The following is a 72,089-nucleotide window of genomic DNA, read 5'->3' on the forward strand; positions in this document are numbered from 1 at the left end:
CAAATTTAAACAATATCTTTCCACTAATCCAGCCCTACAGAGAATAATAGAAGGAAAACTCCAATACAAGGAGGAAAACTATATCAAAAAAACTAAGAAATTAATCATGTCATAAGAAATCCAAAAGAAGAGAACCACACAAATATAAAACCACCTCTACATGGAAGGAGTTACAGAGACAAAGTTTGGAGCTGTGACGAAAGGACGGACCATCTAGAGACTGCAATATCCAGGGATCCATCCCATAATCAGCTTCCAAACGCTGACACCATTGCATACACTAGCAAAATTTTGCTGAAAGGACCCAGATATAGCTGTCTCTTGTGAGACTATGCCGGGGCCTAGCAAACACAGAAGTGGATGCTCACAGTCAGCTATTGGATGGATCACAGGGCCCCCAATGGAGGAGCTAGAGAAAGTACCCAAGGAGCTAAAGGGATCTGCAACCCTATAGGTGGAACAACATTATGAACTAACCAGTACCCCGGAGCTCTTGACTCTAGCTGCATATGTAACAAAAGATGGCCTAGTCAGCCATCACTGGAAAGAGAGGCCCATTGGACTTGCAAACTTTCTATGCCCCAGTACAGGGGAATGCCAGGGCCAAAAAGTGGGAATGGGTGGGTAGGGGAGTGGGTGGGGGAGGGTATGGGGGACTTTTGGGATAGCATTGGAAATGTAAATGAGGAAAATACCTAATAAAAATATTAAAAAAAAACCCCACCTCTAACAACAAAAATAACAGGAACCAACAATCATTGGTCTTTAAAACCTCTCAGATATGTAAACAGGACCAAACATTTTGCTGCATGCAGGAAACATGCCTCAGTGACAAAGACAGACACTACCTCAGAGTAAAAGGCTAGAAAAAAGTTTTCCAAGCATATGGTTCCAAGAAACAAGCTGGAGTAGCCATTCTAATATCCAATATAATAGATTTTCAACCAAAAGTTATCAAAAGATATGGGAAGGACACTTCCCATACCCATCAAAGGAAAACTCCATCAATATGAATTCTCAATTCTGAACATCTATGTCCCAAATCCAAGAACACATTGCACTTCACACAATAATAATGGGAGTCTTCAACACCCCACTCTCACCAATAGAAAAGTCATTGAAAAAAAAATTAAACAGAAACAGCGAAACTAACAGATGTTTTGGACCAAATGAATTTCACAGACATCTACAGAACACTTCATCCTAAAATAAAACAATATATCTTCTTCTCAGTACTTCATGCTAATGTCTCCAAAATTGACCATTTAATCAGACATAAAACAAACATCAACAGATACAAGAAGATTGAAATAATCTCATGCATGCTATCAGATCACCAAGGATTGATCTTCAAAAAACCCAAAAACAATAGGAAGCCCACACACTCATGGAAAATATACAACTCTCCACTCAATGTTAACCAGTGTAGAAATAAGGAAAGAAATTAAAGACTTACAATTTAACAGAGGGAACACTATCTAATTTGTCCTTTGTAATTTGAAGCCATAGTTACACTGATACCTAAACCATACTAAGACCCAACAAAGAAAGAGAAATTCAGACCAATTTTGCTTATGACTCTTAATGCAAAAATACTCAATAAAATTCTCAAAAACTGAATCCAAGAACACATCAAAAGGACCATTCACCGTGATCAAGTAGGCTTCATTCCAGGGATGAGGGATGGGTCAATATATGGAAATCCATTAACATAGTCCACAATATAAACAAAATCAAAGAAATAAATCATATGATCATCTCATTAGATGCTGAAAAAGCCTTTGAAAAATTACAGTACCCCTTCATGTTAAAAGTCTTGGAAAGATCCATACCTAAACATTTTAAAGGCCCATACCTAAACATTTGAAAAGCAACATACAACAAACTAACAGCCATTATTAAATTAAATGGAGCAAAACTTGAAGCAATCCCATTAAAAACAGAGATAAGACAAGACTGCTCACTTTCTTCCTATTTATTCAATAGAGTGCTCCAAATTTTAGATAGAGCTATTAGGCAACAAAAGGAGATCAAAGGGATACTAATTGGCAAGGAAGAAGTGAAGATATCTCTATTTGTAGGTGATAAGATAGTATACATAAGTGACCCCAAAAATTCTATGAGAGAATGCCTATACCTGATAAACAACTTCAAGAAAGAGGCTGAATATAAAATTATCTCTAAGAAATCAGTAGCCTTTCTTTACATAATGGACAAATGGCCAGAGAAAGAAATTAGGGAAACAACACCCTTCATACTTGTCACAAATAATATAAAATATATTGGTGTTGTGGGAAATATTTAAAAGACTATCAATATCCTGCACTACATCGAGCACCAGTGGGCCCCATGGCACCAGCCAGGTGTTCTCAACTTGGTGGTCTCTCTGGCCTGGAGCTCCTGAAATGTCTGTACCTGACTCCCTCAGTTCCCTTGGTGGATCGTTGCCTCACTAGCCCCATGCAACGACTGCCCACCCTGCAGTCAGCCTCCACAACATCCAACAAACCAGAAGAAACAAAACTTGAGAAGCTTATAATTAGTCAGATTTATATATCAATAAATTATCAATTCACAGGATATCCACACAATAAATTCAGAGCCAATTGATAATGGTACAAGCTGCTCATCTAGATTAGGCAAGTTACCCCAATTATTCTATCCCTATATGATAGTAAATCTACCTGTGGCTATTTAAAACCACATGGATTCTGGATTATCCTGCTTGTCACCAGGGATGATATACCAGGAATGTGTACATTCCTTTCATTCTTTTCTCTGTGGTTTTATGCAGTAATGTGAGGATAGGGGTTCTTGATACCGATAACATTTCCTAATCCCAATCACATCCCAATGACTCTACCACTTTGCTTTTTTATGCATAAAAATAGTTCCCAATAACAACACAGAGAGACCAAGACTTATTTTCAAGCTTCATCTCAATAACTGAGGGGTCCATCTTAACCTTCTAAACTAATCTGGCTACCTCCTAGCCAACCTCCCAATCATACTTGCAATTAGGCTTTGTATGACTTTCCTGAACTCTCAAGAACTAGTTCCTTCTTCCTTGTGGGAGATCTGGTACCTACCTTTCTCTCTTTCTCCTTCCTCTGGCTGTCAGAAGTCCCACACAATTCTTTCTCTGCCCAGCCATTGGTTGACAAGGCAAAGAATAAATGCTAAGACTTGTTTACAAAAACCTGAGACAGGGGATTCTTGCATAAGCATTACAATGCCCTATCCCAATTGCATCAAGATATGAGGGCAGAGAAGTCAGCATTTGAATAATACAAGGATAACCTTTACAGACTGCACAAATACATGCCCACAGAAACCAAATGGAACATCTCACAATGATATAAACTTAGTTAATCAGAAATATATTAGCATCATAACACATTCATTCGGTCACACCGAAGGAGAGCATAGAACAGACTGTTGGAAAGAGAAACTGTTAAGTGGAACAGAAAATTTCAACACCCTTCATTCTGTAACTGAACGATTAGGTTAACAAGAACTATTACTTGTAAAATATACAAACCAAAATATACAAACCAGACAGCTACCAAAAGCTGCTCCTAACAACAACAGAACATATAGTGTTCTGACATTTTTTATGGCACATTCTCTACTGCAGGCCTTACCCTTAGACTAAAAACAATATTCAAGAAAGGTTAAAAGTTTGCAATTCCACCAGCAATGGAGGAGGGTACCTAAGAATAGGGTACTTAAGGGTACTTAAGAATACACTCCTTAAGTAATCAATGGCTCAAATTGTGGGTATATCTCTGAGTATTTTTTTTAATATTTTTTTTATAACGTATTTTCCTCAATTACATTTCCAATGCTATCCCAAAAGTCCCCCATACCCTCCCCCCAACTCCCCTACCCACCCATTCCCACTTTTTGGCCCTGGCATTCTCCTGTACTGGGGCATATAAAGTTTGCATGTCCAATGGGCCTCTCTTTCCAGCGATGGCCGACTAGGCCATCTTTTGATACATATACAGCTAGAGTCAAGATCTCCGGGGTACTGGTTAGTTCATAATGTTGTTGCACCTACAGGATTGCAAATCCCTTTAGCTCCTTGGATACTTTCTCTAGCTCCTCCATTGGGGGTCCTGTGATCCATCCAATAGCTGACTGTGAGGATCCACTTATGTGTTTGCTAGGCCCCGGCATAGTCTCACAAGAGACAGATATATCAGGGTCCTTTCAGCAAACTCTTGCTAGTGTATGCAATGATGTCATCGTTTGGAGGCTGATTATGGGATGGATCCCTGGATATGGCAGTCTCTAGATGGTCCATCCTTTTGTCTCAGCTCCAAACTTTGTCTCTGTAACTCCTTCCATGGGTGATTTTTCCCAATTCTAAGAAGGGGCAAAGTGTCCACACTTTGATCTTTGTTCTTCTTCAGTTTCATGTGTTTTGCAAATTGTATCTTATATCTCGGGTATACTAAGTTTCTGGGCTAATATCCACTTATCAGTGAGTACATACAATTGGAGTTCTTTTGTGATTGTGTTACCTCACTCAGGATGGTGCCCTCCAGGTCCAACCATTTGCCTAGGAATTTCATAAATTCATTCCTTTTTTTAAAAAAAAATTTAATATTTTTTATTACGTATTTTCCTCAATTACATTTCCAATGCTATCCCAAAAGTCCCCCATACCCCAAATTCATTCCTTTTAATAGCTGAGTAGTATTCCATTGTGTAAATGTACCACATTTTTTGTATCCATTCCTTGGTTGAGGGGCATCTGTGTTCTTTCCAGCTTCTGGCTATTATAAATAAGGCTGCTATGAACATAGTGGAGCATGTGTCCTTCTTACCAGTTGGAACATCTTCTGGATATATGCCCAGGAGAGGTATTGCAGGATCCTCCGGTAGTACTATGTCCAAATTTCTGAGGAACCTCCAGATTGATTTCCAGAGTGGTTGTACAAGCTTGCAATCCCACCAACAATGGAGGAGTGTTCCTCTTTCTCCACATCCTCGCCAGCATCTGCTGTCACCTGAATTTTTGATCTTAGCCATTCTGACTGGTGTGAGGTGGAATCTCAGGGTTGTTTTGATTTGCATTTCTCTGATGATTAAGGATGCTGAACATTTTTTCAGGTGCTTCTCAGCCATTCGATATTCCTCAGGTGAGAAGCCTTTGTTTAGCTCTGAGCCCCATTTTTTAATGGGGTTATTTGATTTTCTGGAGTCCACCTTCTTGAGTTCTTTATATATATTGGATATTAGTCCCCTATCTGGTTTAGGATAGGTAAAGATCCTTTCCCAAACTGTTGGTGGCCTTTTTGTCTTACTGACGGTGTCTTTTGCCTTGCAGAAGCTTTGCAGTTTCATGAGGTCCCATTTGTCAATTCTTGATCTTACAGCCCAAGCCATTGCTGTTCTATTCAGGAATTTTTCCCCTGTGCCCATATCTTTGAGGCTTTTCTCCACTTTCTCCTCTATAAGTTTCAGTGTCTCTGGTTTTATATGGAGTTCCTTGATCCACTTAGATTTGATCTCTCAGTCTTTTTATTCCTCTTGGAGCTGTTTTACTCTGTTGAAGTGCCCTGTTCAGACTCAGTAATAGGGTCTTTTCCTTGTCTGATTGTACCTAGTTTTGTTGGTTTTGGCTGTAGTATCTCTTTTTTTTTTTTTTTTTTAACGTCATTTATTGACAGTTATATAAAATTGGTACCACTGAATGTTTGAAAAATTAGACCTTTACTACATCAACTGACATATTAAGAACCACTTTTGTCATGTACAAGAAAAGTGGTGCACTGAAATGATTAAAACTGTAGGGTGGAGAGATGGCTCATCAGTTCAGAATACATACTGCTCTTGAGGAGGATCTGAGTTCAGGTCCCATCATTGGCATAGCAGCTCAAAACTGCCTGTTTATTCAGTTTTAGGCACCCTTGTGCCTCCATGGTTAACGAATTCATGTACCCCCCCACACCCACATACAACTAAAAACCAAATTTTAAATAATTTACAGAAAAAATTAAAGTTAATGTACAACATCACTTATTCTAAATGAAAAGGTGTATACTTTATAGCATGCTATATAAATTTATTCTTTGTATCCAAAGGTGTCAAATAAGGCACAGCCTTGTTAAAATAGTTACTTGTTGAGAAATGGTTCTGGTCCTTCATCAGCTTTGTATCTCTGGATTCTCCTGTGGTTGTTGATGTTACTATAACCAGTTGGTAGAGGATAAACACTAGCTTTTTCTAAAACTTAACCTTTATCATTAGCTTTTGTTAAATGAACAGTTAATACAATTTTCTTTTCTTTTTTTTTTTTTAAGGATTTATTTATTTATTATATGTAAGTTCACTGTAGCTATCTTGAGACACTCCAGAAGAGGGCGCCAGATCTCGTTACGGATGGTTGTGAGCCACCATGTTGTTGCTGGGATTTGAACTCTGGACCTTCGGAAGAGCAGTCGGGTGCTCTTACCCACTGAGCCATCTCACCAGCCCAATTTTCTTTTTTAATAATTATATGCTGGTAGTTTCTTTTCCATCACTCATGGCTGTAGTCTCTTAGAGGCCTGCTCCTTTCTGAAGGGAAACAGAGGGAGAGTAGATATGGGGAAGAGGGAATGTAGGTGGGAGCTGGGAGGAGCAGAGGGAGGGGAAACTGTGGTCAGGATGTATTGTATAAGAGAAGAATCTATTTTTAACAACAACAACAACAAAAAAAAGAAATTAAAAAGTACTTCCACATAGGAAGACTTGAATATATATTATAGACAAATATCTCAGATGTTTACCAGAAAGAATTTATTTCTGTAAACAAGTTGTGCAGAAGAAAAACAAGGTAAAGGAAGAAAAATTTCCAGTTTCATAAAAATAAGAGCAAACTAAAATTAAGTCAGGAAGTAGAAAGAAATAATAAATATTAAAACAGAAATTACTGAGACAACAGAAAATCAATAGAAAAAAGTAGCAAAGTCACAAGTCACCTCCTTGAAAGAATGAATAAAATAGACAAGAATGTAATTAATCTAGCAATAAAATTTTAAGAGAAATAACATTGAATCCAGTCATGGTAAAGAAAAATGTTACCATTGATAATTTAGGAGGGAAATGGACAATAAAAAATGCTGTGGATTATTGTGTTTTAAGAAATTAGAAAACATGTAATGCAGATAAATTTCCAGAAAGAACAGAGTAGTGAAACAGATTCAAGAAGAGAGACAAAATCTGCGTGTTTGTAACCAGTAAAATAAACCAAGTGTCTAATTTTAGTAATTTAAAAAAGCTCCCACACCAAAATGATCAAAATTCAAACAGATGTTACCAGTAAATTGTACCAGAGTTTTTATTGCAAACACTAATTATTTATAAACTTATGTAAAAGTTGTAAAGAGAATAATACTTCGAACTCATCCAAAGAGGCTAATATTCCTTTGTTGTCAAAATTAGGCAAAGCTAGAACAAGAAAAGGAAAACTGTAGGCTTCTGTGTTATAAATACAGATACGAAATTTTCAAAATCCACTAGGAAATTGCTTCAATATGTGGAATGTATTGCATCACACAGCTGAAAGAAATGACTTCAATAATACAATGTGAGGTGTCATTTTCTCAAGAACAGGAAAAGATTAAAAAAAAAGCACTACCCCTCACACACACAAAAAAAGCTAGCAATATTTAGTGGAATTATATCCCTTTTGATAATTATTATCAATTATCTTTACTAATTTATTGTATGTATGTGTGTGCTCCAACACACATGCTGAAGTCTCGATGTGGAGGTGAGGATACAGTTTTGGGGAGCCACTTCTTACTTTCTGCTTTGGTGAGCTAGGGTCTCTGTTGTTTATGCCTGAATGTGATAGACAGGCTAGCTAGCTAGTAAACTTTCAGGGGATTCTCCAGTCTGCACCTCTCATTTCAGGGTGTATGACATTGCATATGGCTTTCTATGTATATTCTGGATCCCAACTTAGGTTGCACAGTTTGTGATGTGGGTAAGTCAGTAAGGTGGTTGTTATACAAGCATGAGGATCACACTCTTATCATCCAAGTGAAATATCAGACACAGTTGCACACCTCTGAATGCCCTATACTATGGGGGTTGAGTGCAGAGAAGATGGATCCTGGGAGCTGATTGGTCAGCTGGCCTAGCCAAATCTATGCATTGTATGAGCAGTGTGAACCTTGTCTGAAAATATTAAGTGGATGGTACTTGCAAATGATATCCAACCAAAAGTTTACACATAGACATACACACACACATTTACATACCACATATAACATATTCACACACACAAAAACATACATACATACATACATACAAATACATACATAGAGAGACAGAGAGACAGAAAGAGAGACAGAGAGAAACATTTTACCAAAGTGTGAAATACATTGCTGAAAGATATTAATGGTAATATAAATAAATAGAAAGGTGTTGTATGTTCATGGATCAGAAATATTGTTAAAATGACAATGCATTTCCCACTGATATGTAGATTCAGAAAAAGCCTCATGAAATGCTCAGCTTTCTTCTTTGCAATAATTAACTAACTAATCATAAGTTTCCTAGCAGCTCCAAAGAGCTCAAAGAGTCTTGAATGTAAAACAAAAAATATTCCTATAATCTCTTATTCCTATAATATACATAAACAAAAATATAGGTCAATTTCTCTAGCAATTGCAAATACAACATTTCTCAACAAAATACTTGTAAACTAAACTCAAGATCACAACAAAATAATCATTCACCATGGTCAAGTTGGCCTTGTTGTAGATGGACAAGGATGGGTTAACATACGTAATCCAATGAACATACTTGTTGCATGTAACTTTGCTCTACCCACCTTTGCTCCAGGATCAGCTGCACTACTAGTCCCCACCTGACTTCCCTTGAATTCTCCAATAAAACAAAACACACACACACACACACACACACACACACACACACACACACACACACAGAGTTCTTCATTTTGAACTTGTGCTCTAGGCACAATTGCTGGGCACTACTCTCTCCCTCCTGGAAAAGAGTGCCCTTATCAATTTCTTATCTCTGCCTCTCCTACCTGCCCTAAACTTAAGTGTCTCAGTGGCAACTAGTGCCTGCTAAATGCCCCTGACCATTCACCTCCAGGAGCTGCCTGTGTGGCCACTCCATTATGAGATCTCAGATGTCTGGTCAACTTTTCTTCATCAGATGCATCATGAATTCTGTCTCTCTTCCTGTGAGTCTTTCTGCTTGCCCCTGGAAGTCCCACCTATACCTTCTGTCCAGTAATTAGCCCAAGGCTTTCTTTACTGATAGATCAAGAACCAACTGGGGAACAGGACCTCAGCATCAAAACTGATCCTACAGGTACTATGTCATCTAAATAAACCCAAGAAGAAATAAAGGGATAATCTCAATAGATGCAGAAAAGCTTTTAGGAAACCACAACATCTCTTTATGCTGAAAGACCTGAAGAAACTGGAAATAGAAGAAATATGTTTAAGTCCAATAAGGATGATAAACAATAACACCGTGACCTGTGTTATATCAAAATGGAGAATAAATAAAACATTTCTACTAAAATTAGCAAGTAAATGTTAGGGTTTACAGCCTCTACTATTATTGTGTATAATTCTAGGAGTCTTAGCAATAAGACAATGAAATTAAGGGATACAAATAGAATAGGAGTCAGGATATCTTTATTTGCAGGTGATAGGATTTGGTACATAAGAGACTCAAACCTCTACCAGAAAACTCTTAGACCTGATGAATGCTTTAAGCAAAGTGGTAGGATATAAAATTAACAGCCCATGTTCTCTATCTTATGTAGATACTAGCTTCTAGGTTTCTTTTTTTATATGTGTGTATTTGTGGAAGTCAATGTGAATATAGATTGTAAAACTAGAAGTATGTCCATGAGAGAAAAAGAGGGCAGGGTAATAGCACATATGAGTTATGGAAGTGGAAAGAGGAATAATGGAAGCTGGAGGATGTGAGCAGAAATAAGGACCAGAGAGACAGACAAGGAAGTGCTTGTGGAGAGTGGAAGTCTACAGTATGATATGAAATGCCAAAAGGAAAACCATTACATTTTATACTAACCAAGAACACAATTTTTAAAGTCATAACTATGCCTATGTCCTTAGTCAATTTTTACGACTAAGTACAAATAGGCTGTAGTAGAATATCACTCATTCCTCCTTGACATGCAGAGAAAATAAGATCCCTTCTCTAAAATTTTTAACCTTTGTGTATATCTGCCTATGTGTGTACAGATACACACAGAAGGGGTCATCAGATCTCTTGGGGCTGGAATTATAGGCATTGGTGAGCCACTTGGTGTCAGGGCTGGAATCTGAACTGATCTCTCAATAAGTGATCCTAGCCATAGACCATTTTCTGTGGATCTCCTTTAAAATGAAATTAGCAATTTTCAGAGAAACTTCTGAAATCATGCCATGGATCTCTGGCCCCAAATAAGTGATATATTGGGAGGATAAAACTGTTAAGAGAAACGAAAGGGACTTGCTCTCTTTAGGAAATTCCCCAAATCACTTGTTCCTCTACCCTCCAAACAGAAAAATTCCCACCTTTGACACAAAGGTTGCTTCCACAGATCAGCCAGGACTGTTTTTACTTGCATGGGAGAGATTATAGAAGCAGAAATTATATCCACAAGAGATTACGTCATCCTCCTAGAACTGAATTTTGACCCATTTGAATTGACATAATTTCCAGGAGAGAATTCCATGAGGAAAATACCAGGCAATGTGGCCCACTCTAACCATACAAATGCTTCTTTAACTGGAGATACCATCCAGTCTCAAGACTTCTTTTATGCTGTTAGGATTCTTCTGACACCTCCCAGCTAGTTGCACCCTATGGTATACCAAGTAAACTATTCCTACTCTCCCATGGTAAAAGGGTGAATTTTTTCCCCTTTCTCATCACAATACTCTTCTACAGGTATCTGAGATTTATTTGCATTGCAACAGTTTAGGGGTATGTGACACAGAAATGTAAAACAAACATTTTGGAAATATTAAGAACTGGAGGGAAAAGCAATGGATGAAGAACACAGCAATGTCAACCAATACCAATGGTCAGCCCTGAAAGCACACATACAAGTAACATTATACAGGTAAAGTGGGTTATATTAGGGAATAACAAAAATTAATGAAAAAAAGGTGTCATGAATTCAAAAGAGTGCAAGGAGGGTATATGGTAGGATTTGAATGGAGAAATGGGAGGAGAAAACAACGTGATTATATTATTATCTGAAAAACAAAAGAAAAATAATGCAAACTATGGATCTAATTCAAAGCTCCTCAATCTTCTTGGTGATGCACATCCACATAAGCTTTTGTGTATGTGGTTAGCTTTGTCAGTAGTCGTCATAAAGTTTAAAGTTGAAAGATGAAAAGAATTCAAAAGCAAAAATAGTACACCTGTTCCATATTAGTTAAGAAACTGAAAGCACTCTGGACTACCGAATGCATAAATATGCAGGGCACTGTTCTGCAAGTGTGTGGAAATATTGGCAGGCTTAGATAGAAATAGGCAAGGGACTTCATTTTATTATCCTACAATGGCAATGGTTGATTCATTTTTCTATAATATATTTTTTATGTGTGAGTACTTATCCCCTTTCATTGAATGTTCTGAAGTACCACTCCCATTTCCCAGTATATGAATTCTTAAAAACGTTTTTCTCATTCCAATTAGTTCCCATTAGATCAATTGTCAGATCAATATCCTGAGAGATACAACTATCTTGCCCTGTTTCTAGGAAAACTCCATATTTGGTAATTTTAATTCAGTTTTTATCCAGAGGATCCACTACTACCCTGTGTCCCAAACCTCTCTCCCAGTGTCTGACAGTTGATTAGCTTTATCACACTGTTTGCTCACCGCTGCCACTGCACTCATTTTTATAAACATAGACTCTATTCTAACTTCTGTTTCATTGCCAGCCTGTCTCTTTCATCTTTAAGGTACAGTATAGTAATGATATTATTTAATAACTAATTAGTAGAGGCAATATACTAATTAGTAGAGGGTGAAATATAAATGTAGAAAAGGACAGTATTGATTTAGATCCCAGAATCTTTGGACTTGCTGGGATTAGCTTGGACAATCTATTCAATATTTCCAAGTATGAGGGTTTTTTTATTTAAGAAATACTACAAAGAAGTAACCAAGTACTTGGTATGTGCTATCTATTAAAAGTCTCACATAGTACCTAGCAGATAAATAGTTTACAATAAGTTATCTTTGATTTATACTTGCAAACTTGCTTGAAGACTTAATATGGTTTAAACGCACTAATTTCCTTCCTCAACAATTACTTGAACATAACATGTCTGTCTTAGATTTATGCTATGAACATACCAGTAATTAGTGAGAGTTTTTTGTTACCTTATTCACACAAACTAAAAAAAATTTATGCATAACAGAAAAGTTTTGTTAATGAATATATTTAGTAGATGGAATGATGTATTGCTGACCAAATAATTACCTGAAATATAATGTCTTTAGGAATTTCACCAGAAAGAGCATCATTTTAAACTGCATGTTAACAAGCCCTTAGAATACAAATAGTCACCTTCATAGGATGAGATTATATATGCCAAATGTGAAATCCTCTTAATAAGAGACCATATACTGTGTGTGAATGAATGTTCATATTTATAGTATGTTAAAGAGCTTAACGTATCATGAAACAAACATCATATTCAAACCGTTTGTTTGTTGCCCAACAATGGTATTATTGAAATAAAGGACTTATATTTGGAAACTTGAAATCTTCCTGAGATTTGTACTGGTTACATTTTGGAACGAGAAATTTGACACTATTGAGGTGAAGATTATTTAATATATACACTAAATTTTAACTTTTAATATTTTGACATATCAAAAGCTGTCATGTTCATGAATAGTCTTAGCAGTTCAAATTGGTTCCAGTTCCTCAAATGTAAGAAGTATGTCATACAAGCATATTTCTATTCAAAATAATTTGATCCAAGCAGCTTAATAGTTAACAGTTTTTTTCTTTTATCATTTCCAACTTTCTTCGTACAGGTAGTTTTAGAGAATTATAGTATCTAGTGGAAATAAATTGTCCAAGGGGGAAGATCCTTGTTTTACAACATTATAAAATCATCCTGTGTTCATGGTTCTTTTAATTGCATTAATTACTTCCTTATTTCTCAGACTATAAATAAAGGGGTTTAATAAAGGAATTACCAGAGTATAAAAAATAGCAACAGGTATATCTTCATTTCCTTCGTTGATTGAACTTGGTCGAATATATGTGTAGAGAAGAGACCCATAGAATATTGACACAGACAGAAAGTGGGATGCACAAGTAGATAAGGCTTTGCTTCTTCCCTCTCTGGACTTCATTGTGAATATAGTAAAAAGGATGCAGAAATAAGAAATGAGGACTATAATAATGGAAAAGGTTTGAACAGAACCAGAAAAGATGAGTATCATCAGTTCATTGATATAAGGGTCAACACATGAGAGTCTGAACAGGGGAAGGACATCACAAAAGAAGTGCTTGATTACATGAGACCTGCAGAAAGTTAACCTGAACAAGAACGCTATGTGAATCATGGAATGTAGGTTTCCTGCTATGTAGGCTCCTGTGGTCATTTGAAGGCAGAGCTTCTTGGACATCATGGTGTGGTACTGCAGTGGGTTGCATATGGCCACATAGCGGTCATAGGCCATCGCTGCAAGAAGAAAGCAGTCTGCAGTTTCAGCAAGACAGAGAAAATAGAACTGTGCCATGCATTCATAGAGAGAAATCCTTCTTTCCAGAGAAAAGAAGTTCTCTAGCATCTTGGGAGTGATGGCACAGGAGCAGCAGGAGTCCATCAGAGCCAGGTTGCCCAGAAAGATGTACATGGGTGTGTGGAGACGAGGCTCCATGTAGATCAAGGCCACCAGCCCAAGATTCCCCACCATGGTGACCAGATAGATGGCAGAGAACACCAGGAACAGAAGTGTCTTTAAGTCAGGGTAGTCTGAGAATCCTATGAGGATGAACTCTGTTGCCAAGGAGTAGTTGTCCTCAGTCATCTTCAGCTCCTCTGTTGACAAGGGATCAGGATGTCAGATGGAAACTGTGATCTGACCATTTACACATTTAATAAATAATAATAAAAATGATATTGATAATTTTGTGTAGCAGAATAATTTATTCTGCAAACACCACCCACTGCCTCTGTAATGTTTTCTGTACTTTGGGATTCTTTTTATCCTTATAGAGTCAACATCGTTGAAATTCCCAGGATTTTTTAAATAATCGTGGGGTGTACTTAAAGAGTAAAAGGAATATTGTTTTTACATGTATATAAAGATATCATATAGATTTAGTGTACCCAAATTTATTTTATTGGCCTGAAATAATTCTAAGTGTTAATTTATTTTTGAGTTTCTTAATATACACTTCAATCAATTATCATGCAATTTGAAGATGACATTTTTATTTGTTGTTTTAGAGGAGAAAAATTCTAGAAAAGGATCATAGAATGATGAGATATAGGTCAATTGGTAGAATGAGTGCTTATTCTATATGAAACTGTAGATTCCATCACCAGAGCCTCAGAAGGAAGGAAGACATGTTGGTAAATGCTTGACTATACAGCACTCATAAGTAACAGTCACAGAGATCAGAACATCAATATCCCCATCTGCCTCTGAGTGACTGAAGTCTAGCCTGGAATGCTTGAGACTTTGTCTCAGAAGCAAGTAATTAAAGAGGCATTAGTAAAAAATTCATGTTAAATTAATATATAGTAGAAATGGTGAAAGATTACAAAAAACTAAGGGCTGTATAGCAATTCATCTTCAATTAAATGACCTTAGAATGAAGAATGAAATGTTCCTAGGTTATCATTCTTGTTTCCTTTAAATAACAATCATGCTTCTCACTTTATTCTCATTGAGATTTTTCCCCCAGATATCTATTTCTCTCTCTCTCTCTCTCTCTCTCTCTCTCTCTCTCTCTCTCTCTCTCTCTCTCTCTCTCTCTCTCTCATGAGGAACATTTTAGTAGCAACACTGCTCAGTAAAAGTTTAATTCAGATTTTCAGGCCATAATTATCTAATTTGCTGTATTAGGATTTATCAAAACTGTGTAGCAAAATTCACCTGAATTTGCTGTACAATTTTTACTTCTTTGTTTTGTAAATGTATCTGAAAATTTTCTAATGAAATCCCAAACAATGGGGATTAGTTATTACATGCTTCTATGAAAGGAATTATACAAGGCAGTGAGAAAATAAGAGTTAATTCTACCCTAGATCCTTTGCCTGGGTTCAGTGCCCTTGTTCCTGAATCCTAATTACAATCTTGAGAGAACTCTGCTTTGTATGCATGGTCATTGCTTTAGGAAGAGTTTATAAGGAAAGATGCAAAGTCAACAGCTTAAGCAATAGGTATTTCTTCTCTATATCTTCCTTGTTCCTCAAAAAGTTATATGATTTTTTTCAGCACATAAGCTAATAAAGCTAACTTTCCAGTAAACATGTTTTTAATAGTTGGATGGAGAAATATAAATTCTAGGAAAATTTAGGAAACTATTTTTATCTTTGCATTAAAGGTCCATTTCATGTGATTCATGTTGCAGTAGAATATATTGACTAGTTATACTAATTTGATGGTCAAAATGGGTTTGTCTTTCCATAATGAAAGCAACCAGAGGTAGTCAGCAGAAATTTCATTGTTGTAATAACTAATTGCAATTCCTATAGTTAAGTAAAGCAAAAATAAGGTTTAAGGTGTATGTCTGTGTTATTACAGAATAGTTGTAATCTTTCCTATACAAACATATCTTGCCAGAAAATCTTTGCCTCATTATGCTTTCAGATGCAATTCACTTATGAGAAGAGCTCTGAATATTATGGAGGAGTTAAAATCTAAGACGATAAAAATTATAGAATTTCAGAAAAATTAATTTGTTTTTCGTATAAAAATATTCCTCAGTAAAAATATTGATACCTCTTTTCCTTGAGCTTACCAAGTTTTTAGTGAAGGAGTTGCTTCATGATGGTGATTTCAGAGTTTATGACTATATAAGTATCTTGTTGGAGTTCAGAGAGTGAAAAGTAAAGATGATCTAACATCAGCCTTAGATATGTCCACCACACAGTACAGTTATAATGTCTCAAGAAATCCTAAAGGAATTTCCCTGTACTGCAGACCATTCTCTTGAGAGATTAACCCTTAAACCCTTAACAGTATCTTGTGAGTCTATGGTGTTAAAGCAAATTAGGTCAAGTTTGTTTGAAGAAATCTTTCATACTTGTAACTAACTGAATTGATTTTTATAGTTCATTTCATAATTGTGTGCATAAAATTTTAAGTAGTGTATATAATATGAGTGTGCTTCACTGGAAAAAAATGGTCACTTTTTCTTCCTAGAATGTATCAATTACAAATATCTTCTTGTTTAGGAGTGGGACTTTCTGTCAATTTCCCCTTCTCAGTCAAGGGATTTTTTTTCTGATTTGTCCTATGTAGGTCATGTGTGTGCAGCCATACTTGTGGGGAGTTCCCTTGTGCATCAATCCTATCATATTCTCAATGATATCAAGACTCACATGTAAGATGATCCTCAAGCAATGTGTAGGGAATATTTTCTTGATTAGGTAAATCAAGGTGTGGGTGTGTGGCACCAAACTCTGGGATGTTTACTCTACTTATTTATTTAATTATTATTTACATGGATATTGTTTTACATACTAATCATATGAATGAAGTCTTCCGTGAAAACCATCATTTTCTGGTTGTTAGAAGAAAAGAGTTACAATGGGTTGGAAAAGCAAGAAGCAAATCAAAGCCCTGAGACTAGAGCTTTGTATTAATGCCCTCCAAAGATGATGTGATGTTTCTACAACTCAGGATTTTGACTATAGGGAGAAATATCATGTATTTAGTGTGCTAATAAAAAGATGCAGCAAGCCCACTGTCCCCCCCCATTCAATATAGTACTTGAAGTCTTAGCCAGAGCAATTAGACAACAAAAGGAGATCAAAGGGATACAACTTGGAAAGAAGTCAAAATACCACTATTTGCAGATGATATGATAGTATGCTTAAGTGACCCCAAAAATTCTACCTGAGAATTAGCTGGTAAAACCTTAACTCAAATAAATAATTGGCCTTCCTCTACACAAAGGAAATAAAGGTTGAGACAGAAATTAGGGAAATAACTCCCTTCACAATTGTCACAAATAATATAAAATATCTTGGTGTGACTGTAACTAAGGAAGTCAAAGGTCTGTATTATAAGCACTTCAAGTCTCTGAAAAAAGAAAGCAAGGAAGATCTTAGAAGATAGATCTCCCATGCTCATGGATTGGCAGGATTACTATAGTAAATATGGTCATCTTGCTGAAAGCAATCTATAGATTCAATTCAATCCCTATCAAAAAATTCCAACTCAATTCTTCATAGATTTATAAAGAGCAATTTGAAAATTCACCTGGAACAAACAAACAAACAAACAAAAAACTAAAACAAGGATAGTGAAAACAATTCTCAACAATTAAAGAACTTGTAGAAACACCATCCCTGACCTCAAGCTGTACTACAGAGCAATCATGATAAAAACTTCATGGTATTGGTACAATGACTGGCAGGTAGATCAGTGGAATAGAATTGAAGACCCAGAAACGAACCCACATACCTATGGTCACTTGATCTTTGACAAAGGAGCTAAAACCATCCAGTGGGAAAAAAGACAGCATTTTCTACAAATGGTGCTGGCTCAACCGGCAGTTAGCATGTAGAAAAATGCAAATTGATTCATTCTTATCTCCTTGTACAAGCTCAAGTCCAAGTGGATCAGGGACCCCCCACATAAAACCAGATACACTGAAAGTTATAGAGAAGAAAGTGGGGAAGAACCTTGAACATATGGACAAAGGGAAAAAATTCCTGAACAGAACAGCAATGGCTAGTGCTGTAAGATAAAGATGGGACCTCATAAAATTGCAAAGCTTCTTTAAGGCAAAAGATACTGTCAATAAGACAAAAAGCCAACATCCAGTTTTGTTGAGTATAGCCTTTGGTAGAAGGATCTGATGGTGTTTTGGATGTCTTCAGGATCTGTTGTTATGTCTCCTTTTTCATTTCTGATTTTGTTAATTAGGATGCTTTCCCTGTGCCCTCTAGTGAGTCTGGCTAAGGGTTTATCTATCTTGTTGATTTTCTCAAAGAACCAGCTCCTTGATTGGTTGATTCTTTGAATAGTTCTTCTTGTTTCCACTTGGTTGATTTCGCCCCTGAGTTTGATTATTTCCTGCCGTCTACTCCTCTTGGGTGAATTTGCTTCCTTTTGTTCTAGTGCTTTTAGGTATGCTGTCAAGCTGCTAATGTGTGCTCTCTCTAGTTTCCTTTTGGAGGCACTCAGAGCTATGAGTTTTCCTCTTAGAAATGCTTTCATTGCGTCCCATAAGTTTGGGTATGTTGTGGCTTCATTTTCATTGAACTCTAAAAAGTCCTTAATTTCTTTCTTTATTCCTTCCTTGACCAAGTTATCATTGAGAAGAGTGTTGTTCAGTTTCCACGTGAAGGTTGGCTTTCTATTATTTATTTTGTTATTGAAGATCAGCCTTAGTCCATGGTGATCTGATAGGATGCATGGGACAATTTCAATATTTTTGTAACTGTTGAGGCCTGTTTTGTGACCAATTATGTGGTCAATTTTGGAGAAGGTACCATGAGGTGCTGAGAAGAAGGTATATCCTTTTGTTTTAGGATAGAATGTTCTGTAGATATCTGCCAGATTCATTTGATTCATAATTTCTCTTAGTTTCTCTGTGTCCCTGTTTAGTTTCTGTTTCCATGATCTGTCCATTGGTGAAAGTGGTGGTGTTGAAGTCTCCCACTATTATTGTATGAGGTGCAATGTGTGCTTTGAGATTTACTAAAGTTTCTTTAATGAATGTGGCTGCCTTTGTATTTGGAGCATAGATATTCAGGATTGATAGTTCCTCTTGGAGGATTTTACCTTTGATGAGTATGAAGTGTCCCTCCCTGTCTTTTTTAATGACTTTGGGTTGGAAGTCAATCTTATCAGATATTAGAGTGGCTACTCCAGCTTGTTTCTTCATACCATTTGCTTGGAAAATTGTTTTCCAGCCTTTCATTCTGAGGTAGTGTCTATCTTTTTCTCTGAGATGAGTTTCCTGTAAGCAGCAAAATGTTGGGTCTTGTTTGTGTAGCCAGTTTGTTAGTCTATGTCTTTTTATCGGGGAGTTGAGATCCTTCTACCAAAGGCTATACTCAACAAAACTGGAGAACCTGGATGAAATGGAGAAGTTCCTAGACAGATACCAGGTACCAAAGTTGAATCAAGATCAGGTTAATGATCTAAACAGCCCTATATCCCCCAAAGAAATAGAAGCAGTCATTAATAGTCTCCCAACTAAAAAAAGCCCAGGACCAGATGGGTTTAGTGCAGAGTTCTATCACACCTTCAAAGAAGCTCTAATCCCAGTTCTTCACAAACTATTCCACAAAATAGAAACAGAAGGTACTCTACCCAACTCATTCTATGAAGCCACAATTACTCTGATACCTAAACCACAAAAAGACCCAACAAAGATAGAAAACTTCAGACCAATATCCCTTATGAATATTGATGCAAAAATCCTCAATAAAGTTCTTGCTAACCGAATCCAAGAACACATCAAAACAATCATCCATCCTGACCAAGTAGGTTTCATCCCAGGGATGCAGGGATGGTTCAATATACGGAAATCCATCAACGTAATCCAGTATATAAACAAACTCAAAGATAAAAACCACATGGCCATCTCCTTAGATGCGGAAAAAGCATTTGACAAGATCCAACACCCATTCATGATAAAAGTCTTGGAAAGATCAGGAATTCAAGGCCCATACCTAAACATGATAAAAGCAATCTACAGCAAACCAGTAGCCAACATCAAAGTAAATGGTGAGAAGCTTGAAGCAATCCCTCTAAAATCAGGGACTAGACAAGGCTGTCCACTTTCTCCATACTTATCCCCTTTCATTGACTGTTCTCAACTTCCATTCCCATTTCTCAGTATATGAATTCTTGAAAACGTTTTTCTCATTCCAATTAGTTGCCATTAGATCAATTGTCAGATCAATATCCTGAGAGATACAACTATCGTGCCCTGCTTCTAGCAGGACTCCATATTTGATAATTTTAATTTAGTTTTGATTCAGAGGATCCAGTACTACCCTGTGTCCCAAACCTCTCTCCCATGGTCTGACAGTTGATTAGCTTTATCCCAGTGCTTGCTCACCACCACCACTGGCACACTCATTTTTATAAACATAGACTCTATTTTAACTTCTGTTTCATTGCCAGCCTGTTTTATTCATCTTTAAGTTACAGTTTAGTTATGATATTATTTAATACTAATTAGTAGAGGCTGAAATATAAATGTAGAAAAGGACAGTATTGATACAGATACCAGGATCATTGGACTTGCTGGGATTAGCTTGGATAATCTATCCAATATTTCCAACTATGAGTTTTTTATTTAAGAAAAAAAAAACTCTAAAAAGTAACCAACTACTTGCTATGTGCCATTAAAATCTCACATAGTGCCTAGCAGATAAGATGTTTACAATAAGTTATCTTTGATTTATTTGCAAACTTGCTTGAAGACTTAATATGGTTTAAACGCACTAATTTCCTTCCTTAAGAATTACTTGCACACCACTCTGGAAATCAGTCTGGCGGTTCCTCAGAAAATTGGACATAGTACTACCGGAGGATCCAGCAATACCTCTCCTGGGCATATATCCAGAAGATGTCCCAACCGGTAAAAAGGACACATGCTCCACTATGTTCATAGCAGCCCTATTTATAATAGCCAGAAGCTGGAAAGAACCCAGATGTCCCTCAACAGAGGAATGGATACAGAAATTATGGTACATTTACACAATGGAGTACTACTCAGCTATTAAAAAGAATGAATTTATGAAATTCCTAACCAAATGGATGGACCTGGAGGGCATCATCTTGAGTGAAGTAACACAATCACAAAAGAACTCACACAATATGTATTCACTGATAAGTGGATATTAGCCCAAAACTTAGGATACCCAAGATATAAGATACAATTTGCTAAACGCATGAAACTCAAGAAGAATGAAGACCAAAGTGTGGACACTGTGCACCTTCTTAGAATTGGGAACAAAACACCCAGGGAAGGAGTTACAGAGACAAAGTTCATATCTGTGAGGAAAGGATGGACCATTTAGAGACTGCCGTATCCAGGGATCCATCCCATAATCAGCTTCTAAACGCTGACACCATTGCATACACTAGCAAGATTTTGCTGAAAGGACCCAAATATAGCTGTCTCTTGTGAGATGATGCCGGGGCCTAGCAAATACAGGAGTGGATGTTCACAGTCAGCTATTGGATGTATCACAGGGCTCCCAATGGAGAAGCTAGAGAAAGTACCCAAGGAGCTAAAGGGATCTGCAACCCTATTGTTGGAACAACATGATGTACTAACCAGAACCCTGGAGCTCTTGTCTCTAGCTGCATATGTATCGAAAGATGGCCTAGTCGGCCATCAATGGAAAGAGAGGCCCATTGGACTTGCAAACTTTATATGCCCCAATATAGGGGAATGCCAGGGCCAAAAGAATGGGAATGGGTGGGTAGGGAAGTGGGGGGCGCTATGGGGGACTTTTGGGATAGTATTGGAAATGTAATTGAGGAAAATATGTAATAAAAATATTAAAAAAAAGAATTACTTGCACATAACATATCTGTCTTAGATTTATGCTATGAACATACCAGCAGTTAGTGACAGTTTTTCGTTACCTAATTCACACAAACTAAAGAATGAGTATGCATAACAGAAAAGCTTTGTTAATGAATATATTTAGTAGATGGAATGATGTATTGCTGACTAAATAATTACCTGAAATATAATGTCTTTAGGAATTTCACCAGAAAGAGCTTCATTTTAAACTGCATGTTAACAAGCCCTTAGAATACAAATAGTCACCTTCATAGGATGAGATCATATGTGCCAAATGTGAAATCTTCCTAATATGAGAACATATACTGAGTGTGAATGAATGTTCATATTTATAGTATCTTAAAGAGCTAAGGTATCATGAAACAAATATTACTTTCAAAGGGTATGTTTGTTGCCCAACAATGGTATGATTGAAATAAAGGAATTATATTTGGGAAATTGAAATCTTCCTGAGATTGGTGCTGGTTACATGTTGGAAACGAGAAATTTGACACTATTGAGGTGAATATTATTTTATATATACACTAAATTTTCTCCTTCAATTTTTTTGGATATGTCAAAAACTGTCATGTTCACGAATAGTCTTAGCAGTTCAAATTGGTTCCAGTTCCTCAAATGTAAGAAGTATGTCATACAACCATATTTCTATTCAAAATAATTTGATTGAAGTAGCTTAATAGTTAACAGTTTTTTTCTTTTATCATTTTCAACTTTCTTCGTACAGGTAGTTTTAGAGAATTATAATATCTAGTGGAAATAAATTGTCCAAGGGAGAAGATCCTTGTTTTACAACATTATAAAATCATCCTTTGTTTATGGTTCTTTTAATCACATTAATTACTTCCTTATTTCTCAGACTATAAATAAAGGGGTTTAATAAAGGAATTACCAGAGTATAAAAAATAGCAACAGGCATGGCTTCATCTCCTCCATTGATAGAACCTGGTCGAATATATGTGTAGAGAAGAGACCCATAGAATATTGACACAGACAGAAAGTGGGATGCACAAGTAGATAAAGCTTTGTTTCTTCCCTCTCTGGACTTCATTGTGAATATAGTAAAAAGGATGCAGAAATAAGAAATCAGGACTATAATAATGAAAAAGTTTTGAACTGAACCAGCAAAGATGATTATCAACAGTTCATTGATATAAGGGTCAACACACGAGAGTCTGTATAGGGGAAGGACATCACAAAAGAAGTGCTTGATTATATGAGACCTGCAGAAAGTTAACCTGAACAAGAACCCTATTTGAATCATGGAATGTATGTTTCCTGCTATGTAGGCTCCTGTGGTCATTTGAAGGCAGAACTTCTTGGACATCATGCTGTGGTACTGCAGAGGGTTGCATATGGCCACATAGCGGTCATAGGCCATCGCTGCCAGAAGAAAGCAGTCTGCAGTTTCAGCAAGACAGAGAAAATAGAACTGTACCATACATTCACAGAGAGAAATCCTTCTGTCCACAGAAAAGAAGTTCTCTAGCATCTTGGGAGTGATGGCACAGGAGCAGCAGGAGACCATCAGAGCCAGGTTGCCCAGAAAGATGTACATGGGTGTGTGGAGACGAGGCTCCATGTAGATCACAGCCACCAGCCCAAGATTCCCCACCATGGTGACCAGATAGATGGCAGAGAACAGCAGGAACAGAAGTGTCTTCAAGTCTGGGTGATCTGAGAATCCTATGAGGATGAACTCTGTTGCCAAGGAGTAGTTGTCTTCAGTCATCTTCAGCTACTCTGTTCACAAGGGATCAGGATATCAGATGGAAACTGTGATCAGACCATTTACTCATTTAATAAATAATAATAAAAATGATAATGATAATTTTTGTGTAGTAGAATAATTTATTCTGTAAACACCACCCACTGCCTCTGTAATGTTTTCTGTACTTTGGGATTCTTTTTATCCCTATAGAGTCAACATCGTTGAAATTTCCAGGATCTTTTAAATAATCTTGGGGTGTACTTAAAGTGTAAAGGGAATATTGTTTTACATGCATATAAAGATATCATATAGCTTTAATGTACCCAAATTTATTTTATTGGCCTGAAATAATTCTGAGTGTTAATTTATTTTTGGTTTCTTAATATACACTTCAATTATCATGCAATATGAAGATGACATTTTTTTATTATTTATTTATTTATTTATTTATTTATTTTTATTTTTTTGGTTTTTTGAGATAGGGTTTCTCTGTGTAGCCTTGGCTGTCCTGGAACTCACTCTGTAGACCAGGCTGGCCTCGAACTCAGAAATCTGCCTGCCTCTGCCTCCCGTGTGCTGGGATTAAAGGCGTGCACCACCATGCCCGGCTGAAGATGACATTTTTATTTGTTGTTTTAGAGGAGAAAAATTTTAGAAAAGGATCATTGAATGATGAGATATAGCTCAATTGTTAGAATGAGTACTTTTTCTACATGAAACTGTAGATTCCATCACCAGAGCTTCAGAAGGAAGGAAGACATGTTGGTATATGCTTAACTATACAGCACTCATAAGGTACAGTCATAGAGATCAGAAAATCAAGATCCCCGTCTGCCTCTGAATGACTGGAGTCTAGCGTGGAATGCATGAGACTTTGTCTCAGAAGTAAGTAATTAAAGAGGAATTAGTAAAAAATTCATGTTAAATTAATATATAACAGAGATGGTGAAAGATCACAAAAAATTAAGGGTTGTATAGGAAATCATCTTCAATTAAATTACCTTCGAATGAAGAATGAAATGTTCCTAGGTAATCATCTTCTTTCCTTTAAATAACAATCATGCTTCTGACTTTATTCTCATTGAGATTTTCCCCCAGATATCTCTCTCTCTCTCTCTCTCTCTCTCTCTCTCTCTCTCTCTCTCTCTCTCTCTTTCTCTCTCTCTCTCTCTCTCATGAGGAACATTTTAGTAGCAACACTACTCAGTAAAAGTTTAATTCAGATTTTCAGGCCATTCTTATCTAATTTGCTGTATTAGGATTTATCAAAACTGTGTAGCAAAATTCATCTGAATTTGCTGCACAATTTTTACTGTTTTGTTTTGTAAATGTATTTGAAAATTTTCTAATCAAACCCCAAACAATGTGGATTAGTTTTTACATGCTTCTATGAAAGGAAATACACAAGTCAGTGAGAAAATAAGAATTAATTCTACCCTAGATCCTTTGACTGGGTTCAGTGCCCTTGTTCCTGAATCCTAATTACAATCTTGAGAGAACTCTGGTTTGTATGCATGATCATTGCTTTAGGAAGGTTCTATAAGGAAAGATGCAAAGTCAACAGCTTAAGAAATAGGAATTTCTTCACTATATCTTCCTTGTTCTTCAAAAAGTTATATGATTTTTTCAGCACATAAGCTAATAAAGCCAACTTACCAGTAAACATCAGTTTTTAATAGTTGGATGGAGAAATATAAATTCTAGGAAAATTTAGGAAACTATTTTTATCTTTGCATTAAAGGTCCATTTCATGTGATTCATGTTGCAGTAGAATATATTGTCTAGTTATACTAATTTGATGGTCAAAATGGGTTTGTCTTTTCATAATCAAAGCAATCAGAGGTAGTCAGCAGAAATTTCATTGTTGTAATAACTAAATGCAATTCCTATATTAAGTAAAGCAAAAATAAGGTAGTGTGCTAATAAAAAGATGCAGCAAGTGCACTCTTTCCCTCTCTATTCAATATAGTATTTGAAGTCCTAGCCAGAGCATTTTGACAACAAAAGGAGATCAAAGGGATACAACTTGAAAAAGGTCAAAATATCATTACTTGCAGATGATATGATAGTATACTTAAGTGACCCCAAAAATTCTACCTGAGAATTAGCTGGTAAAACCTTAACTCAAATAAACCATTGGCCTTCCTCTACACAAAGGATAAACAGGCTGAGACAGAAATTAGAGAATCAACACCCTTCACAATAGTCACAAATAATATAAAATACCTTGGTGTGACTGTAACTAAGGAAGTCAAAGGTCTGTATGATAAGCACTTCAAGTCTCTGAAAAAAAGAAAGCAAAGAAGATCTTAGAAGATAGAAAGATCTCCCATGCTCATGGATTGGCAGGATTACTATAGTAAAAATGGCCATCTTGCTGAAAGCAATCTCTTGATTCAATTCAATCCCTATCAAAATTCCAACTCACTTCTTCATAGATTTAGAAAGAGCAATTTGAAAATTCACTTGGAACCACAACAAACAACAACAACAACAACAATAAACAAGGATAGCAAAAACTATTCTCAACACTTAAAGAACTTCTTGTAGAAACACCATCCCTGACCTCAAGCTGTACTACAGAGCAATCATGATAAAATCTTTATGGTATTGGTCCAATAACTGGCAGGTATATCAGTGGAATAGAATTGAAGACCCAGAAAAGAACCCACATACCTATGATCACTTGATCTTTGACAATGGAGCTAAAACCATCCATTGCAAAAATTATAACATTTTCTAGAAATGGTGCTGGCTCAACTGGCAGTTAGCATGTAGAAGAATGCAAATCTATCCATTCTTATCTCCTTGTATAATGCTCTCGACCAAGTGGATCAAGGACACCTACATAAAACCAGATACACTGAACATTATACAGAAGAAAGTGGGGCACAGGGAAAAAATTCCTGAACAGAACAGCAATGGCTAGTGGTGTAAGATAAAGATGGGACCTCATAAAATTGCAAAGCTTCTTTAAGGCAAAAGATACTGTCAATAAGACAAAAAGGCAACATCCTTAATCATCAGTGAAATGCAAATCAAAATGACCCTGAGATTCTACCTCACAACAGTCAGAATGGCTAAGATAAAACATTCAGGGGACAGCAGATCCTGGCAAGGATGTAGAGAAAGTGGAAAACTCTTCCACTGCTGATGGGATTGCCAGCTGGTACAAACACTCTGGAATTCAGCCTGGCAGTTCCTCAGAAAATTGGAAAGAGTTGTACCTGAAGACCCAGCTATAGCACTCTTGGCATATACTCAAAAGGTGCTCCAACATGTAATAAGGACACATGCTCCACTATGTTCATAGCAGCCTTATTTATAATATCCAGATTCTGGGAATAACCCAGATGTCCTTCAGAATTCCCACCTTTCCATTTTGTTAAGCAATGGGCCTATGGCTTTCTTTACTGACAGATCATGAACCACCAGGGGAATAGTACCAGCATCACTGAGGATCTAAGCTGGAGTTCCCCACCCCTTAGTCCAGGTTTCTCAGTCAGTGGACCTAACTCCATTCCCAACTTTTTGCCACCCAGCAGTGACTGGATGCCCAGGAATTTGGGAGCCCCCTTCATCCCAGGCTCCTCATCAATGGCCCATGGACACCTGACCCTTCATTCTCAATTCCTGTGAGCAGTTTCCAGTGGAGAGTGGATGCCTAGGAGTCAGGGAATTCTATGTCAGCCTCCCACATCTTAGGTTTTGTTTCCAATGGCATAGAGTAAATGCAATCTAAAATTTCTTAGTTTCAGCTGCCCAAGTAGTATTCCCACACCCCAGTGGCAAGGTAGAATTTAGAACCACAGCAATTAATGAATAAGTATTAATTTCAAAAAGTTGAGTTCATCAAAACTACCTACCCACCTTGGGGTGGAGGGTTACAAGCTATGAAATGGAAATGTTTGGCTTTGAATTGAAGTAGTTAGAATATTTTGCAAAACTTAACTACATATATGTTTCAAAATCAAAGTTCCATTTGTGTTCATAGATTTGTAGAAAAGAAAGTTCATGTGCTCATGAATATCTGGACCTTTAGAAAGATATTAAGCAAAGCAGTGATGCAGAAGTAATTTCTTCTCATTAGGGAATCATAAAGTCTCCTCTTATGCCATACCCACTCCAGTGAAGACTGTGTGACAGGCCCAAAAGCTTGGACACAGTCCCAAGGCAAAAAATTTCACAGAAACTTAGTCTCCTGGAACTTTGGAATCTTGTAGCAGGAATGCAACAAACCTGTCTCCGTGTTAGTCATTGAATGTATCTGTGTGATTTCTTTCAGTATTGTTTTATTATAAGTGCCTCCAAGCAATGATTTGTCAAATACCTCAGCAAAATTGAACTTTACTTCCTGGCCTTTACCAATGTTCTAGGCAGTCCTTGAGCTGACCCTGGGCTTGGAATTCAGTAAGAATGTTATCTATTCAATAATATTCAGAATTACCTCTAGTATTGTAAGAAAGATAGTGAAAGAAATCAGGCATTCCTATCTATTACATAGAGTTAGAAATGCCATGGCTAGCTTAGCAAAGTAAGTTTAGAATTCTTAATGTAGTTATGTATTGCAGACATCATTACTTAATAGAAGAAACTTCTCCACACAATCACTTAGACTAACAGCTGAGTCACTCCCATATACAAGAATTTATAATGGTTTAGGAAGAAGATCAGATTGGGTTGTGTTTTAAGGAGGAACTAGATTATTGCTTTATTAATGAGAAGGTTAGCCAGAGCAGAACTCCCTAATTAGAACTATGGCTTGGGCCTGAGAGCTCTTGCACAGGAGTGTAAAGATCTCACACCTGGCTTCTAAGAATATAGCTGACCTTAGATAGAACTGACTTTGTCTCTGTTATTATATTGCCTTGTTCCTGCCAGTCTTTATGTATGCATTCCTCTGTTTTGTGCATAGAGTCAGTAAGCATCCGGTAACCTCAATGTACCTTGGCTGATATGTCACCTAACTTCTTTATTTTCTTTGGTATTATAAGTCTGATGCTCGCTTTGAGAAATTACATTCAGATACAGCTCTCTTTCTGTGCCAGTGTCTATTTGTCACCCTACTGACTCCTTGCCGACCTGAATACTGGGACCCTGATTCCCTGCTGGTTGAAGGTCTCACTGAGTCCAATCTGCGCACTCTTGGAAAGTAATATCCTTGACACTAGTAAACATTCAAAAGCTAAAATTGAAAATCCAAGTACACAACATATGCTGAAAAAAAAAATCCCACCAAAACCAATAATCCCCCAGCAACAGAAAGGAGAAATCCTCAGAAAGAGGAAAGGAGAGTTTCTAAGAGGAGGCCCAACAAGCAGGGAAGACAACATGCCTCACAAAGGAAGAAGCATCCGCAGGGCTGGACTGTGACCCGTGCTGTAATCCTGAGTGATGTTCATCATTTCATTGTAGGACTCTTCAGATCTTACATCTATACATTGTGAATTATAAATCTAAAAACAATGTGAGATGAACCTCCAAAAAAGGAAATGTTCAGAAGGAAATTATCAAATCATACAGTTACTAATAGACCTCTCATTTGTCCAGGGAGAACATGAAAATCTTACAATTTCACAGGGAGAGGAAAAAGACATGAGGTGTTTAGGAGGAAAATTCAACGGCATTTTTGACACTTCCTGATAACTGGTGAACTAATCCAAGTGACACTAGTTACCTGCTAAACCTAATCTTGAAATCCTGTGCTTTGGGATCTGGCATGCAAGACAATATGCCATTCCTTAACTGTGTCCTGGTGGTATAGAAAAACACTCATAAGTTTAGAGTATAGTGTAGGTATAGAATAGAAGAGAGGAAGAAGTAGACCATGATGCAGAAAATGTGGACATTATTATAGCCGGAAGATTTCTGTCACTATTAAGAGTTATAAACCATGTCGATAATATTTACTGTTGATGTATAGTGAGTAAAATGACAGTTTACTCTATGCTGTTCCAACCTCAACCCTGTAATGCTATTATGTTCAGTGAAAGATACTTGATTAAGGTATGCCAATTTCTTATAAAATTTGTGAGACCACAAGATTTTCTTAAAAACTTTTTATTCAATCTTTGTGATTTTCACATCATACACCTAAATCACTCATCTTCCTGTCCCTTCATACCTGCCCTTTGTCCTTGCTACCTCCCTCTTGAAAAGGAAAAAAAAAAGACCCAAACCAAAACCCAAACAAAACTATTGCTATGGGAGCTTCCATGTGTTACATATAACAGCTTTATTTGCATTGCTCATTGTAATGAGTCATTGGTCTGGTTTGAGACTTCTGGCTTTTTCCTGTTCTTGTTCAATAGTGTCTGTGATTGGTGACTGTTTATTGGATGGATCTCAGGTGGGGCAATCTCTGGATGGACTTTCATTCAGTCTCTGCTCCACATTTTGTCTCTGTATTTACTCTGTGAGTATTTTCTTATCCCTTCTAAAAAGGATTGAAGCATCCACACATTGGTCTTCCTTCTTCTTGAGCTTCATTTGCTCTGTGAATTGTATCTTAAGTATTCTGAGCTTTTGTGCTATTATCTACTTATCAGTGAGTGCATACCATGTGTATTTTTTGTGACTGAGTTACCTCACTCAGGATGATATTTTCTAGTTCAGGCTTTGTCTTACTAAAGAGGACAAATATTTTTCTTTCGGACTTAGTTTAGTTCGTTTAGCAATAAAAAAAAAAAACTTTTATACAATAAAGATTGTAGCTTACTTTTCATCCAGAATGAATGAGTTCTTTCTGCACTGGCATTTGGGCTTTTCCTCTTTTAATTATACTAAATGTGAACAAATTGAGTGAGTTTCATCAAAAGTTAGATTATTAGCTTCTGCAAGGCTAAAGACACCATTAATAAGACAAAGAAACCACCAACAGATTGGGAAAGGATCTTCACCTATCCTAAATCAGATAAGGGACTAATATCCAATATATATAAGGAACTCAAGGAGGTGGACTCCAGAAAGTCAAATAACCTCATTAAAAATGGGGCTCAGAACTGAACAAAGAATTCTCACCTGAGGAATACCGAATGGCAGAGAAGCACCTGAAAAAGTGTTCAATATCCTTAATCATCAGGGAAATGCAAATCAAAACAACCCTGAGATTCCACCTCACACCAGTCAGAATGGCTAAGATCAAAAATTCAGGTGACAGCAGATGCTGGCGAGGATGTGGAGAAAGGGGAACACTCCTCCATTGTTGGTGGGATTGCAAGCTTGTACAACCACTCTGGAAATCAGTCTGGCGGTTCCTCAGAAAATTGGACATAGTACTACCGGAGGATCCAGCAATACCTCTCCTGGGCATATATCCAGAAGATGTCCCAACCGGTAAGAAGGACACATGCTCCACTATGTTCATAGCAGCCCTATTTATAATAGCCAGAAGCTGGAAAGAACCCAGATGTCCCTCAACAGAGGAATGGATACAGAAATTATGGTACATTTACACAATGGAGTACTACTCAGCTATTAAAAAGAATGAATTTATGAAATTCCTAGCCAAATGGATGGACCTGGAGGGCATCATCTTGAGTGAGGTAACACAATCACAAAGGAACTCACACAATATGTATTCACTGATAAGTGGATATTAGCCCAAAACTTAGGATACCCAAGATATAAGATACAATTTGATAAACGCATGAAACTCAAGAAGAATGAAGACCAAAGTGTGAACACTGTGCCCCTTCTTAGAATTGGGAACAAAACACCCATGGAAGGAGTTACAGAGACAAAGTTTGGAGCTGTGATGAAAGGATGGACCATCTAGAGACTGCCTTATCCAGGGATCCATCCCATAATCAGCTTCTAAACACTGACACCATTGCATACACTAGCAAGATTTTGCTGAAAGGACCCAAATATAGCTTTCTCTTGTGTGACGATGCCGGGGCCTAGCAAACACAGGAGTGGATGTTCACAGTCAGCTATTGGATGTATCACAGGGCTCCCAATGGAGAAGCTAGAGAAAGTACCCAAGGAGCTAAAGGGATCTGCAACCCTGTAGTTGGAACAACATGATGAACTAACTAGTACCCCGGAGCTCTTGTCTCTAGCTGCATATGTATCGAAAGATGGCCTAGTCGGCCATCACTGGAAAGAGAGGCCCATTGGACTTGCAAACTTTATATGCCCCAATATAGGGGAATGCCAGGGCCAAAAGAATGGGAATGGGTGGGTAGGGAAGTGGGGGGCGCTATGGGGGACTTTTGGGATAGCATTGGAAATGTAACTGAGGAAAATATGTAATAAAAATATTAAAAATTAAAAAAAATAAATGTTATACATAAATGAATATAATAAAGTATACATGTTTTAGATAGATTTATGTACATATAAGCACATTAATTCATATAAAATATCTATAAAAAAAAAAGAAAAGCTTCGTGGCTGGATGAACAGGGGAGCTCTCAGATGGTTGTGCTGAGATCTTGGAGATGTGTTATACAGAGCCCTTCGTGTGTGTGTGTGTGTGTGTGTATGTGTGTGTGTGTATCCCTGACTAGCCATCGCTAAGGTTCCCACCTTCACAAGCACAGTGACATTGGTTAAACTGGATTTAGAGGCAGCAAGAGGATTTGATATATATATATATAAAAAAAGTTAGATTATTGGGTTGGGATAAAAATGATTCAGATATATCCTAGGTATAGGAACATACTTATAATCAAAGGCACAAGGAGATTAAAGGAAAGTCATAGGAAAAAAATATGCTAACCGGACCAGTCATTGAATGGGAGTTTCACTACTGGAAGCAGACAATTTAGACTCTATAACAAAAACTGTAGAGATTTGTAAATGTTATTTTATTGTAAATGTATGTCATAAATTCATATGACTGCTGTATATTTTCATCCTAAATAGTTCCCAATAGCAACAGAGTTAGTGTTCCCAATAACAACATAGAGAGACCAAGCTTCATCTCAATAACCGAGGAGTCCATCTTAATCTCCTAAACTAATCTGGCTACCTCCTAGCCAACATCCCAGTCATACTTGCAATTAGGCTTTGTATGACTTTCCTGAACTCTCAAGAACTAGTTCCTTCTTCCTTGTGGGAGATCTGTTACCTACCTTTCTCTCTTTCTCCTTCCTCTGGCTGTCAGAAGTCCCACCCAATTCTTTCTCTGCCCAGCCATTGGGTGTTCAGCATTGATTAACAAGGCAAAGAATAAATAATAAATGCTAAGACTTGTCTACACAGACCTGAGACATGAGATTCTTGTATAAGCATTACAATACACTGTCCCAACTGAATCAATATGAGGGCTGAGAAGTCAGCATTTGAATAATACAAGGATAACCTTTACAGACTGCACAAAATCATGCCCACAGAAACCAAATGGAACATCTCACAATGACATAAGCTTAGTTAATCGGGAATAGGGCAGTTCTAGGAAGTCCTAGGGCAGTGAGTTTTGAGTGGGTAGATGGGTGAAGCAGCGGGGAGGGAATAGGGATAGGGGATTTTGGAAAGGAAACTGGGAAGGGGGATAACATTTGAAATGTAAATAAATAAAATGACCAATAAAAAATAAAAATAAAAAGAAAATTTAAAGCATAAATATATGAGTTACATTTTATGTTATACTGGAATTAGAAATAAAAATAAAATTGTAAAACTCATGTGTAAAGTTCATAGTGAGAACCTAGTGGGGAAACCCCCACTCAACTCTCGATTCGGCATGCACCCAATAATCACGAACAGAACAGAATGCCTTGATGTAATTACATGAGGTATTTTAATGACGGAGCTCCCGACTGACATGCATCCCACACAGGAGATAACAGATGTCGGCCACGAGGCTCAAAAGCTAGGTCTTTTTATGGGGTAAAGGGCTTAGGGGAATTCAGCTTAGCTACACACTGTTGGCTTATTCAAACATTAGCATAGAAATTACATGTATGTGCAGAGCGTCAGAGTTCTGTGAGTTGTTGACTCAGTTCAGATAGCCCTGTTATGTCCTCACATTCCTCTTCATCTTTAAGGTTAAGCTGTTCCCGGGAATGTTTTATCTACAGGGCATACCAGGGTTTGCTTTTCTTTTTTCTCAGCCCCAGGCAGTCTCTAAGCTCACAAACAACCAGCGATTTCTGAGTACTTTATATGACTTACAGGTCTTGAAATTTCATCTTTCTTTCAATAGAATATGCTCCTTAAGTAACCAATGGCTTAAATTGTGGGTGTATCACTCAGTCTTTTTATTTCTCTTGGAACTGTTTTACTCTGTTGAATTGCCCTGTTCAGGCTCAGTATTAGGGTCTTTTCTTTGTCTTATTGTATCTAGTTTTATTGAGTTTGGCTGTATTCTCTTGGAGGCCTGCTCCTTTCTGAAGGGAAATGGGGGGGGGGCTAGATCTGGGGAAGAGAGAAAGTAGGTGGGAGATGGGAGGAACAGAGGGAAGGGAAACTGTGTTCAGGATGTATTACATGAGAGACGAATCTATTTTCAACAACAAGAAAAGAAACTAAAAAGTACTTCCACTTAGGTAGATTTGAATATATATTATAGACATTTTATTTTTATAGAGCATCAAAAAAAACCAAAATAGCAATGAAAAATATAACTAAAAAAAGTATAATTTGGGGGCTTGTGTTGTGGGCAAGTCAGTAAAGTGGGTGTTGTACAGCATGAGGAGCAGACCATTAGCATACAAGTGAAATATGAGACAGAGTCCACACCTGAATGCCCTATACTATGGGTGTTGAGTGCAGAGAAGATGAATACTGGGAGTGAGTTGGTCAACTGGTATAGTCAAATCTATGCACTGAATGGTCAATATGAACCTTGTCTGAAAATATTAAGAAGAGTGTACTTGTGGATGATAGTCAACTAAAGTTTACACACACACACACACACACACACACACACACACACACACCAAAACACACACAGTCACATACCACATACAACATATTCAGATACACATACACACATAGAGAGACAGAGAGACAGAAGAGAGACAGAGAGTAACATTTTATCAAAATGTGAAATATATTGCTGAAAGAAATTAATGGTAATATAAATAAATATAAAGGTGTTGTAAGTTCAGCGATCAGAAATATTGTTAAAATGACAATGTATTTCCCACTGATATGTAGATCCAGAGTAAGCCTCACAAGTGCTCAGGTTTCTTCTTTGCAATAATTGGCTAACTAGTCACAAATTTCCTAGGGGCTCCAGAGAGCTCAAAGTGTCTTGAATATAAAACAAAGAATGTTCCTATAATCTCTTATTCCTATAATATACATAAACAAAATTATAGTTCAATTTCTCTAGCAATTACAGATACAAAATTTTCTCAACAAAATGCTTGTAAACTAAACTCAGGATCACAACAAAAAAATCACTCACCATGGTCATGCTGACCTTCTTGTAGGTAGACAAGGATGGTTTAACATATGTAATCCAGTGAACATACTTGTTGCATGTAACATTGCTCTGCCCATCCAGGTTTGGCTGTGCTACTAGCCCCCACCTGACTTCCCTTGAACCCTCATTTTATCAATTGCTTATCTCTGTCTCTCCTATCTGCCCTAAACTTTTGTGGCTCAGTTGCATCTAGCCCCTGCTAAATGCCCCTGACCATCCACCTACAGGAGCTGCTTGTATGGCCATCCATTATGAGATCTCAGATGTCTGGTCAACTTTTCTTCATCAGATGCTTCATGAATTCTGTCTCTCTTCCTGTGAGTCTTTCTGCTTGCCCCTGGAAGTCCCACCTATACCTTCTGCCCAGTAATTAGCCCATGGCTTTCTTTACTGATAGATCAAGAACCAACTGGGGAACAGGACCTCAGCATCAATAAACCAAAGAAGAAATAAAGGTATAATCTCAATAGATGCAGAAAAACATTTAGGAAACCACAACATTCCTTTATGCTGAAAGACCTGAAACTAGAAGTAGAAGAAATGTGTTTAAGTCCAATAAGGATGATTGTCAGAGACCATCCCACGAGAAAGCGAGCTCTTCACAATCTCCCTGACAGGCCAAATGACCTAGTGTTAGGAGCTGGTTATCCCTCCTCCCTATTCCCTTCCTGGCACCTGAGGCTGTAAAAGCTGAATTATACTCCCCTCTTCCCTATCTCTTCCTGAACTCCCATGCCATCCAAGGTCATGAGTTACGCCTGAGCCCCGCCTGACCACCCAATTCTGTCAAGGAGGATCTATGTTCTGGAGATAAGATGCAGAGTGCCCGCCGCCTAGAGCCTGACTTTGGCCCTCATGTCAGCAGATGCCAGCTTCTTTGTTCTTTGTAAATTTCCTCCTCAATCCCTCCCTATTCCTGGCGATGTACGCTTTAAAACAAGGCACCTCAGCATAATAAATGAAGACTTTGACAACTTTGCTTGGTCCTTGGCTTTTCTTCCTTTTCCTCCCATTTTCACCCAGGTATGAGGTGCCTCTCGCACCCACGATTAACTGAATTCTGCAGGACTGGATAAGTGGCGCCCGACTCGAGGACAAGAGTCGGATCCTATTTCCTTCCAGTGGACGTTCCAAAGAAGTTCGTCATGATCCCAAGATATTAGAAATAGTGAAGGATTGCTTCCGACGCTCCCGGGAGTAAGAAGTCCTTGGTGAGTTGATTCATCTCCACTTCAGGAAATGGTATATAAGCTATCTAAAGAGGCAGCCTTCATTAAAGGCTTAAAGATAGCAATCAGGGAAAGAGGAGTTAGAGTTAAAAAGAAAGATTTGATAATTTTTTTTAATTTCATAGACCAGGTATGTCCATGGTTTATTATAGATGAAGCAGAGATACATTGTAAAAAAATGGTGAAAGGTAAGTAGAGATTTAAATGATAAACTAGCTAATGAGGTCCTGATATGGTCCCTGCAACTGTCTTTTCTTATTGAGGAGTAAATATCAGAAGCTGTTACTGTGTCTCCTCTCCCTTCTCTGGCAGAATTCCCAGAAGAAGGAGATAAAGAATTAGAGTCTGAACATGAGAGAGAGAAAATAATTTTCAGAAAAGCAGTTATCCCGTTTGGGATCTTTTAGCAAAAAGTTAAGAAAATGAAAATAAGCTATTTCAGAGCTCTTCTAGGGACAGAAGTAAAACAGGAGATGCCCTGCTTCCTCTCTGGCTCCTATAGAAATATTCTTAGCTCTGGTTAGGATATCTGGGTCCCTTTGAGACATCAAGTTCTATTCCCTGTCTGTCTATTGTCTGTTTTTGGTGCACCAAATGGCCCATATGTCTGTCTATTTATGTTTGCTTTTGTTTTGTTGTTTGAATGATTATTGTTCTGTGTTTCATGTTGAAATATATAAATGGTTAAAACTTTATCTGCTGACTGTCCATCCTTTGATTTAGTTTAACTTATTTAAAAAGCACTCTCAATTTGGACAGCAGAAACTGATAAGTTACACTGCACTATGGCTGGGAGTCAAGTACAGCTGGAAAAGCCCTGCGGAGAGCCGATTTCAAATGGAGCTCTTAAAGGGACAGGCAGCCTTTTGATTGTAACAGAAAGTTAGCTTAAAATTGGGAACTCAGGGTTGGAGTCATTCTAAACAACATGCAGCATGAACGAATCCAGGAAAACAGGTCTTTAAGGATACTTCAAAATAGGGATAATCTTTGGGCTTGTGTGGCACTTCTTTTGTTTTGCAAACCATGATATAGGGAAACCTGGGACTTCAGATCTCCCTCTCTTCCTTTTAGCTAAATGAGCCTTGGTGCAGACCTAGCCAGACGTTGTTCTAAATAAAGTTTAAATTCAAAGTTTAGACTCCGCTGAAAGTAGTCTGCACAGGTGAGAGTATGCACTACAGACGCTAACAGCTTCTGGGACAGGAAGGAGCCCCTTTTTGGGCTCCAGACATCCAGCCACCTTCCCGGCCTGAGGACAGGTGTCTGCTTGGCCCGGGAGGGCTTTCCCTCAGCATCGTTTGGAGCCATCTTGGTTCCGGGACTCCACCGAAAGTAGTCTGCACAGATGAGAGTGTGCACTACAGAAGCTAACAGCTTCTGGGACAGGTGGGAGCCATAGAGCTTCTGAGGCAGCACCCTTTTTGGGCTCCAGACATCTGACCACCTTCCTGGCCAGAGGACAGGTGTCAGCCCGGCTTGGGAGGGCTTTGCCTCAGCATTAGCCGAAGACATCTTGGTTCGAGGCTCCGCAGAAAGTAGTCTGCACAGGTGAGATTGTGTACTACAGAAGCTAACAGCTTCTGTGACAGACCAAAGAAACACAGCTTCTGGGAAAGGTCCTGCTTTGGGCCTTCATCTTTGGCCAGGAGGGAGGTCCGAACACCAGATATCTGTGCACATTCCCTGTAAGAGGAGATCTTGCCTGCAGAGAGTGCTCTGACCACTGAAACTCAGAGTAGAGATCTAGTCTCCCAGATCTGCTGATAGAGGGTAACAGAATCACCAGAGGAACAATCTCTAAAGAGAGACAACTATAACAACTAACTCCAGAGATTACAGGATGGCAAAAGGTAAGAAAACACAAATGCCAGCCCAGGCTAATATACCCAGCCAAACTCTCAATTGCCATAGATGGAGAAACGAAAGTATTCCATGACAGAACCAAATTCACACATCATCTTTCCACTAATCCAGCCCTTCAAAGGATAATAATAGAAAAAAAACCAATTTTATTTCCAGCCACTTCACTGAAGCTGTTTATCAGGTTTAGGAGTTCTCTGGTGGAATTTTTAGGGTCACTTATATATACTATCATATCATCTGCAAAAAGTGATATTTTGTCTTCTTCTTTTCCAATTTGTATCCCCTTGATCTCCTTTTGTTGTCTAATTGCTCTGGCTAGGACATCAATTACAATGTTGAATAGGTAGGGAGAGAGTGGTCAGCCTTATCTAGTCCCTGATTTTAGTGGGATTGCTTCCAGCTTCTCACCATTTACTTTGATATTGGCTACTGGTTTGCTGTAGATTGCTTTTATCATGTTTAGGTATGGTCCTTGAATTCCTGATCTTTCTAAGACTTTTATCATGAATGGGTGTTGGATTTTGTCAAATGCTTTCTCTGAATCTAACGAGATGATCATGTGGTTTTTGCCTTTGAGTTTGTTTATATAATGGATTACGTTGATGGATTTTCATATATTAAACCATCCCTGCATTCCTGGAATAAAACCTACTTGGTCAGGATGGATGATTGTTTTGATGTGTTCTTGGATTCCGTTAGCAAGAACTTTATTGAGGATTTTTGCATGGATATTCATAAGGGAAGTTGGTCTGAAGTTGTCTGTCTTTATTGGATCTTTCTGTGATTTAGGTATCAGAGTAATTGTGGCTTCATAGAATGAGTTGGTTAGAGTACCTTCTACTTCTATTTTATGGAATAGTTTGTGTAGAACTGGAATTAGATCTTCTTTGAAGGTCTGGTAGAACTCTGCACTAAACCCATCTGGTCCTGGGCTTTTTTTGGTTGGGAGTCTATTAATGACTGCTTCTATTTCTTTAGGGGATATGGGATTGTTTAGATCATTACATTGATCCTGGTTTAACTTTGGTACCTGGTATCTGTCTAGACATTTGTCCATTTCGTCCAGGTTTTCCAGTTTTGTTGAGTATAGCCTTTTGTAGAAGGATCTGATGGTGTTTTGGATTTCTTCAGGGTTTGTTGTTATGTCTCCCTTTTCATTTCTGATTTTGTTAATTAGGATGCTTTCCATGTGCCGTCTAATGAGTCTGGCTAAGGGTTTATCTATCTTGTTGATTTTCTCAAAGAACCAGCTCCTCCTTTGGTTGATTCTTTGAATAGTTCTTCTTGTTTCTACTTGGTTCATTTCACCCCTGAGTTTGATTATTTCCTGCTGTCTACTCCTCTTGGGTGAATTTGCTTCCTTTTATTCTGGAGCTTTTAGGTGTGTTGTCAAGCTGCTAGTGTGTGCTCTCTCTAGTTTTTTTTTGGAGGCACTCAGAGCTATGAGTTTGCCTCTTAGAAATGCTTTCATAGTGTCCCATAAGTTTGTGGCTTCATTTTCATTAAACTGTAAAAAGTTTTTAATTTCTTTCTTTATTCCTTCCTTGACCAAGGTATCATTGAGAAGAGGGTTGTTCGGTTTCCACGTGAATGTTGGCTTTCCATTATTTATGTTGTTATTGAAGATCAGCCTTAGTCCATGGTTGTCTGATAGGATGCATGGGACAATTTCAATATTTTTGTGTATGTTGAGGTTTGTTTTCTGACCAATTATATGGACAATTTTGGAGAAGGTACTATGAGGTGCTGAGAAGAAGGTATATCCTTTTGTTTTAGAATAAAATGTTCTGTTGAAATCTGTTAAGTCCATTTGTTTCATAACTTCTGTTAGTTTCACTGTGTCCCTGTTTAGTTTCTGTTTCCACGATTTGTCCATTGATGAAAGTGGTGTGTTGAAGTCTCACACTATTATTGTGTGAGGTTCAATATGTTCTTTGAGCTTTACTGAAGTTGCTTTAATGAATGAGGCTGCCCTTGCATTTGGAGCATAGATATTCAGAATTTAGAGTTCCTCTTGGAGGATTTTACCTTTCATGAGCTTGAAGTGTCCTTCCTTGTCTTTTTTGATACCATTGGATTGAAAGTCAATTTTATTCGATATTAGAATGGCTACTCCATCTTGTTTCTTTAGACCAATTTCTTGGAAAATTGTTTTCCAGCCTTTCACTCTGAGGTAGTGTCTGGCTTTTTCCCTAGATGGGTTTCCTATAAACAGCAGAATGTTGGGTCCTGTTTATGTATCCAGTCTGTTAGTCTATGTCTTTTTATTGGGGAATTGAGTCCATTGAAATTAAAGGAAAAGTATTAAGGAAAAATAATTTTTGCTTCCTATTATTTTTGTTTTTAGATTTGGCATTCTTTTTTTGTGGCTGTCTCTTTTTTGTTTTTTTTGAGGGATTACTTTCTTGCTTTTTTTGAGGGTTTACTTTCTTGCTTTTTCTAGGGCGGGGTTTCCGTCCTTGTATTTTTTTTTTTTTTCTGTTATTATCCTTTGAAGTGCTGGATCGTGGAAAGATAATGTGTGAATTTGGTTTGTCATGGAAAACTTTGGTTTCTTCATCTATGGTAATTGAGAGTTTGGCTGGGTATAGTAGTCTGGGCTGGCATTTGTGTTCTCTTAGGTTCTGTATAACATCTTTCCAGGATCATCTGGCTTTCATAGTCTCTGGTGAAAAGTCTGGTGTAATTCTGATAGGCCTGCCTTTATATGTTGACTGTTTTCCCTTACTGCTTTTAATATTCTATCTTCATTTAGTGCATTTGTTGTTCTGATTATTATGTGTCAGGAAGAATTTCTTTTCTGGTCAAGTCTATTTGGAGTTCTGTAGGATTCTTGTATGTTCATGGGCATCTTTTTCTTTAGGTTTGGGAAGTTTTCTTCTATAATTTTGTTGAAGGTATTTGCTGGCCCTTTGATTTGAAAATCTTCATTCTCATCTACTCCTATTATCCGTAGATTTGGTCTTTTCATTGTGTCCTGGATTTCCTGGATGTTTGAGTTTGGATCTTTTTGCACTTTCCATTTTCTTTGATTGTTGTGTAGATGTTCTCTATGGAATCTTCTGCACCTGAGATTCTCTCTTCCATCTCTTGTATTCTATTGCTGATACTTGCATGTATAGTTCCAGATTTCTTTCCTAGGTTTTCTATCTACAGTGTTGCCTTACTTTGTTTTTTTTTTTTTATTGTGTGTACTTCCCCTTTTAGGTCTTGGATGGTTTTATTCAATTCCATCACCTGTGTGGTTGCGTTTTCCTGCAATTCTTTAAGGAATTTTTCACTTCCTCTTTAATGTCTTCTACCTGTTTAGCAGTGTTCTCTTGTATTTCTTTAAGTGAGTTATTAAACTCCTTCTTGATGTCTTCTACCAGCATCATGAGATATGCTTTTAAATCCGGGTCTAGTTTTTCGGGTGTGTTGAGATGCCCAGGACTGGGTGGGGTGGCAGTGTTTCGTTCAGATGATGGTGAGTGGTCTTGGTTTCTGTTAGTAAGATTCTTACGTTTGCCTTTCGACATCTGGTAATCTCTGGATCTAATTGTTGTAGTTGTCTGTGGTTAGATCCTGTTCCTCAGGTGTTTATGTTACTGTCTATCAGCAGACCTGGGAGACTAGCTCTCTCCTGAGTTTCAGTGTTCAGAGTACTCTCTGCAGGTAGGCTCTCGTCTTGCACAGAAGGTGCCCAGATATCTGGTGTTTGAACCTGCTTCCTGGCAGAAGTTGTGATCCACTCACAGAGGTCTTAGCATCCCATGAAAGGTCCCTTGTATACCTTATGGGTGTCTGCAGACTCCATGCCTAAGGTACCCCTGTGCTGGCATGGACCAGAAGAAACTTGTTCCCCTGATCCGTCTGGGTTTTTTGCTTTTCTAATTAATGAAGTCTCAGGTCCTGCACAATTGGATTGAAGCAGCAGCTGTGTTCCACTTACCAGAGGTCTTAAGATCCCGTGGCAGGTCTTGTGGGTAGCTGGCGGGTCTCAGCCGACTCTGCACCCTAGCTACCTCGGTGCTAGCCGGACTGGAAGGGCTAGATGGTGTTTTAAAATGTTGAACAATCAAACTTAAGTTGTATATTAATAATCAATATTATATTTCAGAGCTTACCATTGCTTAACAATTGTTTATCCCTTAGATGCTATTAATTCCAAGCTTGCAATTGCTTATGCAACTTATAAAAAAAAATACTGTTCCTTTAAGAAGACTGCTTTTGGGCAGTTAAGAAATTGTCCTGGGTTGCCTGAAAAAAGCCCCCCAGGATTTGCTTTTGTGTTATAGAGGTTTACATAAAGCTTTAAATGATAAAGGTTACAGATAGCTCCTGAAAAGATACAAACTCAGGATCCTTATAATTATTTGGGTTTTAGACTTACTAGTCAAGCTGTTTTTCCCTAGAAGGTAGTAATTCACAGAGTCAAGGTAAGGACTTTCTCTTATTTCTGATTAATCAATTATACACATGTGAATATAATAACTTTTCAAACATTCTAGTTACAATCTCTCTTCAAGAGAACCAACTGAAAGTGTAATTAGTCACTGTCCATGTTATATTAAATCTGACTATAACAGTCAAGTATTTGAGATGTTTTGTCAACAATTTAATAATTCTCAAAGACAAGGTATTATAGAACTTTAAAAACTCTATCTTCTTAAAACAAAAAAGGGGAGAAATTATACCCCGTGCACATTATTTAAATCATATTTTTATTTTTAAGAATTTTGAAATTTGGATGTCAAAGAATTTAATAAATTTCTTATAGTATCTTAAAACTAGACATAATTATGTCTAGGTGAGATGAAAAGGATCCACTCATTGACACATGGCATGATCTTAAACGGGAAGTTAATATGGGGAAAAGGGGGCAGTGTTTCTGTTTTTTCCACAGAATACTACAGAAGCATGCTAGCTTCCAGAATGATTCGCATGACAGACTGACCTGTGAGTTCATGAATACCCTGGCAGTGATGACAAGAAAACTGTGTTGAACACACAGGGAAAGAGGAATCAGGGAAAGCAGCCACTTGCAAACAAGATGAAGAAACTTCCTATCTCTGCCATGGGCTAAAGCAAGGAGAGCTGACCTGGTGTCCATTTGAGGACAATTATAATTGATGACCCATGAGGCAGAGAGACTGCTACAGTGTATTTAACAAGATTTCATCAGAGACACTGTTTTCGGCCATTCAGTCCAACTCTGCTATAGCTGTGAAAGTTTTTGTACATTACCTATATGCTATATTGTTAGATAATTTTAAGAGTTAAGATCACCAATCTTGACAAGTCTTTTCATATTCATTGTAACTGTTGTCAATTAAGTAATTGTGTAGATCCTAATTTAGATAAGGAATTTGCTGTTATGGTTTTGTTAAAGAGACCTGCTTATGTTTTGAGGCCTGTTAGAGTTAGCAAATCATCCTTGGCTTAAAAATTCAGGAATGCACCCTTGGAAAAGGTCAAATGAGCAATTTTAAGATATGATGCTTTAATTACAATTTTAACTTCAATATTTACCACAGCTTTAGATCAACAGCTGCATACTGCTCATTTTGTTAATGATATGCATAAGAATATTAACAACTTATTGTAGATAAAAAAATTGGAGGTAAAGGTTAATGTCTTAGAAGCAATGGTCTCAACAATAAGGCAGGGTATAACAAATATTAAGGCTACAAGGACAGAAATTTCAGATATTAGAAGTATGTTGTTTTTATTCTGATAAGACTTGCTTAGTTCAAGATAGCATAGACAAAGTTAGAGCTAGTTTAGAAGAGAGAAAACACAACAGAGAGAAACAAGAATATTGGTATAAAAATTGGTTTTCTATTTCTACTTGGGTCACCACCTTACTTCCCAGCCTTTTGGGACCTTTCATGGGTATTTTGCTGCTTTTTTCTTTTGACCCCTGGGCCTTTAATAGATTAATCAGTTTTGTTAAGTCACAGATTGACACTGCTTTAAGTAAGCCGGTTGCAGTCCACTACCATCAGCTGGATATCCAAGACTCAGACGAAGAAGATCCTCTTCCCACCAAGGCAGAAAGAGCAAACAGTCTCCAATTTTCCACCCTTGCAGCTAATGCAGGGTCCTCTTGGTTCCTCAGGCTTTGGAACAATAGGGACGAGGAAGGGTGACCTCCAGCTCCTAATATAGCTTAAGAGCCACAAATTGTGGTGTTACAATTGGCATAATTCTTGTAGAGGCCCTACTGAATCTGAGGTCGACAATTCTCCTTTAGGAGCTACACAGAACTCAGAACTGTGCATGCTGGTTCATGATAATATGAATCCAGTATGGGAGCCAGCGTGGGTATAAGCTAAGCATTGCAGGGGAAGGTCCAACTAGACCATTTCTGAGTTCCCTGAAAGATACACCTGGTTCAGATGAAGGTTGGGTATCTAGTTTCAGTTGCAAATAAAGAATTCTTCTAAGGCTCTGCCTCCCCTCCCCAAAAGATACCAAGAGCCACAAGTGTGGGTCTGTGACAGTACCCACAGGAGGAATCGGGTCAATGCACCCCCCCTCCACTCATCCAAGGATGAGAAAATCATTTGATCATCTCAGTTAAGTGTGGCCTTATTAAATTTAATTCAGAAGGGGGAGATGTCAGATATCATCCCATGAGAAAGCGAGCCCTTCACAATCTCCCTGACAGGTCAAATGGCGTCCTGCTAGGAGCTGGTTATCCCTCCTCCCTATTCCCTTCCTGGAACCTGAGGCTGTAAAAGCTGAATTATAGTCCCCTCTTCTCTATCACTTCCTGAACTCCCATGCCATCCAAGGGCATTAGTTTTGCCTGAGCCCGGCCTGACACCCCAAGTCTGTCAAGGAGGATCTATGTTCTGGAGATAAGATGCAGAGTGCCCGCCGCCTAGAGCCTGACTTTGGCCCTCATGTCAGTAGATGCCTGCTTCTTTGTTCTTTGTAAAATTCCCCCTCCACACCTCCCTATTACCTGCGAGGTATGCTTTAAAACAAGGCACCTCAGCATAATAAACGAAGACCTTGACAACTTTGCTTGGTCTTTGGCTCTTCTTCCTCTTTCTTCCATTTTCATCCAGGTTTGCTGTCCCCCTCACACCCATGAATAACTGAATCCCACGAGACAGGATAGATGACAAATGATAACACCATGCCCTGTTTTTGTTTGTTTGTTTGTTTGTTTTTGTTTTGTTTTGTTTTTGTTGTTTTTTTTTTGTTTAGGCAGATGGTTCTTTTCTTTTTTTTTTAATTTTTAATTTTTAATATTTTTTATTACCTGTTTTCCTCAATTACATTTCCAATGCTATCCCAAAAGTCCCCCATACCCCCCCTCACTTCCCTACCCACCCATTCCCATTCTTTTGGCCCTGGCATTCCCCTGTATTGGGGCATATAAAGTTTGCAAGTCCAATGGGCCTCTCTTTCCAGTGATGGCCGACTAGGCCATCTTTCGATACATATGCAGCTAGAGACAAGAGCTCTGGGGTACTGGTTAGTTCATCATGTTGTTCCCCCTATAGGGTTGCAGATCCCTTTAACTCCTTGGGTACTTTCTCTAGCTTCTCCATTGGGAGCCCTGTGATCCATCCAATAGCTGACTGTGAGCATCCACTTCTGTGTTTGCTAGGCCCCGGCATAGTCTCACAAGAAATAGCTATATCTGGGTCCTTTCAGCAAAATCTTGCTAGTGTATGCAATGGTGTCAGCGTTTGGAAGCTGATTATGGGATGGATCCCTGGATATGGCAGTCTCTAGATGGTCAATCCTTTCATCACAGCTCCAAACTTTGTCTCTGTAACTCCTTCCATGGCTGATTTGTCCCCAATTCTAAGAAGGGGCATAGTGTCCACACTTTGGTCTTCATTCTTCTTGAGTTTCATGTGTTTAGCAAATTGTATCTTATATCTTGGGTATCCTAAGTTTTGGGCTAATATCCACTTATCAGTGAATATATATTGTGTGAGTTCCTTTGTGATTGTGTTACCTCACTCAAGACGATGCCCTCCAGGTCCATCCATTTGGCTAGGAATTTCATAAATTCATTCTTTTTAATAGCTGAGTAGTACTCCATTGTGTGGCCTGTTTTATATAAAAATGTAGAATAAATAAAGCATTTCTAGTAAAATTAGCAACTGGATGTGAGGGTCTACAGCCTCTACTACTATTGAGGACAATTCTAGGAGTCTTAGCAATAAGACAATGAAACCAAGGGATATAAATACAAAAGGATACAGATTATCTTTATTTGTAGATGATAAGATTTGGTACATAAGAGACTCAATCCTCCACCAGTAAACTCTTAGGCCTGATGAAAGCTTTAAGCAAAGTAGCAGGGTACAAATTTAACAGCCCATGCTCTCTATCTTATGTAGTTACTAGCTTCTAGTATATATATATATATATATATATATATATATATATATATATATATATATATATATGTTTGTGGAAGTCAGTGTGAATATAGGTTGTGAAACTAGAAATATGTCCATGAAAAAAAAAAGAGAGCAGGGTAATAGCACATGAGTTATGGAAGTAGAAAGAGAAATAATGGAAGCTGGAGGATGTGAGTAGAAATAAGGACCAGGGAAACAGACAAGGAAGTGCTTGTAGGAGTCTACAGTCTGATATGAAGTGCCAAAAGGAAGCCCATTACATTTTATACTAACCAAGAACACAATTTTCAAAGTCATAACTGTGCATATGGCCTTAGTCAATTTTTACGAAAAAGTGGAAATAGGCTGTGGTAGAATCTTATTCATTTTCCTATGACATGCAGAGAAAATAAGATCCCTTCTCTAAAATTTTTAACCTTTGGGTATGTCTGTCTATGTGTGTGCAGATACATACAGAAGGGGTCATCAGATCTCTTGGGGCTGGAGTTATAGGCATTGGTGAGCCACTTGATGTCAATGCTGGAATCTGAACTGACTCTCAATAAGTGATCTTAGCCATAGACCCATCTTCTGTGGATATCCTTCAAAATGGCATTAGCAAATTTTAGAGAAACTTCTGAAATCACCTCATGGATCTCTGGCCCCAAGTAAGTGATATATTGGGAGGAGAAAACTGTTAAGAGAAAAAAGAAAGGGACTTGCTCTCATTAGGAAATTCCCCAAATCACTTGTTCCTACACTCTCCAAACAGAAAGCCCCCCACCTCCAACACAAAGGTTGCTTCGACAGATCATCCACGACTGTTACTTGCATGGAAGAGATTATAGAAGCAGAAAGTATATCCATAAGAGATTATGTCATCCTCTTAGGACTGAATTCGCACCCATTTGAGCTGACATCATTTCCAGGAGAAAATTCCATGAGGAAAATGTCAGGCAATGTGAACCACCCCAACCATACAAATGTTTCTTCAACTGGGGATACCATCCAGTCTCAAGACTTCTTTTATGCTGTTAGGATTATTTTGACACCTTTCAGCTAATTGCCCCACCCCCCATGGTATAACAAATAAACTATTCCTACTCTCCCATGGTGAGTAGTATGAATTTTTTCACGAGCTGCCATTCCCCTTTCTCATCACAATACTCTTCTATTGTCAACAGGTATCTGGGATTTATTTGCATTGCAACAGTTTAGGGGCATGTGACACAGAAATGTAAAACAAACATTCTGGAAATATTAAGAAATGGAGGGAAAATGAGAGGATATTATTCTGAGTAATAAGAACACAGCAATGTCATCCAATACCAATGGTCAGCCCTGAAAGCACACATAGAAGTAACATTATACAGATCAAGTGGGTTATATTAGGGAATAACAAAAATTAATGAAAGAAAAGGTGTCATGAATTCAAAAGAGTGCAAGGAGGGTATATGGGAGGACTTGAATGGAGACATGGGAGGAGAAAACAACGTGATTATATTATAATCTGAAAAACAAAAGAAAAATAATTCAAACTATGGATCTAATTCAAAGCTCCTCAATCTTCATGGTGATGCACATCCACATAAGCTTTTGTATACGTGGTTAGCTTTGTCAGTAGTCAACATAAGAGTTTAAAGTTAAAAAAATAAAAAGAATTCAAAAGCAAAAATAGTACACCTCTTCCATATTAGTTAAGAAACTGAAAGCACTCTGGACTACCGAATGCATAAATATGTAGGGCACTGTTCTGCAAGTGTGTGGAAATATTGGCAGGCTTAGATAGAAATAGGCAAGGGACTTCATTTTATTTTCCTACAATGGCAATGGTTGATTCACTTTTCTATAACATATTGTTTATATGTGAGTACTTATCCCCTTTCATTGACTGTTCTCAACTTCCATTCCCATTTCTCAGTATATGAATTCTTGAAAACGTTTTTCTCATTCCAATTAGTTGCCATTAGATCAATTGTCAGATCAATATCCTGAGAGATACAACTATTGTGCCCTGCTTCTAGGAGGACTCCACATTTGATAATTTTAATTTAGTTTTGATTCAGAGGATCCACTACTACCCTGTGTCCCAAACCTCTCTCCCATGGTCTGACAGTTGATTAGCTTTATCCCAGTGCTTGCTCACCACCACCACTGGCACACTCATTTTTATAAACATAGACTCTATTTTAACTTCTGTTTCATTGCCAGCCTGTTTTATTCATCTTTAAGTTACAGTATAATTATGATATTATTTAATACTAATTAGTAGAGGCTGAAATATAAATGTAGAAAAGGACAGTATTGATACAGATACCAGGATCATTGGACTTGCTGGGATTAGCCTGGATAATCTATCCAATATTTCCAACTATGAGTTTTTTATTTAAGAAAAAAAAAACACTAACAAGGAACCAACTACTTGCTATGTGCCATTAAAATCTCACATAGTGCCTACCAGATAAGATGTTTACAATAAGTTATCTTTGATTTATACTTGCAAACTTGCTTGAAGACTTAATATGGTTTAAACGCACTAATTTCCTTCCTTAAGAATTACTTGCACATAACATATCTGTCTTAGATTTATGCTATGAACATACCAGCAGTTAGTGACAGTTTTTCGTTACCTAATTCGCACAAACTAAAGAATGAGTATGCATAACAGAAAAGCTTTGTTAATGAATATATTTAGTAGATGGAATGATGTATTGCTGACTAAATAATTACCTGAAATATAATGTCTTTAGGAATTTCACCAGAAAGAGCATCATTTTAAACTGCATGTTAACAAGCCCTTAGAATATAAATAGTCATCTTCATAGGATGAGATTATATATGCCAAATGTGAAATACTCTTAATAAGAGATCATATACTGTGTGTGAATGAATGTTCATATTTATAGTATCTTAAAGAGCTAAAGTATCATGAAACAAACATCACTTTCAAACGGTTAAGTTTGTTGACCAACAAAGGTATGATTGAAATAAAGGACTTATATTTGGGAACTTGACATCTTCCTGAGACTTGTACTCGTTACATTTTGGAAATGAGAAATTTGACACTATTGAGGTGAAGGTTATTTTATATATACACTAAATTTTCTCCTTCAACTTTTTGGATATGTCAAAAACTGTCATGTTCATGAATAGTCTTAGCAGTTCAAATTGGTTCCAGTTCCTCAAATGCAAGAAGTATGTTATACCAGCATATTTCTATTCAAAATAATTTGATTCAAACAGCTTAATAGTTACAGTTTTTTTCTTTTATCATTTTCAACATTCTTCGTACAGGTAGTTTTAGAGAATTATAATATCTAGTGGAAATAAATTGTCCAAGGGAGAAGATCGTTGTTTTACAACATTATAAAATCATACTTTGTTTATGGTTCTTTTAATCACATTAATTACTTCCTTATTTCTCAGACTGTAAATAAAGGGGTTTAATAAAGGAATTACCAGAGTATAAAAAATAGCAACAGGCATGGCTTCATCTCCTCCTTTGATAGAACCTGGTCGAATATATGTGTAGAGAAGAGACCCATAGAATATTGACACAGACAGAAAGTGGGATGCACAAGTAGATAAAGCTTTGCTTCTTCCCTCTCTGGACTTCATTGTGAATATAGTATAAAGGATGCAGAAATAAGAAATCAGGACTATAGTAATGGTAAAAATCTGAACTAAACCAGCAACGATGAGTATCATCAGTTCATTGATATAAGGGTCAACACATGAGAGTCTGTATAGGGGAAGGACATCACAAAAGAAGTGCTTGATTATATGAGACCTGCAGAAAGTTAACCTAAACAAGAACCCTATGTGAATCATGGAATGTAGGTTTCCTGCTATGTAGGCTCCTGTGGTCATTTGAAGGCAGAGCTTCTTGGACATCATGGTGTGGTACTGCAGTTGCATATGGCCACATAGCGGTCATAGGCCATTGCTGCCAGAAGAAAGCAGTCTGCAGTTTCAGCAAGACAGAGAAAATAGAACTGTACCATACATTCACAGAGAGAAATCCTTCTGTCCACAGAAAAGAAGTTCTCTAGCATCTTGGGAGTGATGGCACAGGAGCAGCAGGAGTCCATCAGAGCCAGGTTGCCCAGAAAGATGTACATGGGTGTGTGGAGACGAGGCTCCATGTAGATCACAGCCACCAGCCCAAGATTCCCCACCATGGTGACCAGATAGATGGCAGAGAACACCAGGAATAAAAGTGTCCTTAAGTCTGGGTGATCTGAGAATCCTATGAGGATGAACTCGGTTGTCAAGGAGTAGTTGTTCTCAGTCATTGTCAGCTCCTCTGTTGACAAGGGATCAGGATATCAGATGGAAACTGTGATCAGTCCATTTACTCATTTAATAAATAATAATAAAATGATAATGATAATTTTGTGTAGTAGAATAATTTATTTTGCACACAACACCCACTGCCTCTGTAATGTTTTCTGTACTTTGGAATTCTTTTTATCCCTATAGAGTCAACATCGTTGAAATTCCCAGGATTTTTAAAATAATCTTGGCGTGTACTTAAAGTGTAAAAGAAATATTGTTTTACATGTATATAAAGATATCATATAGATTTAGTGTACCCAAATTTATTTTATTGGCCTAAAATAATTCTAGTGTTAATTTATTTTTGGGTTTCTTAATATACACTTCAATCAATTATAATGCAATTTGAAGATGACATTTTTATTTGTTGTTTTAGAGGAGAAAAATTCTAGAAAAGGATCCTAGAATGATGAGATATAGGTCAATTGGTAGAATGAGTGCTTATTCTATATGAAACTGTAGATTCCATCACCAGAGCCTCAGAAGGAAGGAAGACATGTTGGTAAATGCTTGACTATACAGCACTCATAAGGTACAGTCATAGAGATCAGAAAATCAAGATTCCCCGTCTGCCTCTGAATGACTGGAGTCTAGCCTGGAATGCATGAGACTTTGTCTCAGAAGTAAGTAATTAAAGAGGAATTAGTAAAAAATTCATGTTAAATTAATATATAACAGAGATGGTGAAAGATCACAAAAATTAAGGGTTGTATAGGAAATCATCTTCAATTAAATGACCTTCGAATGAAGAATGAAATGTTCCTAGGTAATCATCTTCTTTCCTTTAAATAACAATCATGCTTCTGACTTTATTCTCATTGAGATTTTCCCCCAGATATCTATTTCTCTCTCTCTCTCTCTCTCTCTCTCTCTCTCTCTCTCTCTCTCTCTCTCTCTCTCTCTCTCTCTCTCTCTCTCTTTCTCTCTGGTAAGGAACATTTTAGTAGCAACACTACTCAGTAAAAGTTTAATTCAGATTTTCAGGCCATTCTTATCTAATTTGCTGTATTAGGATTTATCAAAAATGTGTAGCAAAATTCACCTGAATTTGCTGCACAATTTTTACTGTTTTGTTTTGTAAATGTATTTGAAATTTTTCTAATCAAATCCCAAACGATGTGGATTAGCTTTTACATGCTTCTATGAAAGGAAATACACAAGGCAGTGAGAAAATAAGAATTAATTCTACCCTAGATCCTTTGCCTGGGTTCAGTGCCCTTGTTCCTGAATCCTAATTACAATCTTGAGAGAACTCTGGTTTGTATGCATGATCATTACTTTAGGAAGTTTCTATAAGTAAAAATGCAAAGTCAACAGCTTAAGCAATAGGTATTTCTTCTCTATATCTTCCTTGTTCTTCAAAAAGTTATATGATTTTTTTTCAGCACATAAGCTTATAAAGCCAACTTACCAGTAAACATAAGTTTTTAATACTTGGATGGAGAAATATAAATTCTAGAAAAATTTAGGAAACTATTTTTGTTTTTGCATTAAAGGTCCATTTCATGTGATTCATGTTGCAGTAGAATATATTGACTAGTTATACTAATTTGATGGTCAAAATGGGTTTGTCTTTTCATAATCAAAGCAATGAGAGGTAGTCAGCAGAAATTTCATTGTTGTAATAACTAAATGCAATTCCTATAGTTAAGTAAAGCAAAAATAAGGTTTAATGTGTAGGTCTGTGTTATTACAGAATAGTTGTAATCTTTCCTATACAAACATATCTTGCCAGAAAATCTTTGCCTCATTATGCTTTCAGATGCAATTCACGTATGAGAAGAGCTCTGAATATTATGGAGGAGTTAAAATCTAATGCGATAAAATTATAGAATTTCAGAAAAATTAATTTGTTTTTCGTATAAAAAAATCCCTCAGTAAAAATGTTGACACCTCTTTTCCTTGAGCTTACCAAGTTTTTAGAGAAGGAGTTGCTTCATGATAGCGATCTCAGAGTTTATGAATATATAAGTATCTTGTTGGAGTTCAGAGAGTGAAAAGTAAAGATGATCTAACATCAGCCTTAGATATGTCCACCACACAACACAGTTATAATGTCTCAAGAAATCCTAAAGGAATTTCCCTGTACAGCAGACCATTCTCTTGAGAGATTAACCCTTAAACCACACAAACCACTTGAATGTACTTAACAATATCTTGTGAGTCAATGGTGTTAAAGCAAATTAGGTCAAGTTTGTCTGAAGAAATCTTTCATACCTGTAAGTAACTGAATTGATTTTTATAGTTCATTTCATAGTTGTGTGCATGAAATATTAAGCAGTGTATATAATACAAGAGTGTGCTTCACTGGAAAAAAATGGTCACTTTTTCTTCCTAGATTGTATCAATTACAAATATCTTCTTGTTTAGGAGTGGGACTTTCTGTCAATTTCCCCTTTTCGGTCAATGGATTTTGTCTGATTTATCCTATGTAGGTCATGTGCGTGCAGCCATACTTCCTGGGAGTTCCATTGTGCATCAATCCTATCATAATCTCAATGATATCAAGAATCACATGTAAGATGATCCTCAAGCAATGTGTAGGGAATATTTTCTTGATTAGGTAAATCAAGGTGTGTGTGTGGGGGGTGCACAAATCTCTGGGATGTTTACTCTATTTATTTATTTAATTATTATTTACAAGTTTATTGTTTTACATACTAATCGTATGAATGAAGTCTTCCCTGAAAAACATCATTTGATGGTTGTTATAAGAAGAGAGTTAAAATGGGTTGGAAAAGCAAGAAGCAAATCAAAGCCCTGAGACTAGAGCTTTGTATTGACGCCCTCCAAAGATGATGTGACATTTCTACAACTCAGGACTTTGACTATAGGGAGAAATATCATGTATGTAGTGTGGTAAAAAAAGATGCAGCAAGTGCACTCTTTTCCTCCCTATTCAATATAGTATTTGAAGTCCTAGCCAGAGCAATTAGACAACAAAAGGAGATCAAAGGAATACAACTGAAAAAGGTCAAATATCATTACTTGTAGATGATATGATAGTATACTTAAGTGACCCCAAAAATTCTACCTGAGAATTAGCTGGTAAAACCTTAACTCAAATAAACCATTGGCCTTCCTGTACACAAAGGATAAACAGGCTGAGACAGAAATTAGAGAAACAACACCCTTCACAATAGTCACAAATAATATAAAATACCTTGGTGTGACTGTAACTAAGGAAGTCAAAGGTCTGTATGATAAGCACTTCAAGTCTCTGAAAAAAGAAAGCGAAGAAGATCTTAGAAGATAGATCTCCCATGCTCATGGATTGGCAGGATTACTACAGTAAAAATGGCCATCTTGCTGAAAGCAATCTCTTGATTCAATTCAATCCCTATCAAAATTCCAACTCACTTCTTCATAGATTTAGAAAGAGCAATTTCAAAATTCACTTGGAACCACAACAAACAACAACAACAACAACAACAAACAAGGATAGCAAAAACTATTCTCAACAATTAAAGAACTTCTTGTAGAAACACCATCCCTGACCTCAAGCTGTACTACAGAGCAATCGTGATAAAATCTTCATGGTATTGGTCCAATGCCTGGCAGGTAGATCAGTGGAATAGAATTGAAGACCCAGAAAAGAACCCACATACCTATGATCACTTGATCTTTGACAAAGGAGCTAAAACCATCCATTGCAAAGAATATAGCATTTTCTAGAAATGGTGCTGGCTCAACTGGCATTTAGCATGTAGAAGAATGCAAATCTATCCATTCTTATCTCCTTGTACAATTCTCACTTCCAAGTGGATCAAGGACCCCTACATAAAACCAGATACAATGAACGTTATAGGGAAGAAAGTGGGAGACAGGGAAAAAATTACTGAACAGAACAGCAATGGCTATTGCTGTAAGATAAAGATGGGACCTCATAAAATTGCAAAGCTTCTTTAAGGTAAAAGATACTGTCAATAAGACAAAAAGGCAGCATCCTTAATCATCAGGGAAATGCAAATCAAAATGACCCTGAGATTCTACCTCACAACAGTCAGAATTGCTAAGATAAAACATTCAGGGGACAGCAGATTCTGGCAAGGATGTAGAGAAAGTGGAACACTCTTCCATTGCTGATGGGATTGTAAGCTGGTACAACCACTCTGGAAATCAGCCTGGCAGTTCCTCAGAAAATTGGAAATAGTTGTACCTGAAGATCAAGCTATAGCACTCCTTGGCATATACTCAAAAGGTGCTCCAACATGTAATAAGGACACATGCTCCACTATGTTCATTGCAGCCTTATTTATAATATCCAGAATCTAAAAATAACCCAGATGTCCTTCAGAATTCCCACCTTTCCATTTTGTTAAGCAATGGGCCTATGGCTTTCTTTACTGACAGATCATGAACCACCAGGCGAACAGTACCAGCATCACTGAGGATCTAAGCTGGAGTTCCCCACCCCTTAGCCCAGGTTTCTCAGTCAGTGGACCTAACTCCATTCCCAACTTTTTGCCACCCAGCAGTGACTGGATGCCCAGGAATTTGGGAGCCCCCTTCATCCCAGGCTCCTCATCAATGGCCCATGGACACCCGGCCCTTCATTCTCTACTCCTGTGAGCAGTTTCTAGTGGAGAGTGGATGCCTAGGAGTCAGGGAATTCTATGTAAGCCTCCCACATTTTAGGTTTTGTTTCCAATGGCATAGAGTAAATGCAATCTAAAATTTCTAAGTTTCAGCTGCCCAAGTAGTATTCCCACACCCCAGTGGCAAGGTAGAATTTAGAACCACACCAATTAATGGATAAGTATTAATTTCAAAAAGTTGAGTTCATCAAAACTACCTACCCACCTTTGGGTGGAGGGCTACAAGCTATAAAATGGAAATTTTTGGCTTTTAATTGAAGTAGTTAGCATATTTTGCAAAACTTAACTACAAATGTGTTTCAAAATCAAAGTTCCATTTGTGTTCATAGATTTGTAGAAAAGAAAGTTCATGTGCTCATGAATATCAGGACCTTTAGAAAGATATTAAGCAAAGCAGTGATACAGAAATAATTTCTTCTCATTAGGGAATCATAAAGTCCCTCTTATGACATACCCACTCCAGTGAAGACTGTGTGACAGGCCCAAAATCTTGGACACAGTCCCAAGGCAAAAAATTTCACAGAAACTTAGTCTCCTGGAACTTTGGAATCTTGTAGCAGGAATGCGACAAACCTGTCCTTGTGTTAGTCATTGAATGGATCTGTGTGATTTTTTTCAGTATTGTTTTATTATAAGTGCCTCCAAGCAATGATTTGTCAAATACCTCAGCAAAATTGAACTTTGCTTCCTGTCCTTTACCAATGTCCTAGGCAGTCCTTGAGCTGACCCTGGGCTTGGAATTCAGTAAGAATGTTATCTATTCAATAATATTCAGAATTACCTCTAGTATTATAAGAAAGATAGTGAAAGAAATCAGGCATTCCTATCTATTACATAGAGTTAGAATTGCCATGGCTAGCTTAGCAAAGTAAGTTTAGAATTCTTAATGTAGTTATGTATTGCAGACTTCATTACTTAATAGAAGAAACTTCTCCACACAATCACTTAGACTAACAGCTGAGTCACTCCTATATACAAGAATTTACAATGGTTTAGGAAGAAGATCAGACTGGGTTGTGTTTTAAGGAGGAACTAGAGCATTGCTTTATTCATGAGAAAGTTAGCTAGAGCAGAACTCCCTAATTAGAACTATGGCTTGGGCATGAGAGCTCTTGCACCAGGAGCGTAAAGATCTCACACCTGGCTTCTAAGAATATAGCTGACCTTAGATAGAACTGACTTTGTCTCTGTTATTATATTGCCTTGTTCCTGCCAGTCTTTATTTATGCATTCCTCTGTTTTGTGTATAGAGTCAGTAAGCATCCGGTAACCTCAATGTACCTTGGCTGATATTTCACCTAACTTATTTGTTTTCCTTGGTATTATAAGTCTGATGCTTGCTTTGAGAAATTACATTCAGATAAAGCTCTCTTTCTGTGCCAGTGTCTATTTGTCACCGCACGGACTCCTTGCTGACCTGAATACTGAGACCCTGATTCCCTGACAGTTGAAGGTCTCACTGAGTCCAATCTGCGGCACTCTTGGAAAGTAATATCCTTGACACTAGTAAACATTCAAAAGCTAAAATTGAAAATACAAGTACACAACATATGCTTAAAAAAATCCCACCAAAAACAATAATCCCCCAGCAACAGAAAGGAGAAATCCTCAGAAACAGGAAAGGAGAGTTTCTAAGAGGAGGCCCAACAAGCAGGGAAGACAACATGCCTCACAAAGGAAGAGGCATCAGCAGGGCTGGTGTGTGACCCATGCTGTAATCCTGAGTGCTGTTCATCATTTCATGGTAGGACTCTTCAGATCTTACATCTATACATTGTGATGTACAAATCTAAAAACAATGTGAGATGAACCTCTAAAAAGAAATGTTCAGAAGGAAATTATCAAATCATACAGTTACTAATAGACCTCTCATTTGTCCAGGGAGAACATGAAAATCTTACAATTTCACAGGGAGAGGAAAAAGACATGAGGTGTTTAGGAGGAAAATTCAATGGCATTTTTGACACTTCCTGATAACTGGTGAACTAATCCAAGTGACACTGGTTACCTGTTAAACCTAATCTTGAAATCCTGTGCTTTGGGATCTGGCATGCAAGACAATATGCCATTCCTTAACTGTGTCCTGGTATAGAAAAACACTCATAAGTTTAGAGTATAGTGTAGGTATAGAATAGAAGAGAGGAAGAAGTAGACCATGATGCAGAAAATGTGGACATTATTATAGCCGGAAGATTTCTGTCACTATTAAGAGTTATAAACCATGTCGATAATATTTACTGTTGATGTATAGTGAGTAAAATGACAGTTTACTCTATGCTGTTCCAACCTCAACCCTGTAATGCTATTATGTTCAGTGAAAGATACTTGATTAAGGTATGCCAATTTCTTATAAAATTTGTGAGACCACAAGATTTTTTTAAAAACTTTTTATTCAATCTTTGTGATTTTTCACATCATACACGTAAATCACTCATCTTCCTGTCCCTTTATACCTGCCCTTTGTCCTTGCTACCTCCCTCTTGAAAAGGAAAAAAAAAGACCCAAACCAAAACCCAAACAAAACTATTGCTATGGGAGCTTCCATGTGTTACATATAACAGCTTTATTTGCATTGCTCATTGTAATGAGTCATTGGTCTGGTTTGAGACTTCTGGCTTTTTCTTGTTCTTGTTCAATAGTGTCTGTGATTGGTGACTGTTTATTGGATGGATCTCAGGTGGGGCAATCTCTGGATGGACTTTCATTCAGTCTCTGCTCCACATTTTGTCTCTGTATTTACTCTGTGAGTATTTTCTTATCCCTTCTAAAAAGGATTGAAGCACCCACACATTGGTCTTCCTTCTTCTTGAGCTTCATTTGCTCTGTGAATAGTATCTTAAGTATTCTGAGCTTTTGTGATAATATCTACTTATCAGTGAGTGCATACCATGTGTATTATTTTGTGACTGAGTTACCTCACTCAGGATGATATTTTCTAGTTCAGGCTTTGTCTTACTAAAGAGGACAAATATTTTTCTTTCGGACTTGGGTTTAGTTCGTTTAGCAATAAAAAAAAAAACCTTTTATACAATAAAGATTGGAGCTTACTTTTCATCCAGAATGAATGAGTTCTTTCTGCACTGGCATTTGGGCTTTCCCTCTTTCAATTATACTAAATGTGAACAAATTGAGTGAGTTTCATCAAATGTTAGATTATTGGGTTGGGATAAAAATGATTCAGATATATCCCAGGTATAGGAACATACTTATAATCAAAGGCACAAGGAGATTAAAGGAAAGTCATAGGAAAAAAGATATGCTAACCCGAACAGTCATTGAATGGGAGTTTCACTACTGGTAGCAGACAATTTAGACTCTATAACAAAAACTGTAGAGATTTGTAAATGTTATTTTTAGTGTAAATGTATGTCATAAATTCATATGACTGCTGTATATTTTTATCCTAAATAGTTCCCAAAAGCAACAGAGTTAGTGTTCCCAATAACAACATAGAGAGACCAAGCTTCATCTCAATAACTGAGGAGTCCATCTTAATCTCCTAAACTAATCTGGCTACCTCCTAGCCAACATCCCAGTCATACTTGCAATTAAGCTTTGTATGACTTTCCTGAACTCTCAAGAACTAGTTCCTTCTTACTTGTGGGAGATCTGTTACCTACCTTTCTCTCTTTCTCCTTCCTCTGGCTGTCAGAAGTCCCACCCAATTCTTTCTCTGCCCAGCCATTGGGTGTTCAGCATTGATTAACAAGGCAAAGAATAAATAATAAATGCTAAGACTTGTCTACACAGACCTGAGACATGAGATTCTTGTATAAGCATTACAATACACTGTCCCAATTGAATCAATATGAGGGCTGAGAAGTCAGCATTTGAATAATACAAGGATAACCTTTACAGACTGCACAAAATCATTCCCTCAGAAACCAAATGGAACATCTCACAATGATATAAGCTTAGTTAATCAGGAATATATTAGCATCGTAACACATTCATTTAGTCACACCAAAGCAAAGCAAAGACTGTTGGAAAGAGAAACTGTTAAGTGGAACAGAAAATGTCAACACCCTTCATTCTGTAACTGAACGATTAGGTTATCAAGAATGATTACTTGTAAAATATAAAAACCAAAATATACAAACCAGACAGCTACTGAAAGCTGCTCTCAACAGCAACAGAATATATAGTGTTCTGACCCTTTGTATGGCACATTCTCTACTGCAGGACTTACCCTTAGCACTAAAAACAATTTTCATGAAAGGTTAAAAATTTGCAATACCATCAGCAATGGAGCTCCTCTCCAGCATCTCCTGTTCCCTGAGGTTTTGATCTTAGCCATTCTGACTGGTGTGAAGTTGAATCTCAGGGTCATTTTGATTTGCCTTTTCATGATGACTAAGGGTGTTGAACATCTCTTTAAGTGCTTCTCAGCCTCATTCCAGATTCCTCAGTAGAATTCTTTGTTTGACTCAGTACCCCATTGTTAATAGGGTTATTTGGTTCTCTGGGGTCTAACTTCTTGATTTCCTTGTATATTTTGGATATTAGTCCTCTATTGGGTGTAGGATTGTAAAGATCTTTTCCTAATCTGTTGGTTGTTGTTTTGTCCTATAGACATTGCCCTTTGCCTTACAGAAGTTTTCAATTTTATGAGATCCCCTTTGTTTATAGTTGATATTAGAGCCTGGGCCATTAATATTCTGTTCAGGAAATTGTCTCCTGTGCCAATATGTTCAAGGTTCTTTCCCACTTTGTCTTCTATTAGATTCAGTGTATCTGGTTTTATCTGGAAGTCCTTGATCCACTTGGATTTGAGCTTTGTACAAAGAGATAAGAATGGATTAATTTGCATTCTTCTACATTCCAACCACACTTGAGCCAGCACCATTTGTTGAACATGCTGTCTTTTTTCCCACTGGATGGTTTTGTCTTCTTTGTCAAAGATCAGGTGACCATAGGTGTGTGGGTTTAATTCTGGGTCTTCAATTTTCTTCCATTGATTTACCTGTCTGTCTCTGTACAAATACCATGCAGTTTTTTTTTATCACTATTGCTCTGTAGTAGAGTTTGAGGTCTGGGATGATGATTCCCCCAGAAGTTCTAGGGCAGTGAGTTTGGAGTGGGTAGATGGGTTGAAGCAGTGGGGAGGCAATAGGGATAGGGGATTTTGGAAGGGAAACTGGGAAGGGGGATAACATTTGAAATGTATATAAATAAAATGACCAATAAAAAATAAAAAGAAAAAGAAAGGTTAAAACCATAAATATATGAGTTACATTTTTTGTTATACTGGAATTAGAAATAAAAATAAAATTGAAAAACTCATGTGTAAAGTTCATAGTGAGAACCTAGTGGGGAAACCCCCACTAAACTCTGGATTCATAGTGCACCCAAAAATCATGAACAGAACAGAACACCTTGCTGTAATTACATGAGGTAGTTTTGATGGAGCTCCAGGCTGACATGCATCCCACACAGGATAAAAGATGTGGGCCATGAGGCTAGAAAGCTAGGTCTTTTTATGGGGTAAGGGGCTTAGGGGAATTCAGCTTAGCTACACACTGTTGGCTTATTCAAACATTAGCATTGAAATTACATGTACGTGCAGGGTTTCAGAGTTCTGTGAGTTGTTGACTCAGTTCAGATAGCCCTGTTATGTCCTCACATTCCTCTTCATCTTTAAGGTTAAGCTGTTCCCCGGAATGTTTTAACTACAGGGCATACCAGGGTTTGCTTTTCTTTTTTCTCAGCCCCAGGCAGTCTCTAAGCTCACAAACAACCAGCAATTTCTGAGTACTTTATATGACTTACAGGTCTTGAAATTTCATCTTTCTTTCAATAGAATATGCTCCTTAAGTAACCAATGGCTTAAATTGTGGGTGTATCACTCAGTCTTTTTATTTCTCTTGGAACTGTTTTATTCTGTTGAATTGCCCTATTCAGGCTCACTATTAGGGTCTTTTCTTTGTGTTATTGTATCTAGTTTTATTGTGTTTGGCTGTATTCTCTTGGAGGCCTGCTCCTTTCTGAAGGGAAATGGGGGGGGGCTAGATCTGGGAAAGAGTGAAAGTAGGTGGGAGATGGGAGGAACAGAGGGAAGGTAAACTGTGTTCAGGATGTATTGCATGAGAGACGAATCTATTTTCTTTTTTTTTTAATTTTTAATATTTTTATTACATATTTTCCTCAGTTACATTTCCAATGCTATCCCAAAAGTCCCCCATAGCGCCCCCACTTCCCTACCCATCCATTCCCATTCTTTTGGCCCTGGAATTCCCCTATATTGGGGCATATAAAGTTTGCAAGTCCAATGGGCCTCTCTTTCCAGTGATGGCTGACTAGGCCATCTTTCGATACATATGCAGCTAGAGACAAGAGCTCCAGGGTTCTGGTTAGTACGTCATGTTGTTCCAACAATAGGGTTGCAGATCCCTTTAGCTCCTTGGGTACTTTCTCTAGCTTCTCCATTGGGAGCCCTGTGATACATCCAATAGCTGACTGTGAACATCCACTCCTGTGTTTGCTAGGCCCCGGCATCGTCTCACAAGAGACAGCTATATTTGGGTCCTTTCAGCAAAATCTTGCTAGTGTATGCAATGGTGTCAGCATTTAGAAGCTGCTTATGGGAGGGATCCCTGGATATGGCAGTCTCTAAATGGTCCATCCTTTCATCACAGCTACAAACTTTGTCTCTGTAACTCCTTCCCTGGGTGTTTTGTTCCCAATTCTAAGAAGGGGCACAGTGTCCACACTTTGGTCTTCATTCTTCTTGAGTTTCATGCGTTTAGCAAATTGTATCTTATATCTTGGGTATCCTAAGTTTTGGGCTAATATCCACTTATCAGTGAATACATATTGTGTGAGTTCTTTTGTGATTGTGTTACTTCACTCAAGATGATGCCCTCCAGGTCCATCCATTTGGCTAGGAATTTCATAAATTCATTCCTTTTAATAGCTGAGTAGTATTCCATTGTGTAAATGTACCATAATTTCTGTATCCATTCCTCTGTTGAGGGACATCTGGGTTCTTTCCAGCTTCTGGCTATTATAAATAGGGCTGCTATGAACATAGTGGAGCATGTGTCCTTTTTACTGGTTGGGACATCTTCTGGATATATGCCCAGGAGAGGTATTGCTGGATCCTCCGGTAGTACTATGTCCAATTTTCTGAGGAACCGCCAGACTGATTTCCAGAGTGGTTGTACAAGCTTGCAATTCCACCAACAATGGAGGAGTGTTCCTCTTTCTCCACATCCTCGCCAGCAGCTGCTGTCACCTGAATTTTTGATCTTAGCCATTCTGACTGGTGTGAGGTGGAATCTCAGGGTTGTTTTTTTTTTTTTTTTAATATTTTTATTACATATTTTCCTCAATTACCTTTCCAATGCTATCCCAAAAGTCCCCCATAGCGCCCCCCCACTTCCCTATCCACCCATTCCCATTCTTTTGGCCCTGGCATTCCCCTATATTGGGGCATATAAAGTTTGCAAGTCCAATGGGCCTCTCTTTCCATTGATGGCTGACTAGGCCATCTTTCGATACATATGCAGCTAGAGACAAGAGCTCCGGGGTTCTAGTTAGTACATCATGTTGTTCCAACAATAGGGTTGCAGATCCCTTTAGCTCCTTGGGTACTTACTCTAGCTTCTCCATTGGGAGCCCTGTGATACATCCAATAGCTGACTGTGAACATCCACTCCTGTGTTTGCTAGGCCCCAGCATCGTCTCACAAGAGACAGCTATATTTGGGTCCTTTCAGCAAAATCTTGCTAGTGTATGCAATGGTGTCAGCGTTTAGAAGTTGATTATGGGATGAATCCCTGGGTACGGCAGTCTCTAAATGGTCCATCCTTTCATCACCGCTACGAACTTTGTCTCTGTAACTCCTTCCCTGGGTGTTTTGTTCCCAATTCTGAGAAGGTGCACAGTGTCCACACTTTGGTCTTCATTCTTCTTGAGTTTCATGCGTTTAGCAAATTGTATCTTAAATCTTGGGTATCCTAAGTTTTGGGCTAATATCCACTTATCAATGAATACATATTGTGTGAGTTCTTTTGTGATTGTGTTACTTCACTCAAGATGATGCCCTCCAGGTCCATCCATTTGGCTAGGAATTTCATAAATTCATTCTTTTTAATAGCTGAGTAGTACTCCATTGTGTAAATGTACCATAATTTCTGTATCCATTCCTCTGTTGAGGGACATCTGGGTTCTTTCCAGCTTCTGGCTATTATAAATAGGGCTGCTATGAACATAGTGGAACATGTGTCCTTTTTACCGGTTGGGACATCTTCTGGATATATGCCCAGGAGAGGTATTGCTGGATCCTCCGGTAGTACTATGTCCAATTTTCTGAGGAACCGCCAGACTGATTTCCAGAGTGGTTGTACAAGCTTGCAATCCCACCAACAATGGAGGAGTGTTCCTCTTTCTCCACATCCTCGCCAGCAACTGCTGTCACCTGAATTTTTGATCTTAGCCATTCTGACTGGTGTGAGGTGGAATCTCAGGGTTGTTTTGATTTGCATTTCCCTGATGATTAAGGATGTTGAACATTTTTTCAGGTGTTTCTCTGCCATTCGGTATTCCTCAGGCGAGAATTCTTTGTTCAGTTCTGAGCCCCATTTTTTAATGGGGTTATTTGACTTTCTGGAGTCCACCTTCTTGAGTTCTTTATATATATTGGATATTAGTCCCTTATCTGATTTAGGATAGGTGAAGATCCTTTCCCAATCTGTTGGTGGTTTTTTTGTCTTATTGATGGTGTCTTTAGCCTTGCAGAAGCTTTGTAGTTTCATGAGGTCCCACTTGTCAATTCTCGATCTTACAGCACAAGCCATTACTGTTCTATTCAGGAATTTTTCCCCTGTGCCTATATCTTCAAGGCTTTTCCCCACTTTCTCCTCTATAAGTTTCAGTGTCTCTGGTTTTATGTGAAGTTCCTTGATCCACTTAGACTTGACCTTAGTACAAGGAGATAGGAATGGATCGATTCGCATTCTTCTACATGTTAACAACCAGTTGTGCCAGCACCATTTGTTGAAAATGCTGTCTTTCTTCCACTGGATGTTTTTAGCTCCCTTGTCGAAGATCAAGTGACCGTAGGTGTGTGGGTTCATTTCTGGGTCTTCAATTCTATTCCATTGGTCTATTTGTCTGTCACTATACCAGTACCATGCAGTTTTTATCACAATTGCTCTGTAGTAGAGCTTTAGGTCCGGCATGGTGATTCCACCAGAGGTTCTTTTATCCTTGAGAAGTGTTTTTGCTATCCTAGGTTTTTTGTTATTCCAGATGAATTTGCAGACTGCACTTTCTAATTCGTTGAAGAATTGAGTTGGAATTTTGATGGGGATTGCATTGAATCTGTAGATTGCTTTTGGCAAGATAGCCATTTTTACAATGTTGATCCTGCCAATCCATGAGCATGGGAGATCTTTCCATCTTCTGAGATCTTCTAGAATTTCTTTCTTCAGAGACTTGAAGTTTTTATTATACAGATCTTTCACTTCCTTAGTTAGAGTCACGCCAAGATATTTTATATTATTTGTGACTATTGAGAAGGGTGTTGTTTCCCTAATTTCTTTCTCAGCCTGTTTATTCTTTGTGTAGAGAAAGGCCATTGATTTGTTTGAGTTAATTTTATATCCAGCTACTTCACCGAAGCTGTTTATCAGGCTTAGGAGTTCTCTGCTGGAATTTTTAGGGTCACTTATATATACTATCATATCATCTGCAAAAAGTGATATTTTGACTTCATCTTTTCCAATTTGTATCCCTTTGATCTCCTTTTGTTGTCGAATTGCTCTGGCTAGGACTTCAAGTACAATGTTGAATAGGTATGGAGAAAGTGGACAGCCTTGTCTAGTCCCTGATTTTAGAGGGATTGCTTCAAGCTTCTCACCATTTACTTTGATGTTGGCTACTGGTTTGCTGTAGATTGCTTTTATCATGTTTAGGTATGGGCCTTGAATTCCTGATCTTTCCAAGACTTTTATCATGAATGGGTGTTGGATCTTGTCAAATGCTTTCTCCGCATCTAACGAGATGACCATGTGGTTTTTGTCTTTGAGTTTGTTTATATACTGGATTACGTTGATGGATTTCCGTATATTGAACCATCCCTGCATCCCTGGGATGAAACCTACTTGGTCAGGATGGATGATTGTTTTGATGTGTTCTTGGATTCGGTTAGCCAGAACTTTATTGAGGATTTTTGCATCAATATTCATAAGGGATATTGGTCTGAAGTTTTCTATCTTTGTTGGGTCTTTTTGTGGTTTAGGTATCAGAGTAATTGTGGCTTCATAGAATGAGTTGGGTAGAGTACCTTCTGTTTCTATTTTGTGGAATAGTTTGTGAAGAACTGGGATTAGATCTTCTTTGAAGGTCTGATAGAACTCTGCACTAAACCCATCTGGTCCTGGGCTTTTTTTAGTTGGGAGACTATTAATGACTGCTTCTATTTCTTTGGGGGATATAGGGCTGTTTAGATCATTAACCTGATCTTTATTCAACTTTGGTACCTGGTATCTGTCTAGGAACTTCTCCATTTCATCCAGGTTCTCCAGTTTTGTTGAGTATAGCCTTTGGTAGAAGGATCTGATGGTGTTTTGGATGTCTTCAGGATCTGTTGTTATGTCTCCTTTTTCATTTCTGATTTTGTTAATTAGGATGCTTTCCCTGTGCCCTCTAGTGAGTCTGGCTAAGGGTTTATCTATCTTGTTGATTTTCTCAAAGAACCAGCTCCTTGATTGGTTGATTCTTTGAATAGTTTTTCTTGTTTCCACTTGGTTGATTTCACCCCTGAGTTTGATTATTTCCTGCCCTTTACTCCTCTTGGGTGAATTTGCTTCCTTTTGTTCTAGTGCTTTTAAGTGTGTTGTCAAGCTGCTAATGTGTGCTCTTTCTAGTTTCCTTTTGGAGGCACTCAGAGCTATGAGTTTTCCTCTTAGAAATGCTTTCATTGCATCCCATAAGTTTGGGTATGTTGTGGCTTCATTTTCATTGAACTCTAAAAAGTCCTTAATTTCTTTCTTTATTCCTTCCTTGACCAAGGTATCATTGAGAAGAGTGTTGTTCAGTTTCCACGTGAAGGTTGGCTTTCTATTATTTATTTTGTTATTGAAGATCAGCCTTAGTCCATGGTGATCTGATAGGATGCATGGGACAATTTCAATGTTTTTGTATCTGTTGAGTCCTGTTTTGTGCCCAATTACGTGGTCAATTTTGGAGAAGGTACCATGAGGTGCTGAGAAGAAGGTGTATCCTTTTGTTTTAGGGTAAAATGTTCTGTAGATATCTGCCAGATCCATTTGATCCATAACTTCTGTTAGTTTCACTGTGTCCCTGTTTAGTTTCTGTTTCCATGATCTGTCCATTGGTGAAAATGGTGTGTTGAAGTCTCCCACTATTATTGTATGAGGTACAATGTGTGCTTTGAGATTTACTAAAGTTTCTTTAATGAATGAGGCTGCCTTTGTATTTGGAGCATAGATATTCAGGATTGATAGTTCCTCTTGGAGGATTTTACCTTTGATGAGTATGAAGTGCCCCTCCCTGTCTTTTTTGATGACTTTGGGTTGGAAGTCAATCTTATCTGATATTAGAATGGCTACTCCAGCTTGTTTCTTCAGACCATTTGCTTGGAAAATTGTTTTCCAGCCTTTCATTCTGAGGTAGTGTCTATCTTTTTCTCTGAGATGAGTTTCTTGTAAGCAGCAAAATGTTGGGTCTTGTTTGTGTAGCCAGTTTGTTAGTCTATGTCTTTTTATCGGGGAGTTGAGTCCATTGATATTAAGAGATATTAAGGAAAAGTAATTGTTGTTTCCTGTTATTTTTGTTGTTAAAGTTGGCATTCTGTTCTTGTGGCTGTCTTCTTTTAGGTTTGTTGAGGGATTACCTTCTTGTTGTTTCTAGGGCGTGGTTCCTGTCCTTGTATTGGTTTTTTTCTGTTATTATCCTTTGAAGGGCTGGATTCGTGGAGAGATAATGTGTGAATTTGGTTTTGTCGTGGAATACTTTGGTTTCTCCATCTATGTTAATTGAGAGTTTGGCTGGGTATAGTAGCTTGGGCTGGAATTTGTGTTCTTTTAGTGTCTGTATAACATCTGTCCAGGATCTTCTAGCTTTCATAGTCTCTGGTGAAAAATCTGGTGTAATTCTGATAGGCTTGCCTTTATATGTTACTTGGCCTTTTTCTCTTACTGCTTTTAGTATTCTATCTTTATTTAGTGCATTTGTTGTTCTGATTATTATGTGTCGGGAGATATTTCTTTTCTGGTCCAGCCTATTTGGAGTTCTGTAGGCTTCTTGTATGTTCATGGGCATCTCTTTCTTTAGATTTGGGAAGTTTTCTTCTATAATTTTGTTGAAGATGTTTGCTGGTCCTTTGAGTTGAAAATCTTCATTCTCATCCACTCCTATTATCCGTAGGTTTGGTCTTCTCATTGTGTCCTGTATTTCCTGGATGTTTTGAGTTAGGATCTTTTTGCATTTTCCATTTTCCTTGATTGTTGTGCCGATGTTCTCTATGGAATCTTCTGCACCTGAGATTCTCTCTTCCATCTCTTGTATTCTGTTGCTGATGCTTGCATCTATGGTTCCAGATTTCTTTCCTAGGGTTTCTATCTCCAGTGTTGCCTCATTTTGGGTTTTCTTTATTGTGTCTACTTCCCTTTTTAGGTCTAGTATGGTTTTGTTCATTTCCATCATCTGATTGGATGTGTTTTCCTGTTTCTCTTTAAGGACTTCTACCAGTTTGGTTGTGTTTTCCTGTTTTTCTTTAAGGACTTGTAACTCTTTAGCCATGTTCTCCTGTAGTTCTTTAAAGTCCTTCTTGATGTCCTCTACCATCATCATGAGATATGCTTTTAAATCCAGGTCTAGTTTTTCAGGTGTGTTGGGGTGCCCTGGACTGGGCGAAGTGGGAGTGCTGGGTCCTGATGATGGTGAGTGGTCTTGGTTTCTGTTAGTAAGATTCTTACCTTTACCTCTCGCCATCTGGTAATCTCTGGAGTTGTTATAGTTGTCTCTGTTCAGAGGTTGTTCTTCTGGGGATTCTGAGTATCCTCTGTCAGCAGACCTGTACAGACTAAGTTCGGCGGAGTCCCGGAGCCAAGATGGCGCTCCCTGCAGGGCAGGTCACTGTTCTCCGACTGGGAGGGTGTCGGATGTCTGCGGCCCCAAAAGGGTGCTGCCTCAGCGGTTCTGTGGCTCCCGCCTGTCCCAGAAGCTGTCTGCCTCTGTGGTCCTCACTCTGACCTGTACAGACTAAGTTCGGCGGAGTCCCGGAGCCAAGATGGCGCTCCCTGCAGGGCAGGTCACTGTCCTCCGACTGGGAGGGTGCCGGATGTCTGCGGCCCCTAAAGGGTGCTGCCTCAGCAGCTCTGTGGCTCCCGCCTGTCCCAGAAGCCCTCTGCCCCCGTGGTCCCCACTCTGACCTGTAGAGACTAAGCTCGGCGGAGTCCCGGAGCCAAGATGGCGTTCCCTGCAGGGCAGGTCACTGTCCTCCGACTGGGAGGGTGCCGGATGTCTGCGGCCCCAAAAGGGTGCTGCCTCAGCGGCTCTGTGGCTCCCGCCTGTCCCAGAAGCTGTCTGCCTCTGTGGTCCTCACTCTAACCTGTAGACTAAGTTCGGCGGAGTCCCGGAGCCAAGATGGCACTCTCTGCAGGGCAGGTCTCTGTCCTCCGGCTGGGAGGGTGCCGGAAGTCTGCGGCCCCAAAAGGGTGCTGCCTCAGCGGCTCTGTGGCTCCTGCCTGTCCCAGAAGCCGTCTGCCCCCGTGGTCCCCACTCTGACCTGTAGAGACTAAGCTCGGCGGAGTCCCGGAGCCAAGATGGCGCTCCCTGCAGGGCAGGTCACTGTCCTCCGACTGGGAGGGTGCCGGATGTCTGCGGCCCCAAAAGGGTGCTGCCTCAGCGGCTCTGTGGCTCCCGCCTGTCCCAGAAGCTGTCTGCCTCTGTGGTCCTCACTCTAACCTGTAGACTAAGTTCGGCGGAGTCCCGGAGCCAAGATGGCGCTCTCTGCAGGGCAGGTCTCTGTCCTCCGGCTGGGAGGGTGCCGGAAGTCTGCGGCCCCAAAAGGGTGCTGCCTCAGCGGCTCTGTGGCTCCTGCCTGTCCCAGAAGCCGTCTGCCCCCGTGGTCCCCACTCTGACCTGTAGAGACTAAGCTCGGCGGAGTCCCGGAGCCAAGATGGCGCTCCCTGCAGGGCAGGTCACTGTCCTCCGACTGGGAGGGTGCTGGATGTCTGCGGCCCCAAAAGGGTGCTGCCTCAGTGGCTCTGTGGCTCCCGCCTGTCCCAGAAGCTGTCTGCCTCTGTGGTCCTCACTCTAACCTGTAGACTAAGTTCGGCGGAGTCCCGGAGCCAAGATGGCGCTCTCTGCAGGGCAGGTCTCTGTCCTCCGGCTGGGAGGGTGCCGGATGTCTGCGGCCCCAAAAGGGTGCTGCCTCAGCGGCTCTGTGGCTCCCGCCTGTCCCAGAAGCTGTCTGCCTCTGTGGTCCTCACTCTGACCTGTACAGACTAAGTTCGGCGGAGTCCCGGAGCCAAGATGGCGCTCCCTGCAGGGCAGGTCACTCCTCAGGGTTGTTTTGATTTGTATTTCCCTGATGATTAAGGATGTTGAACAATTTTTCAGGTGCTTCTCTGCCATTCGGTATTCCTCAGGTGAGAATTCTTTGTTCAGTTTTGAGCCCCATTTTTTAATGGGGTTATTTGATTTTCTGGAGTCCACCTTCTGGAATTCTTTATATATATTGGATATTAGTCCCTTATCTGATTTAGGATAGGTGAAGATCCTTTCCCAATCTGTTGGTGGTTTTTTTGTCTTATTGATGGTGTCTTTAGCCTTGCAGAAGCTTTGCAGTTTCATGAGGTCCCACTTGTCAATTCTCGATCTTACAGCACAAGCCATTACTGTTCTATTCAAGAATTTTTCCCCTGTGCCCATATCTTCAAGGCTTTTCCCCACTTTCTCCTCTATAAGTTTCAGTGTCTCTGGTTTTATGTGAAGTTCCTTGATCCACTTAGACTTGACCTTAGTACAAGGAGATAGGAATGGATCGATTCGCATTCTTCTACATGTTAACAACCAGTTGTGCCAGCACCATTTGTTGAAAATGCTGTCTTTCTTCCACTGGATGTTTTTAGCTCCCTTGTTGAAGATCAAGTGACCTTAGGTGTGTGGGTTTATTTCTGGGTCTTCAATTCTATTCCATTGGTCTATTTGTCTGTCACTATACCAGTACCATGCAGTTTTTATCATAATTGCTCTGTAGTAAAGCTTTAGGTCCGGTATGGTGATTCCACCAGAGGTTCTTTTATCCTTGAGAAGAGTTTTTGCTATCCTAGGTTTTTTGTTATTCCAGATGAATTTGCAGATTGCACTTTCTAATTCGTTGAAGAATTGATTTGGAATTTTGATGGGGATTGCATTGAATCTGTAGATTGCTTTTGGCAAGATAGCCATTTTTACAATGTTGATCCTGCCAATCCATGAGCATGGGAGATCTTTCCATCTTCTGAGATCTTCTATAATTTCTTTCTTCAGAGACTTGAAGTTTTTATTATACAGATCTTTCACTTCCTTAGTTAGAGTCATGCCAAGATATTTTATATTATTTGTGACTATTGAGAAGGGTGTTGTTTCCCTAATTTCTTTCTCAGCCTGTTTATTCTTTGTGTAGAGAAAGGCCATTGATTTGTTTGAGTTAATTTTATATCCAGCTACTTCACCGAAGCTGTTTATCAGGCTTAGGAGTTCTCTGGTGGAATTTTTAGGGTCACTTATATATACTATCATATCATCTGCAAAGAGTGATATTTTGACTTCATCTTTTCCAATTTGTATCCCTTTGATCTCCTTTTGTTGTCGAATTGCTCTGGCTAGGACTTAAAGTACAATGTTGAATAAGTATGGAGAAAGTGGACAGCCTTGTCTAGTCCCTGATTTTAGAGGGATTGCTTCAAGCTTCTCACCATTTACTTTGATGTTGGCTACTGGTTTGCTGTAGATTGCTTTTATCATGTTTAGGTATGGGCCTTGAATTCCTGATCTTTCCAAGACTTTTATCATGAATGGGTGTTGGATCTTGTCAAATGCTTTTTCCGCATCTAACGAGATGACCATGTGGTTTTTGTCTTTGAGTTTGTTTATATACTGGATTACGTTGATGGATTTCCGTATATTGAACCATCCCTGCATCCCTGGGATGAAACCTACTTGGTCAGGATGGATGATTGTTTTGATGTGTTCTTGGATTCGGTTAGCAAGAACTTTATTGAGGATTTTTGCATCAATATTCATAAGGGATATTGGTCTGAAGTTTTCTATCTTTGTTGGGTCTTTTTGTGGTTTAGGTATCAGAGTAATTGTGGCTTCATAGAATGAGTTGGGTAGAGTACCTTCTGTTTCTATTTTGTGGAATAGTTTGTGAAGAACTGGGATTAGATCTTCTTTGAAGGTCTGATAGAACTCTGCACTAAACCCATCTGGTCCTGGGCTTTTTTTAGTTGGGAGACTATTAATGACTGCTTCTATTTCTTTGGGGGATATAGGGCTGTTTAGATCATTAACCTGATCTTGATTCAACTTTGGTACCTGGTATCTGTCTAGGAACTTCTCCATTTCATCCAGGTTCTCCAGTTTTGTTGAGTATAGCCTTTGGTAGAAGGATCTGATGGTGTTTTGGATGTCTTCAGGATCTGTTGTTATGTCTCCTTTTTCATTTCTGATTTTGTTAATTAGGATGCTTTCCCTGTGCCCTGTAGTGAGTCTGGCTAAGGGTTTATCTATCTTGTTGATTTTCTCAAAGCACCACCTCCTTGATTAGTTGATTCTTTGAATAGTTCTTCTTGTTTCCACTTGGTTGATTTCGCCCCTGAGTT

At 38.3% G+C, this 72,089-nt stretch overlaps 2 protein-coding genes and 1 pseudogene across 2 annotated transcripts; all 3 read right to left on the reverse strand.

Moving 5' to 3' along the window:
* Positions 1 to 13,140: 13,140 nt before the first annotated feature.
* On the reverse strand, positions 13,141 to 14,067 carry LOC110287680 (olfactory receptor 5K16-like). Its single transcript, XM_021154237.2, has one exon. The coding sequence runs from the start codon at positions 14,065 to 14,067 to the stop codon at positions 13,141 to 13,143; it is 927 nt and encodes a 308-aa protein (XP_021009896.1).
* Positions 14,068 to 22,577: 8,510 nt separating this feature from the next.
* On the reverse strand, positions 22,578 to 23,504 carry LOC110288976 (olfactory receptor 5K3-like). The gene has a single exon (XM_021155195.1). It carries the CDS (start codon positions 23,502 to 23,504, stop codon positions 22,578 to 22,580), a length of 927 nt encoding a protein of 308 aa, XP_021010854.1.
* A 26,180-nt stretch (positions 23,505 to 49,684) lies between these two features.
* LOC110288975 (olfactory receptor 5K16-like) lies at positions 49,685 to 50,607 on the reverse strand (annotated as a pseudogene).
* Positions 50,608 to 72,089: the final 21,482 nt, after the last annotated feature.

This window comes from Mus caroli, unplaced genomic scaffold (genome assembly GCF_978045245.1).
Source record: "Mus caroli unplaced genomic scaffold, Mus_caroli_1 scaffold_17, whole genome shotgun sequence".
Lineage (NCBI taxonomy): Eukaryota > Metazoa > Chordata > Mammalia > Rodentia > Muridae > Mus > Mus caroli.

Excerpts from the sequence above, each read along its gene's own strand:
- LOC110287680 (XM_021154237.2), bottom strand. The coding sequence starts at position 14,067 with ATGACTGAGGACAACTACTCCTTGGCAACAGAGTTCATCCTCATAGGA.
- LOC110288976 (XM_021155195.1), bottom strand. The coding sequence starts at position 23,504 with ATGACTGAAGACAACTACTCCTTGGCAACAGAGTTCATCCTCATAGGA.